At 40.2% G+C, this 51,515-nt stretch overlaps 1 protein-coding gene and 1 long non-coding RNA gene across 8 annotated transcripts; one reads left to right on the top strand and one right to left on the bottom strand.

Moving 5' to 3' along the window:
* Nucleotides 1-18,452: 18,452 nt before the first annotated feature.
* Nucleotides 18,453-23,958, bottom strand: LOC308643780. Its single transcript, XR_014020827.1, has 3 exons — nt 23,851-23,958; nt 22,236-22,805; nt 18,453-21,511 (listed from the first exon to the last, which is right to left on the bottom strand). It is a non-coding gene; the product is annotated as an uncharacterized lncRNA (long non-coding RNA).
* Nucleotides 23,665-47,085, top strand: UPP1 (uridine phosphorylase 1). 7 transcript variants are annotated; one of them, XM_081283997.1, is made up of 9 exons: nt 23,665-23,764; nt 24,653-24,690; nt 33,478-33,544; nt 37,267-37,384; nt 38,725-38,883; nt 40,462-40,576; nt 44,172-44,381; nt 44,655-44,801; nt 45,520-47,085. In XM_081283997.1, exons 3-9 carry the CDS (start codon nt 33,498-33,500, stop codon nt 45,657-45,659), a joined length of 936 nt encoding a protein of 311 aa, XP_081140123.1. In that variant the 5' UTR covers nt 23,665-23,764; nt 24,653-24,690; nt 33,478-33,497; the 3' UTR covers nt 45,660-47,085. The 7 variants fall into 7 exon arrangements, with proteins under 7 accessions (XP_081140123.1, XP_081140122.1, XP_081140124.1 ...); XM_081283996.1 differs by having other exon boundaries at nt 24,574-24,690; XM_081283998.1 differs by having other exon boundaries at nt 24,574-24,712.
* The last annotated feature ends 4,430 nt before the right edge of the window (nt 47,086-51,515 follow it).

Genomic DNA, 51,515 nt, shown 5'->3' with positions numbered 1-51,515 from the left:
TAAAAGAGACCTCAAAAGACCCGTTGTGCTTTCCACTATGTGTGAGGACACAGTGAGAGGGCTCTCACCAGACGCCAAATCTACCTATCCTTTAGTCTTGGGCTTTCTGAATTCCAGACTGTGAGAAATAGACTATGGTTGTTTATAAATAATCCAGTTTATGATATATTGTTAAAGCATCCTGAGTGGATTGGGATAGACAAGAAGAATCTATGCAGAAAATCTAAAAGATAAGACAAAAACACAAACAGAACCCTGAAACAAAACTCTTGGAACTAGTACCAATTATGGTAAAGTTGCAGAATACAAGGTTAACATATAAAAGTCACTTTCCTATGTATACCAATAATGAACAAGTAGAATTTGAAATTTAACCACAATAATGTTTATAATATATGATAAAAATGAAACACTTAAATCTTAACAAAATATGTACAGGATCATATAAGGGGAACTACACAACTCTGAAAGAAATCAACTTTGAAAGAAATCAGAGAAGAACTAAATAAATGGAGAGGTATTAAACATTCACAGATAGGAAGACTGAACATATATTAAGCCTTCTTAACTTGATCTACAGATTCTACACAATCTCAATAAAAATCCCAGCAAGTAATTTTGTGCAAGTTGATAAATGGTTAAGAAGAGGCAAGAGATTCTGAATGGGCAACACAATATTGAAGGAGAAGGTCAAGCCAGAGGACTGGCACCACCCATTAAAAAGCTATAGTAATCATGACAATGTGTTATTGGAAAAAGAACGATCAATCAACGGATCGAGTTGGAGAGTCCAGAAATGGACCATGCAAACATAATCAACTGATTTTTGACAGAGGAGAAAAGGCAACCAATGGAGAAATAACACTTTTTCAACAAATGGTACTGGAATAATCAACATCCACTTGTAAAAAGAAAAAAAATCTAGACAAAAAACTTACAGTGTTCACAAAAATTTATTAAAAAAAAGTATAATAGTCCTAAATGTAAAACACAAACCTACACAACTCCGAAAAATAGCAGAAGAAAATCCAGGTGACATTGGTGATGACATTTAAGATACAACACCAAAGGTATGACCCATGAAAGAAGGAATTAATAAGCTGAGCTTCAATAAAATTAAAAACTTCTGCTTTATCAAAAACATGGTATGATGGTTAATCTGAATTTCAACTTGAATGGATTAAGAAATGCAAAGTTTATGAGGCTTCTAAGTGTCTCAGTGAGGGTGTTCTTAGGAATGATTGGATGTGGGATGTTGAAGTGAAGGAGAGACCTACCTTAAGTGTAGGCAGCACAATCCAATAGGTTGGAGCCTTAGATGGAACAAAAAATTGAAACAACAAGGAAGCCACAGCAGTCACAAGCTCTATTCTTCTTTGGCATGTTCTTGATTGCTGCTGGATCACCTGAAGACATCAGACTCCAGCTCCTTCACTCTTCCAAAGCTGACTCTGCCCAGTGACTCTCTAGGAAGTTTCCAGACCCTTGGTCCTAGACTGGGGCCACATCATTGATTCCTTTGTTCTGAAGCTTCTTAGATGAGCAGCTACTGGTTCCTCCAGCTCCCCAGCCTGCAGACAGCCATTGGGGGACTATCCACTTCTGCTTGTGTAAGCCAATCTAACAAATCCCCTTTTTATAATCAGATAGATAGATGGATAGATAGATAGATAGATAGATAGACAGACAGACAGACAGACTCTGATGGTTCTGTTCCTCTAGAGAACCCTAAACATACTGTTGAGCGAGTGAAAAGAAAGACCATGAAGTAGGAAAAGGTATTTGCGAAAGAAATATCTGAAAAAGACTGTTATTCAGATTATATGAAGAACTATTAAAATTCAACAGAAGAACACTAATAACCCAATATAAAAATGAGTTGAAGACTTTAACAGACACCTCACTAAAGATAGACAGTTGGAAAATAAACATCTGAAAAGATCTTCCATATCAGGGAAATGCAAATTAAAATAACAATCAGATACCACTACATAACCTATTAGACTGGCCAAAATCAAGACCACTGATGACACAAAACACTGGTGAGGATGTAGAACAACAGAAACTCCTTGCTGATGGGAATGCAAATGTTATAGCCACTTTGGAAGACACTTCAGGGGTTTCTTGTAAAACTGAGCATACTCATCATATAATCCAACAATTGAATTCCTTGGTGTTTACCCAAAGGAGTTTAAAATCTATGTCTATAAAACCTGCCTACAGATGTTTAGAGCAGACTTATCCATAATTAGCAATACTTGAAAGCAACAAAGATGTCCTAAAGTAGGTGAATGGATAAAGTGAAAAGAAGTGAAAGAAGCCAATCTGAAAAGGCTACATTCTGTGTGACTCCAACTATATAGCATGCTAGAAAAGGGAAAACTAAAGAGGCAATAAAAAGATCAGCAGGAGGAGAATGAATAAGGAGGATTCTTACTGTGGTGAAACTATTTTGTACCAGACTGCAATGTGGATACATGTCATAAATTTAATCAAATCCGTGGAATGTACACTACCAAGATTGAACTAAGAACTTTGAGGGATAATGATGTGTAGGCTCATCAATTATAACAATTTACCACCCTGGTTCAGGAAGTTAACAGTAAGAGAGACTGTGAATATTTGGGAGTGGGGAGTATATGTGAACTATTTGTACTTTCTGTTTAACTATTCAAGCCCGTCAAGGTTATTTAGGATAACCTTTACTAAAAGTCAACTGATTGTGGATTAATCACATCACATCTCCCAAAGACCTTCAGAGAAAGATCTAGATTAGTGCTTGACTGAAAGACTACAAACTAGAATAAGTGGCCTGGCCAACCTGACACATAAACTGACTGTCACAAATAGTAAGTGATCTATTAAACAAATATTTGGGGGTTTTGTTTCTATCTTTTCACTTTTTGAATTTAGAAAATAACACATACAAAATAGCACATATTGAATAGCATCTAACTCATAAATGTTCAAATCAACAAATATTTATACATTAAACTCTCCTGTAATTGCAGTTAAGGTCCAAAAATGGAATAGTGCAGCCCCCAGGAGTCCTCCCATCCCTATACTCCTTATTGACAATCCACCCCTCCTGACCCTGACCCCAGCAATCACTCTTGATTTTCAGAAACTCACCTCCTGCTCTTCTTTATAGTTAGACTCTTTATTATGACAACATACTTTCTTTCCACTTTGTTTTCAATTTTAAAAAATCGTAGTATGAGTTCATGTCTGTCTTGTTTTACCAACATTACGTGTTATCACACGTATTGACCTCATAGTCATTTCATTTTTTTTTTTTTTGGTATCGAGGATTGAACTCAGGGGCACTCAACCACTGAGCCACATTCCCAGCCCTATTTTGTATTTTATTTAGAGATAGGGTCTCACTGAGTTGCTTAGTGCCTTGCTTTTGCTGAGGCTGGCTTTGAACTAGCCATCCTCCTGCTTCAGACTCTGGAGCTGCTGGTATTACCGGCCTGTGCCACCGTACCCAGCTCATTTAGTTTTGTTATTTATACAATGTACATTATTATATTAGATGAATGAATCCTATTTCTTTATCATTTCTGTTGTTTTCAGCTATTGGTTCTCATCAAAAAAAAAGCTTAAATCTTAGGATTGGAATTGTTAGGTCATGAGATATAGATATTGTTAATTTTACCAGATAATGTTTATTTTCCAAAGTGGCATAGCATCTTATCTTCCTACTGGCAATATAAGAGAGTTGGTCCTCATCTTGGCCAAAACTCAGTTTTATTGTACTTTGATGTTTGCCAACCTCCTTTTCCTAACGTTGAAAAAAAAATGAAATCAAATAGAAAAATAGCATTAGCCTTAAACACACTTAATATTGTTTAAGGATCGATAAACATATTATGCTCAGTATCATTAGCCATTCAGGGAAATCTAAATCAAAATCATTAACACAATGAGCTATGCCTATTCACACACCAGAAAGGCTAAAATTAAAGACCCAACAAAACTGACAATGCTTAGTGATGAGGGGTTGTGAAACTCTTGGAATATTCCAGAACTACTGGAAGCCCAGTGCTGCCCAAGCTGAAGCCTACTGCTTTGTAAAATATATGATGCCCTCAGGCCAATGTGCTTTGGAAAAGAAGAAGTGAAAGTCGCAACATGTTCTGAGCACCTACCTAGTATTGCCTCATGCTACCTCCATTATTCATTTTATTCATGGAATGTGCACTGCTGGCTAAAGAGTCAGGCATGTTATGATGATCTAATTGAACCTCTGTTGGGTGGTTATTGATCTATCTTACTTAAAATATATTCACACGTATTTATTTATCAACATCATATACAGTAGTAATTAAAACAAAATCTCTACCCTCATGAAGTTTGTATAGCCTAAGAGATAGATATATACATAAATAATGTAAATTCTTTGTGATAAATTGGTGGTCAGTATCAAAATGGTATACTTTCATTTAGACAAGGTGGCGTAGATACATTTTTTTCCTATTCCTTCCCAATGAGTATGACTGTAAACCTTGGAAATATAGGCTTGAGTGGTTTTGGTTATATATACAATATTGGTCCTATTAGATTATATCACCTGGTGATGTTGGAGCCATATTATTTTGTGTAAGAACCCACAATGATATTCACACAACAAAATCATCTAATGACACACTTCTCAGAACATATCCTTGAGGTTAGGCAATGAGGGACCATAACTCAAGAAACAATCAAACAGAATCTGAAAGATAGTAAGAAGGTGCTGAGCTGATGGGTGGGACCCCCAGACTGAAGGCAAAACACCATGGTGAGACATCTCAGTTCTCCCCATTCACTAGGAGAAGAAAAACAAGACCCTGAGGTTTCTGATCCCCAAACCAGCAACAGAAGGCAGCTTAGGCAGGCAGTACCACCAATACTACAGGAGAAAACTCCACAGAAAATATCAGGTGAGCAGAAAAAGAGGGTTGATAAGGAGTTCCAACCACAAATGGCCAAAGGATGTAGTCTCCTTTTCTCTCTAGCCTGAGGCTCTTCCTCCCCATGGAGAGCTGCTGAGGCAGACAGTATGCAGCCCATGAAGAGGAAAGAACAGAGAAGTAAGACACATACTGCAAATATAACATTAATCACTAACATTGATAATTAAACACAGATGGTACATATATGCTGACCAAAAACCAGATTGGCAGAGTGAATTAAAAAAAAAAAAGATGAGAAAAACAAAAATTAAAAAAAACCTATAACCCAAATATATGCAATTTATCAGAAACTAATTTTAAATTTAATATGAGAATGAAATACATCCAAATCTCTAGGATGTAGCCAAAGCAGTGCTGAAAGGGGGGTTGATAGGACTAAAATGCTTACATTAAAAACTAGGAAAGTTTTTAAGATTTCTATTTGAGAAACTGTTCAAAAATCGAAAAATTAACCCAGAGTAAGCAGAAGAAAGCAAAGATTAGAAATCAATAAAATAGAAAATAGGAAAATCACAGAGGAAATCAAAGAAACAAAAGCTTGTCTTCAAAAAAAATTCAAAATTAGCAAGTTTCTAGAAAGACTAAGAAGATATACATCACCGATATAAGAATGAAATGGAGGATATCATGATAGACCCTGCAACTTTTCAAGTGGAATAAGGACATATTAGGAATTACTTAACCTTCATAAATTTAATGATAAGAAATAGACCAATTTCTCAAAATTACAAACCACCAAAACTCAACAAAGGTGAAGTAGGCAGTTTGAACAGTTCTGTAACAACTAAAGAAATTGAATTTACAACCAGAAAGCTCTTTAAAGAGCAATCTCCAGGCCCAGATGGTTTCAATAGAGATGTCTAATAAATGTTGAAAGAATTAACACACTCTTGTACACTCTCTTTCAGAGATTAAGAGAGAATGTTTCCCAACTCATTTTCAACTCATTTTATGAGGCAGGTATTATTTATTCTGCAACCTGTCTGGGCTCACTGATTCTAGATGCTCGATTATTCTAAGACAAAGACAGAATGCATAGAGAAAACGACTGACTAAGATTTCCCATTAATTCAGATTAAAAAAAACACTTCTTTAACAAATTCAAACAAAATCTCAAAATGTTTAAAAACAATTATATACAATTATAAATATATTCTACAATATATTATTATATTGTATTATATGATTACATAATATGAATTGTGTAGTATTCCAAGTGGCATTTATTGCAAGTCTGGTTTAACATTAAAAAGTTAATCAATGTAATTCACCATACAATCATCCTAAAGAAGAAAAATTATGTTTCTATGAAATGACATAGAGAACTTGGCAAAACTTAACACCTATTTATGACTTTTTTAAAAAAATTGCAGCAAATTAGAAGTAGAGGGAGACTACCTTAACTTGATGAAGAACATCTTAAAAAAAACATAGTTAACACTGTTTTTAATGGCAAAAAACTGAGTGCTATATTTCTCCAATGATCAAGATCAAGGCAAAATTTCCACTCTCACCAGTCTTATTTAGCATAGATAGTATTGGAAGGCCAAGGTAGTACAAACAAGACAAGAAAACAGAAAGTTCATGGATGGAAAAGGAAGAAAGAAAACTCTCTTTGCAAATTACAAGATTACCTATGTAGGAAATCCCAAAGGACCTACAGAAAACCTGCCTAAAATCAGTGAGTCCATCAAGGTTGCAGAACAAAAGACCTGAACTATACTATGAAACCGTGAGCCCCCAAATAAACTTTTCCTCCTCTAATTATTCTTGTTAAGTCTTGTAATCATGGCAGCAACAAAGCTAAAACAGAGGTAATGGAACTAACTGTTAAGAGGTGGGGTCTTGCAGAAGTCTTCTGGTTATTAGGGGTGTGCCCTCAAAAGAGATTATGATTGCCTATCAGAGCACGCTAATTTAGGCATACACATAGAATATTTATAGGATCTGTATGCTATAAATTACCAAATGCTGATCAAAGAAGTTTTTTTTTTTTTTAAAAAAAAAAAGACCGATATAAATGGAGAAACATATTGTGTTCATGTAGTAGAAGGCTCAACATAGTAAAAATGTAGTTTCTATTATTAAGGAAAAAACCTATGCATGGAACTTTGTAAAGATTATACTGTCTCCTATAGGGAAACTTTATTCAGGGATAATGCAATTAGTATACCAACTACTGCAATGGGATTTTACAGCAGGAAGAGAGATTGGGTTCAACTCCAAATACAAGAGCAAGTGGGAATTTATAGGCAAGGAGAACACTGGGAGTTAGTGAATGGAAATGATAAGAGGAAATGTCAGGGCTAGGGGAATTCTGGCTTAGCCAGAATAAAGTTCTAGCTGAAGACAGGCCAAGGTGATGAGCTATCTAGTCTGGGGGATGAAGAATTTGATCAGGTATCCAAAAAAGGAGGATTTTTTTCCCAAATTACTAGTCCATTTTGTGTGTCTATAACAAAATGCCCAAAGCTGAGCAGTTTATAAATAAAAAAGATTTATTTAGCTAATGTTCGGTTTTAAGAGAATGACACTTGCATCTGCTTGTTTTTTTTTTTTTTTTTAACTTTGGTAAAGGCCTCATGGTGGATGGCATCACAATGTGGAAAAGAGCAATGATGAAATGAAAAACAAGAGAGAGAAAGAGCCAAGACAGCTAAACTTATTTTATAGCAACCTGTTCTTGGGAAAAGCAAGTTCTGTGGACCAGCATTAATCCCTTCCAAGCGCAGTGCCATCAGGATCTGATTATCACCCACTAGGCTCCACTTCTAAAAGTTCAACCATTTCAACATCATTACACAGGGGACCAAGTTCCCAAAACCTGAATATTTGGTGTACAGACTCAAGCCATTTTGAAACAACAGCACCAACTTAGCAGGCTTCTTGCTATAAGTGGATTGCATGGCAAAGACTCTGGACTAAGGAGAGGTGAGAACCCAGTCAGAAAGAGGATTCAGAGCAGTCAAAGTCTGATTAAAAGAGAGAGCTTGGACACAACTCAAATCATCTATAGATTTAATGCAACCCCTATGAATAAGCCCACTATGATTTTGTACAAATAGATAAGTTATTCCAAAACTTATATGGAGCCACGCACAGTGGGACACACCTTTAATTTCAGTTCCTCAAGATGATGAGGCAGAAGGATTGCAAATTCAAGCAGGACAGCTTAGCAAGTTAGCAAGACTCTGTCTCAAAATAAAAATAAATAAATGGTAAGGGATGGAGTTCAGTGGTAAAAGTGCTATAGCTCTTGCCTAACATCCCAAAGCTTTGGGTTCAATTACCAGTACTGCAAAAGTAAGTGAATAAATGATTAAACACCAAATAGATAAAATGGAGAAGTTCAGCTCTTATAAGAGCTAGAACAATCTTAATAAAAAAGAATAAAATGAGAAAATCACTCTATCCAATATTTTTGAGTATTGACACAGGGTTAATAATCAGAAGTATAATTTTGAGAAAGCAGAGATAGCCACATTGATGAATAGAACAGAATGGAAAACTCAGAAAATACACACACACAAATATGCTTAACTAAATCCTAAGTTTCCAAAGCAATGAAATAAAAAGTAGCCTTTTCAACAAATACAGCTGGACTGCCATACTCACAGCAAACAAACAAAAAGGAATGTTCACCCAACCATCACACCTAAAAATAAACCATGAACTTAAATATAAAGCATAACATTATTAACTTTTAGAGATTTTAGAAAAACCCATAAGATAAAATTCCTAAGGTCTAGAGCTTTGGGAACAAAAAGATGACCCATAAGAGAGAAAATAGATAAATTAACCTCATCAGAATTTTAAAAAGAAAATTGACTTGGTGAAAACTTATATGAAAAAGCTAAAAGGCCACAGACTGAGAGAAGATACTTGCAAGTATATATCCAAAAAAGAACTCTCAAGTCTCAACCAAGTAATAAAAACATCATCAAACCCTGTCACAAGGGGGCAAAATTGTGACATATGCAGTCGAGGGGAGAAATAAAGAATGTCCATGCGCTTCTGCCCCTTTCAATGCTTTATTCACTCAAATTACTCAACACAATTTCACTCTGTAGGTTCTGAATCAAGAAAACGACAATCCTTAATGCTAGGCACTGCAATAGACATAATCAATTCACAGCAAACAATTGTGATAGTAGGAGCAAATGTGACTCCATTTTGTTTTGTGTCTCCATTCTGTAAAACAACCATGCCAAGTAGAAGGGTCATGACTGGGGCAAGATGCTCTTTTCCTTTTGCTATAGAAACCTTTAAGAACACGGAACTACCTAATGGGGCCTTGTTTCTGTAACTAGGGTAATGGGGCTCTGTTTCTGTAACAGGGGTGGTTGGGTTAACTGTGATTGGTTAGGCTTCTCACCACTTGACTGTCCTGTCCCGCTTCTGTAACCTGGCCTGCTTGCATTGGCTAGACCCCCGAACATCCCTTTTGCGGTTTTCAGGCTTATAAGGAGCGCCCTTGCAATTGTTCGGGGTTGATCAGGGGAATAGCTTTATGTTATGGTCAGTCACCAACAGTGTGCTTCAATACAGGTTTGATTTGATTTCACATGAGGGGTCTGGAAGTCAGTTTATGAAACCCCAGGACGAAGCTTTAACTATAATATCTGGGGGCTTGTCCGGGATCCATTTCTTCCCTACCCTCACGCCAAATTTGCCTCCAAAGACAGGCCTTTGGACCTCGGCCGGCCCCAGAGTAGAGGGGAGTTCCTGAGAGACATTCCTCAGCCTCACTCCCAGGGCGACTCCAATCTGTCCTAGGACACTCTGAAAAGCCTCCTGCCGGCCTGTCAGATCAACTCCTCTGGGGAAAAGGTCAGATTGGATGCAATTGCTTACACCTTTCCCAGGACAGGACAAGACATTGTCACTGTGTCCCTGGAGGCCTCCCAGTGGGGTCTCACCTGTGCCTGGGGGCAGGAAGAGATGTGGTCTCTGCCCCATTAGAGGTTAGAGGTCTCCCTGTTGTGTCTGTTCCGCTATTTGTCATTTCTCCAGCATCTGCCTTGCTATTTGTCATTTGTCCAGTGTGTTTGTCTTGTATTTATCTGTGTGTTGTGTGTGGGTCCTTTTCTTGTTCTCATAACCGCTCTTCTTTCATCAGGACTCCTTCGCTGCACCGACATCATGGGATAAGGATGCCCTACAGAGATCTCTCCCTGTACCCCTTTAACTTGTTTTCTTAACAATTTTCAGGACTTTGTCTGTTGGTTTGTTTTTGTTTGTTCCCTTTGTGTTCTGTGTTAATTTCTACCTCAGTTTGTTTCTAATGGGAAAAAATGATTAAAATGGTTTTAACTGTGCTCACTAAAGCTTGCAATAAAATGTAAAGTGGTGCCAACAGGACTAAAAGAATTATCAAAAGTAAAAGCTAAAGGTAAAAAAACAAAGAAACAAAAAACAGCATTCTGGAAATTACCTTCATTTAGGAACTGGGCCATTCCTATAGAGGACAGATTAAAACTAAAATGTTTTATAAAATTATTATTCCTGAATTGTATAAAAAAAAGAATAATTTTGTCTAGGAAATTTGGCTTTTGTCTCTCAGTATTTGCAAGCATAAATAACTCCCAACTATTAAAAAAAAAAAAAAGTCCAAAGATTTTTCAATCTCAGGCTAAAATTTGGTGGCCGCTACCCAAGAAACCAGAAAAACCAGTTTAAAATGGACCCCAACCTGGGGGACTCTCCCAAGAAGACCAATGGAGCTGTGTCTTTGGGAAGTTCCTTCAGGAAAAACAATAAAACCACTTCATTTGTCTATGTTCCCTTAACTCTTTTCAGCTTTGATGAACAGGACCACCTCAGGAAAAAGCACTGAAAAACTTTTAAAATTCTATATTTGTTAAATTCATAATTTTGATCCAATATGCCTAGGTTAATATGTTTTCCTGATTACACTCTGCTTCATTCTAAGGCCAATTTACAAGGGTTAACTCTCAATCTAATTGGTTTTAAAAAATAAGCTACAAGGCATTCATTTGTCTGTTTGCTCTGTGTGGGTGCACCGGTGTACTGTCTGACTACATGTATTGCCATGTCTACATATATTTGTTACAAAAAAATTGACATATGAGCTCATAAATCAAAATTTTCAAAAATGGATCCAAATAACTTTTGTTAATATGATTTAAAAGGTTCAATTTAAATTGGGAAAATAAATACAAGTACAAATGTCTTTAAAGTTACTAATGCACAGTTTGATTAAACAGGTATAATGTCTATAAAGTGTCTAATATCCATTGTCTCTAGGATTTTTCTTCAACAGGAAAAAAATTTACTAATGCTATTCAATACTCTTGTCCGATACCTTGTTTTTCAAAAAAATATGTAAATTAGATCTAAATGTATGAAATTAATCATAGATGTGTTTATTAGAGATATCTAATTGGTTTACAAAGTTAAAATGCTAACTGTTAAATATAATATCAAGTGCTTTTAACTCCTTAAATTCCATAAGGTACAATACTTAAACAATGTTGGTGTTTTCATAACTTGGTAAATTAAAGAGAAATTTAAAATTATTTTGTGTTATTATAAAAACAAGTTTACTATAAATTAAAAGTCCCAACAGGTATAATTCTACATACAAGGAGTCAAGAGGTTTCAACTGCATTACTGTAAATAACAAAGGATTTCATCTTATTAAAATGGATTAATTTATCTAAATTCTAAAATTTATAAGGATTATTTCAAGGTATAAACAGAAAGAAGGATCAACAGATTAAAAATTATTAAAAGGTTCTAAAAATAAAAGAATATTTAGTAAAAAAATGTTTCCAGGTTAAAAAAAGTCTTTATGTGGTAAAATATAATACATCTAAGTAAACAACAAAAGGGTCTAATTAAGTAATATAAAAGTCTATAAGTAAAAGATAAATATTAAAAGGCTTATATGTAATTAAGTTGGTTATATATGTAACACAAATAGTTAAAACTATCCAAGGTTGTTCCCTACAGACAAACATTAATGTACTGATGTATTTATATGTTAAAATGACAAAAACTTCGGGCTGGGGATGTGGCTCAAGCGGTAGCGCGCTCGCCTGGCATGCGTGCGGCCCGGGTTCGATCCTCAGCACCACATACCAACAAAGATGTTGTGTCTGCCGAGAACTAAAAAATAAATATTAAAAATTCTCTCTCTCATTTTCTCTCCTCTCTCACTCTCTCTAAAAAAAAATGACAAAAACTTCTAAAAATATTAATTACATTGTGTCTCTTAGGTTTTATTCCCTAGAGCAACTAATCTTGGAAAAATTAAGGTTTGTACATCTGTGGTTAAAGAGCAACTGTTATTTTAAAGTATTGTCCTACATTACAGAGTCTAGATTTTTCTTTAAAAGCTAACCTTAGTTAATATAAAACACCAACAAAAGTGTAGTAGATTACTCTTCTTTACAGATTAAATGTATTCATATCTTTAAGGTATACAAGTCTTTAAGGTAAAAGGTTTAAAGGAACATTTTATCAAGCTGGTGTTCTCCAAATTAAAGTTGTCTGTAATGGTAATTTTATTTATTTATTTATTTATTTTTTTACATTTTTTTTATTGGTTGTTCACAACATTACAAAGCTCTTGACATATTATATTTCATACATTAGATTGACATGGGTTATGAACTCCCAATTTTACCCCAAATGCAGATTGCAGAATCACGTCAGTTACACATCCACAATTTTACATAATGCCATATTAGTGACTGTTGTATTCTGCTACCTTTCCTATCCCCTACTATCCCCCCTCCCCTCCCCTCCCATCTTCTCTCTCTACCCCATCTACTGTAATTCATTTCTCTCTTTGTTTATTTTCCCATTCCTCTCACAACCTCTTATATGTAATTTTGTTTAGCAAAATTTGTTTAGCAATGAGTGTCTCCCTTCATTTCCATGCAATTTCCCTTTTCTCTCCCTTTCCCTCCCATCTCAAGTCTCTGCTTAATGTTACTCTTTTCTTCCTACTCTTCCTCCCTGCTCTGTTCATACTTGCTCTCATTATATCAAAGAAGACATTTGGTATCTGTTTTTTAGGGTTTGGCTAGCTTCACTAAGCATAATCTGCTCTAATGCCATCCATTTCCCTGAAAATTCTATGATTTTGTCATTTTTTATTGCTGCATAGTACTCCATTGTGTATAGATGCCACATTTTTTTTATCCATTCGTCTATTGAAGGGCATCTGGGTTGGTTCCACAGTCTAGCTATTGTGAATTGTGCTGCTATGAACATCGATGTGGCAGTGTCCCTGTAGCATGCTCTTTTAAGGATAATGAATTTTATTGGGGATTTATTTATATTACTTGATGTTTTGTAACCAAACCTTATGTTACCTTTTACATTGGGATATAAAAATTTAAAGATATTTTATAAAGTAATAATCTATTTAAAGGTTAATATTATAAAACATTTTTGTCACTTTTCCACACAAAAGAAAAGTTAAGAGCTCTCAGCCCTTCCTTGATTCATGTTTCAGATGTATGTCATATTGTGTTAGCTGACATTCATACAGACTCAGGAAACAATATATGTAAACTTTATAAAGTGATATCTTAAAAAAGAAATAAAGATCAACTTCAGAGCTAAAACACTTTACCTAAGATTTGTAAAGAGCCCTGCCTCACCTGAGATAAGGCTCTGCCTCCCACCTTATAGCATGTCAGATGACTTCAAAGTAGTTCAGATTTCAATTAGTTTAAAGTTATATTCAAAGATCAATTTTATTGGAAAGATTACTGTGATCTCATATAGGAAATAAAATGTATAACTCAGCCAAAATTCAAAATTATATACAAGCTAAATATGTTTTTACTGTTGTTAGTTTCACTTTGTATTTTCATTATAACTGAAAGGAAAGTGACCATGACACTAGGAGTGACCAAGAGATCTTTATTGTGGCAGTGTCTGATTAACAGGGAAGGGGAGGAGAGAGAGAGAGAGAGAGAGAGAGAGAGAGAGAGAGAGAGAGAGAGAAGGGGGGAGGAAAGCGCAAGAGAGCAGGAAAGAGAGAAGAGAGTGAGAGAGCAAAAGCAAGAGAAAGAAGAAAGAGAGAGCACGAGAGGGGAGCCCGGCAGAAGAGAGTTTTTATAGCCAAAATCTAATAGGCTCTCTGGGTCTGCAAACTGCCTTGTTAGCATACAGTGATTGTATCATACAGTAGTTGCTAAGGGTATCATCTTCTGTCTTCAGGCAGCCCTGGCAGGGGTCAGATGTGGGTTTCCCTTGCACCTGGGGGTGGAAGTCCAGTGTTCAACCTTGAGTGGGGTTGAATGTGCAGATTTCAGGCAAACAAGCGAAGCTAACATTTGTTCAGCCTGCTCCGCAACTAACAATAACTGATGCCTGTTAATGTTTTACAGAACTAATACTTCATGAACACACAACCTAAATTAATTTGAGATATTAAGCCATCATCTGTAGATAGATAATAATTAAAGAAATTGAATTAAGTGTAAAGGAGCTAAAGTTACGGCTCAGTAGTACAGTGCTTGCCTTGCATGTGTGAGGTACTGAGTTCAATCCTCAGCATTACATAAATTAATAAATGAAATAAAGATATTGTGTTATGTACAACTTAAAAATCAATTACTAACTGTAAAGTTATAAGCATTAAAGTTAAAGCCCAGTAAGACCGATAAACTGACTTGCTACATATTTAAGGCCAAACTTAAACATTAAGATTAAAATAAAGGGGCCAAGAAAACCAGTATTTGGCTTTTGCCCTCTGAGTCAGCCTGAACCCAGGAAAAGGGGAAGAGCTTTACAACTCTGGGCCACATAACCTCCCGATAAGGGAGATTAATGAGACCACTGGAGAACAGAAAGCCAATGAGTGTGCATGCTGCAAAAACGGAGGGTCATTAAAAAGGGGAAGGCCACATGGGAAGCCACATGGTCAGCAAGACCTTGACCCATCCTAATGCAGATGACACTTACAGAGCTGAAATGCTGCTCACAAGTTCCCCAAGAGTGTCCTCCAAGGAAACTCAGCTGACTCTTACCAATAGATAGGACCAAGGTCAGTTTGACCAGATTGGTCTTAAGCACCTAGCAGAAACTGTTAAAACCAAAGCACAGCCATTCCTGGACATTTAAAAAGAAACAACAGTTATTTTAATGTAACTTAAGATGTATACTTGTATTAGCACCCACCCCCCCCCCCCAAAAAAAAATAAGTAAGACTGGAGACAACAAAAGAGAGATTCTTAGGCAAAAATGCCTGATAACTATCAATAAAAACTATCAAGGCAGTTTTTATTGACAACTCTCAATAAAAACTGCCAGAAGTTTTTAGTCAGTTTAAGGCCTACAGATCTTCCTAACCTCCTACACAGGTAGACTTAATCAATGTTTGCTAGTATAATTATCTAGCCCTAAGTAACAAAGAAATCTCTACTGAATGTAGAGGTCATGCCAAAAAAGATATTTTACAAAACTCAGATGACATTAACTAACTTAACTAAATGTTGTGTCTACATTCCTGATAATTCTGACAATGTTAAAGACTTATGTTCCCTAAAAAAGGGCCTTATATTAGGCTTTGTTAGGTCTTGTTATGCGGACAATTTCTCAGGTCTTCTGCCTCCTGATAAACAATTATTCATTTCTGTCATTTTCATGATATTCATGGACAGGTTCCAGATGCTACAACTGCTATTTTGTATTAATCTTGTTTCAGTACTCATGTCTTTTTGTTTCTCTCATAGAAGTGCCCGCCCCTAGGAGAACTTATAACCTGTTCTTCCTGAACCAGATTTTTACCATGAACTCTTTGACCCAGTTTCTAAAAAGGGACTCCAAACTGCTTGCCCACTGCACATTGTCCCCTCTCAGCTCAAAGCAGCAAGAACATCATTGTCCTTTTTCCTTACAGCAGTAGGAGGTCCCTAACGTTAGAGGAAAAATTATGGTCAGTATAGATGTTTGCCAATATGTCTAGCTCAGGAAGATGTATCGGGGGAACTACTCCCAAGATCACCCTGGGTGATCTCCCAGAAAGAGACACTTGCTTCCACAACCCAACTTATAAGTGGGACAACTCCCCGTTCGCCAAAAATTGTGCTTCCTGGGTCCTACTTTGAACTCCTTGCCTAAATCTCCAAACTGTCAATAACTCTAAACTATGTAACCTACTATTTTGATGGAGTAAAAGGACTTATTAAAAGGCCAGGGCCCACTGATTTATCAACATAGACTGGCTGTCCCCATTTTAGTTCCCCTTCTGGCTGGTTTAGTAATAGCTAGATCTACTGCTTTAGGAACTGCAGCTCTTATCACAGCCTCTAAAAATTTTAAGTCCCTCAGCCGTCAAATAGATATAGATTTAGGAAAGCTAAAAAGGTCCATCTCCAAACTAGAGGTTTCTCTAGGCTCTCTGACAGAAATAGTCTTACAAAACAGATGGGATCTAGATTGTCTCTTTCTAAAAAAGGAGTAAGTATTTTGTATGGCCCTAGGAGAAACTTGTTGTTTCTCTACAAAATATTCTGGGATAATAAAGGACAGTTGACGCTAGTGAGAAACAGGTTAAAGAAAAGAGAAAAATCAAAACATAAGAAGCTTCAGTCAATTAGTTCCAAAAGCTATTCTCATGGACCCCTTGTTTGACTACCATCATCTCAGCCATAGTTGGGTCCCTAGTCCTTTTCCTGATTGGGATTACTGTAGGAACCTGCCTCTTAAAAACCCTCCTAAACCATATACACAAGAATGTAAGTGAGGTCCGACTTATGGTCTTGAGAGCCCAGTATGGTCCCTTAGACACAGAAGGATGGAAAAGAAACTGAGACCTAATGATGAGCAAGATTGACATCAAACCTACTAAAACCAGTGGGGAATATGATAGTAAAAGAAAATGTGACTCCATTCTGTAAAACAACCATACCAAGTAGAAGGATCATGACTGGGGCAAGATGTTCTTTTCCTTTTGCTATAGAAATCTTTAAGAACACGGAACTACCTAATGGGGCACTGTTTCTATAACTGGGGTGATTGGAATAACTGTGATTGGTTAGGCTTCCCACCACTTGACTGCACTGTCCGGCTTCCGGAATCTGGCTTGCTTTCATTGGCTAGACCCCGGAACGTCCCTTTTGTGGTTTTCAGGCTTATAAGGAGCACCCTTGCAATTGTTCCTCAGGGGAACAGCTTTATGTTCTGGTCAGTCGTCACTGGTGTGCTTTAATAAAGACTTGATTTGATTATATGTGAGTGGTCTGGAAGTCAGTTTATAAAACCCCAGGATGAAGCTTTAACTATAACACAATTCCAGATTAATTAATTCACAGCAAACAATTCTAGGTTAATCCTAAGCACTGCAAAACACACTTAATCATGATAGGCTAATAACAGACATTCCCTCTGCATGCTAAGTTCAAAAGTCTTAAGCCTCAGGCTTTAAGTCCAGCAGATGCACACTCACTCAGACCGCGGTGATCAGGTCTGGAACCTAGGCAGGCTTTTCCTGGTGTGGAGTGGACGACCGGTTGAGAAGGGGGAAAAGTTGCAGCTCTCACCAAGGTCCAGACAAGAGGCGGTAGAGTTTGAGAGCAGTGAGGATCATGCAGAGGCTCAGGAATGATGACAAGTGATGGGATGTCAGGCCCTCATCAGGCTCTCCAGCTTGAGTGCATCCTTGTTTCAGCTGGCTGAATCGCTGTTTATTTACTCTATCATTTATACTAAATTTTGGTGGTTTTTTTTTGACCCCCCTTTCAATCCTTATCAGCTACCTCCGGATTTCTCAGTGACATCTTTTACCCTGGCAGTCAGAAACATCTGGTCTGATGGTCTCCACCCTGATCTTTTCACCTTTCTCTCTTATCAGGTGAGGACAGCCTGCCAGGGGCTTCACTCTCTTTGCCAGGGAGAGAGAAAGTATGTTTGAGGCCATACCAGAGGGATCTGTGGATGTGCCTGGTGAAACTGCAGGTTTTTAAAAATGGAGTTGCTTAGGCTCAGGCCTAAGGCCATCTTACTTAACAAACCTCCAATCAATTCAATTAGAAAATGGGAAAAGAAGAACAAGCATTTTTCGAAAGAGGATACAAAGATGTCAACACCCACATCAAAAGATGTTAACATCATTAGCCATCAAGGAAGAACAAAGTAAAAACCACAGTGAGACATCACTGCACACCAACAGAAATGGTTAAAATAAAAAAATTGCCTACGGGAATGGAAAATATTACATCCACTCTGGAAAACAGTTTGGCACCTTCTCATAAAACTAAACAAGCAATTACCATAAACCCAGCAGTAGCACTCTAGGCATTTACTCAAGAGAAATAAAAAGTTATATTCACTCAAAAATAGGTACATGGAATGTCATGCAGCTTTATTCTTTTCTTTTTCCCTTTTTTGGTTTGGTTGTAGGGATTGAACCCAGAGGCACTTAACCATTGAGGAACATCCCCAGCACCGCACCCCCCCCCCCCCCCGCCGCTGTTTAATATATATTTTATTTAGAGACATGGTCTTGCTGAGTTGCTGAGACTGGCTTTGAACTCGCGATCCTCTTGCCTCAGACTTCCAAGCCTCTGGGATCATAGGCATGTTCTACTGTGCCTGGCCAGCTTTATTCTTAATAAAGAACAAACCAAAAGTATCTTAGATGTCTTTCATCAGAGTGATGGAATACTTACTTGCTCAGCAGTTAAAAGTAATGAATTACTGATACATACCACACAGGAGAATCTCCAGGCAATTACACTGAATTAAAAAAAAATATTCCAGCACTTTAGATGCTGTGTATTTCCATTATGTAACATGTTGAAGTGATGAGCTCTAATGACTAAAGAGCAGATTGATGGATGCAAGGCTTAGGGGTGGGTGTAGGCAAACTGGAGGGAGATGGGTATATAGCAGCACTCCCTCCTCCACAAAAAAAAAAAAAAAAAAAAAAAATCTTAAGCTTCTCCAGAAATCTTCACCATAATTTATTTTAAGACTATAACTTAAGAGAGTCTCTACAAAAAAATTCAATGTAGCTAAAATTCCTATTTTCCTGTTGCTCTATTTTATTTGGCCACTGGCTGGAAAGAAATCAGTACTCCAGGTGCTGAAGGCCCCTTTACTTGTTTTTCACAAACATGTATTCAGTATAGTAATTTGTAGAAGTGTGTTTGCAAGGGCTGGGGTTGTGGCTCAATGGTAGAGCACTTGCCTAGCAGGTCGCTGGGCTGGATCCTCAGCACCACATAAAAATAAAATAAAGGTATTGTGTTCAACTACAACTAAAAACAAAATATTTTCAAAAAGAGAGAAATATGTTTGCAAATGCAAAATATGATAAAAAGAAGACAGATCCTTTAAGCAAGACCTCTCCTTGAGCTGGGCTTCACAGAGGTGCCTACATTTTTAAGATAAGAGAAGTTACCAACTGGGCTCCATGGTATCATCTGGCAGGGGGAGGAATGAAAGGAGAGAAGAAGCTTTCCCCTTCTCAGGTGTTGTCCTTGAAGGGTTAACTTGCCCAAAACAGTGAAAGAAAAAGAAAAATGTGAACTTCTATAAACTGTGAACTTCTGAACCCCTCCCCTTACATTCTGGGTATAAAATTCTGAAACTACCTGAACTGGGGGTTCAGGGGATTGATTGATTACAGCCAAAGCTGTGCCCTCTGAGCCTGGCTGTAGCCAAATAAAACTGTTTTCTGCTGTCTTTCGTGCCTTGCCTCGTCTGTCATTAAAATAGGTCTGAGATGTAAAAGGGCAACACGAGGGATCCCTTGGTGATGGAACTGTTCACTGTCTTAACTGATGACATCACACATGGGGCAAAATTGTCTAGAATGAAATCTAATATAAAAATGAATACAGGAAAAATTCAGGAAACTTGGATTGTGTTAAAATCATATCCTAGTTATGATGCTCTCCTAGTTTTGCAAGATGCCACCATTGGGGTGAAACAGGCAAGGCCTACAAGGGATCTCTCTGCATTATTCCTTACTTCATAATCTACAGTGACTTTGATCAAAATTGCATTAAAAATTAAACTGGAGCCAGGTGCGGTGATGCACTCCTGTAATCCCAGTGGCTCGGGAGGCTGAGGCAAGAGGATGGCGAGTTCAAAGCCAGCCTCAGCAATGATGAGGTGCTAGGCAACTCAGTGAGACCCTGTCTCTAAATAAAATACAAAATAGGGCTGGGGATGTGACTCAGTGGTTGAGTGCCCCTGAGTTCGATCCCAGGTACACTTCCTAGCAAAAAAATCAAACTGCGGTAGTGAGGGTGGGGTAACCAGTGTACTGGGAACAAGGAAGACTCCCTTTGGATCCAAATGGGGAAGGAGGAGATGGCCTCTGTAGAGTCCTTGAGCAGGAGCTTGGTCATTCAGAAGAAGGAAACAGAAGCAAGGAGGTGGTTGGAGGGTGCCTGAAAGAATCTATGTGTGACATTCCCTCACAGGTTGCCTGGCTATTTCTCCACCAAGTACTTTTCCTAAGCTGGTTTCCAGCACTTCCAGAACATGATCAGCAAATTCTTTAGTTTATGTCAACACACCCTTGAGGATTATCTGTGACAACACAGTATTAAGAGTTAAATAATCTGAATTATCTTTTTAAAAAATAACCATAAAGCCAGGCACCATCATCCATGCCTGTAATACCAGCAACTTGGGAAGCTGAGACAGGAGGATCACAGTTTGAGGCCAGCCTCAGCAATTTAGTGAGGACTTAAGTAACTTAGAGAGATTCTGTCTTTAAATAAAAAAAATAAAATAAAATAAAAAGGGCTGAGAACATAGCTCAGTGGTAAAGCACCCATGGGATACAATCCTTAATACCAAATCAAACCAAACCAAACAATATAACAAAACAAAAACCCCAGCCATAAAGGAGGCATCTCAAGGTACTGAATAGTTGTATATAATGAGTGAGTTAACAAGCTGATGTGTGACAAGAATCTGTCCTATTATAACACACTTTTGTATTGCATCTGACCCTCTGCTATCCTGGAAGAGCAGCACTATTCCCTTTTCATAGACTGGGTGGCTCAGCTTCATTAATTTAAGTCATCAAAATGCAACTGACCAAGGACACCAATGTCATCTCACGTGAGGGAAAGGCCTCCAATCTGAAATGAACTCTCATTACTTGTGGGTGGAATTTGCAGAGAATGTCAGGCTGAGATAATAGTGTTTAGAATGGAAACACTACTCAGGTAGAAAAGTGTGTGGAAATCCAGATGCAGACAGAGCCATGTGACAGCAAGGATGAAAGGAGGTGAGGGTGCAACTGGCTTCCCAGACTGGACAGTTCCCAGAGGTCTTGAGTGAGAACTACTGCATCAAGACAGCTCCTCTTCCAAAGGTGATGAATACCCAGAAGGCAAGAAGATGTCAGCCCTCAGTGCCCACCCATTCCTGGGTGGGTGTTTTTTGTTGAAAATTCTATTACCTCTTCCTTTTCTGTAAACATGAAGATGAGCTGCTAGAGCAGTCTCTGCACACATTCCCTTCAGGTTCAAATGTGCAGCTGTAAACATGGGAAATCCTCCCATGCAACCAGGGAATTTGATGCTTCATTACGAAGTAGGCTAGAAGAAAATTTTTTTTAAAAAAAATTAGGTAGAAAGGAGACAAAAGCAAGGGCAAGTAAATATAATATGTTTCTGCAAAAAGAAAGTATCACTGCTCCAGGCCTTCTCTCTTCCAGACAGTCTCTCTTCCAGAACTGTCACTCCGACATTACTGAATTAAATTTACTTACTTATAAAAATTACCTTGTGCACTGTTAAATAGTTCTTGTAATAAATAGGTTAAGCGAAGATATGCACAACATTTTAAGAAGCTTGTAATTTAGGGGACTTTCCAATGTTATCTACCAGATCAGACCATAGAGACCATGTGAGCCCAAGGATTCTGAGAATGACCAGACTGATGTCCTCCTCACATTCCTTCCTATACCCATCCCTCGCCAAGTTTCCTTTGAAAAAAGAGCCTGAGGACCCACAGTGTCTCTCACTCTCCAGATGGACATCATTCTCCTTTGAATGTGCATTCCATGCTTTATCCCATGACATTTCTCTCTTGAGATTGTCCCCACTCTCCTTTGAATATGTATCTGCTTTCCTAAATAAACCTCTGTGTCTCTGACGGGCAGAATGCTGAAATAAATTATTTTCCCTAATATACACCAAGCCTTTCCTGGTGACAATCGGATTGGCCAGGCGTCTCAGGGAACATGCCTGTCACTGTGAGCCTCTCTGAACTGGGGTGTGGGTCCAGGTTGAGGAGTTGAGTATAATACAGTAAACTTACCATGGTCTCGTAGGAGTGAGCCTCTGAGCTGGGGTTTCAGTTCCTGATGCATACAGTCTCAAAATTGCTGTGTATGTCAAAAAGGCACGTGCCCTTCTGCATGCAAAGCAGATGGACCTTTGCCACTCCATTTGATCTCATGGACAATAAAACTGCTGGGTGTGACCCACTCAGTGGTCTCATGATCTACTACTGAGGCCAGCTGGCTGTTTAAAAATAACTATTCTTTAGTCTGTACTCAAGGAGGAATGTTGTAGAAACCTTGGGGGTTTCTGCCCTCTCTGGGATGCAGAGGCCTTTTGGTAAACTAGGTTTGCTCTCTGTTGTATGTGGCTGACATGGGGCTTGGGGGTGAGGTTTGGAAATGCTAGGATCCCGTCTACAAAGTTTTAACTTGGCAAACAAGTCTTTAGTACTTCTTTGATTTCTGAGTTCCTTGCAGCCTCTTGGAAATGAAATTAAAAAGAGCCCTTCATCTCGCCAGGAGGAAACTTTCAGATTCCAAGAAAATAATGGATGTGCTGGGCTGCTCTCAGCCCCTCTTCTTCCCCAGGCTTTTCATCTTCTTGCCTGTTAAGGAAGCAGATAAGGAACTCTCCCAGTCTCTCTTTCTCTCTGTGTATGTGTGTTGGTGGAGGGCGTGTGTGTAGAGGGGCAGGCTGGCTTCCAGGGCAGGATAGAGTTTGAAGTACAACTTTGCCAGATTAGTTTGTTACTCTGAATCAATGAATCACTTCTCTTCTTGGACAAACTCTTTCCTGGCTTTCCCCCAACTACTGGGGAACTCTCAGGATCAGAAAAACTCCAGAAAAATTAAAAAAAAAAAAAAAAAAAAAAAAACGGGTATGAGTGTGTACACATAGCTAAAAATGACCCAGCCACACATTCCTGACTGCCAACCCAAGGCAGTTTCACACAGACATTTCTCTCTGGCATCTTTTCTCAGCTAGTACCGGCTGGAGGTGGGGGGAGGGGGTGTTACCTCTGGATAGATAAGGTCCCTGGCACTAGCCTGTGACAATAGGTAAGCACAGAGCCAATTCCAGCCAAGTTTCCTACAGGCTGCAAAACAGGTAGAACAGCAGTTGGTAAGATTGTATCTGTAGTACAAAAGTGACTTAATGAGTAATAAGAATGGCTTCTGGTTACCTAAAACTGCCCAAACGCCCCCTTCTTTGAAACAATAGCGGGCCGAGGTGCCAGAACAAACTTTCCGGCCCTGGCAAGGGAGATGGGGAAGTCACTTAAGGTCCGGGCGGGGCATGTTTTGTAAGGCGGGTTCAGGGGCGCGGTCAGCCTAGCCCGCTGTCTGCAGGGGCGGACTGGGTCAGAACCCTACCGTGACCTCCAGGCGTCACTTGTGGGTGACTGCCGCGAAGAGGGGCTCTCCTGGGCTGTGAGCTGAGATTCATCTCGCTCATCACTCCCTCCTCCGTCTGAGAGCCTTGTGCCATTGGAGCGAGGTCCTTGTCGCTCAAGTTACTGTGCAAAGGATAGCGCAGCTTGCGTAGCGGACCCAGGACAGACCCGTGAGTAGTCCGCCACTGGGTTCTGCATTCTGTTGCGGCTTTACCAGATACTTTCTTGTCCTCAGTCTTGGTAACGTTCCATTTACCTGTAGGCGAGGTGACTGAGGCTCGCGACGATTCCGGAGATCAGTTGCAAAGAATGTGAAGGGAGCCGGGCTGCTGGGGAGGGTGCATGGTCCCAAAGTGCAGATCGGTGGGCGTGCGCAGAAGAGGGCGCGCCCAGTCCACCCTCAGTCTCTCTCGCGTCTGGGCCACCCGCCGCTCGATCAGAGCGTGTGAGTCTCCTGGCAAGGATTCCACCTGGTGTGGCCGCTGAGAGGGTGGACGCAGAGCTCCCAGGTTTGGGTCCCGGAGGGCACCAAGAGGTGATTTCTCCACAAACTGGAACATAGGCGGGAAGGGAGAGAGAGAAACCCCAAAATGGGGTTTCTTCCGGGCAGAAGAAAAAAGTTGGTGATATCAGTTACGAAGTGATGTTTTGTTCCCCAACTGCCTTTTCGTGGGGAACAAAAGATAACTTTTCATTTTGTAGATTGAACCTTCATCGTTCAAATGGATTCAAGTATAAATTTTTTTTCAACATTTACTAGAATGTCAACGCATAAATGTTGGCATCGAGTTGTCTGGCGGTTCCGCAGAGAAATTTTAGTCATACTTGTTAAATGACACAAATTAATTTGCATAGAGGAGTGCGTCCCTTTATAATTCTTTTACATGGAAACGTTTTCTAAGACCTGGCAGGGCCCAGAGAGCGGGAAAGGGCTCCACAAACCGGCTGGCTGTTAGCAGAGCTCCTCTTTCCACTTCAGGGTTTGACCTCTTGACTGCATAATGCAACCGAAGTCTTCCGCCTCGACCTGACCACCTGTTTCCTGCCTTCCATTACAGAGCTCTGTCTGCATCAAGCTGCTTGCTCCCTTCTGAGGGTGAGTTACAGAGAAACACCCTGTAAGTGTGTGGAAGGGGGCATTTCCCTTGAAGGCAGTGGAGGCTATCTTCAGGAGTCTGGATGACATTCATCTCTCTCTCCTTTTGTTTCCTTTTTTCCACCTTCCCTATTCCATCCTTTCCTCAGTTTCCTCTTGCTGATGCCTTCTGTGTTATAAAGATCATTGGTTCCATTCTTAGGCTGTGACTTTGTCTTTTAAAAAACTTGGTGACTTCTTGAATAGAAGGAATGCCTTAAGCTGGGTATTTGCAAGCCCTGCTGGGCCATTCCCAGGGCCTGCCATTGTGGGTCCTGACTTCCAATTTGTTCAATTTGTGCTCCAACTGTGTTTTGGCCCAAGCCTCCCCCACTTCTCAGCCAATCTTCCATTATTTCTTTCCCTTCTTTTCTTCCACATAAGTCTCATTATTTCAGTTCATTGCACATTTGTTGAGTACATGGTTCTGGTACTTTCAGCTTTGGTGGGCATTAAAGTAATGTTTTAGTTAAACATAAATTCATTTTTGTATACATAGGCTTTTTGTCAAAGTGCACATTTTGGTTGGACTGACTGAACATGAATTAGTACAACCTTATTGTAAAAAGAATAAAAACAAAACCTAAATATGAAACTGAAAGTAAAACTTGGGATTTTCCTACTCCCTAGAAATAAACACTGAACACTTCTGCTTTTCTTTCCTCCCTCCCTCCTTCATTTCCTCCTCCTTCTCTTGCTCCTTTCTCTCTTTCTCACACACACTTTTAAAGTAAATCCATTTCAAAGAAGTATTATAAGTGTTTATATACTAAGCTATTTACACAAATAGCCTACCAATCTGATCTTTGTTTAACGGATTAAAATTAAAAAGAACCTAAAAAAAAAAAAAAGTTGGGCCTGGCCATGGGTAGGGGAGTCCAGGTGGTCAAGGGGAAAGGGCCTCCCTGGGGAGACCAAGAGCCACGTGATTGAGTCTTTTACCTAAAGCTCCATCCTTGTCCCACATGCCAATCCAATAACAAGGACATGGTTTTGAGAAAAAGAAAAAGGAAGTTTTATTGCTTTGCTAGCAAAGGATAAGCACAGGGGGACTTCTGACCCAGAGGCTGTGATTCTGCCATGAGGGAGAAGGGGGGGGGGGAGCTTTTAAAGAGGTGATTCAGAAGGTACATTCCACATGTTCTGTCTGAAGTTGTTAATTTGGGAGATAGTTGTTTATGAGATCTTTTGGTGCCATCTCCGAATTTCCTTCCTATGGTGAGTGTGTGCTCAAGGACAGATAACTGTGCATAGGATGGGAAAGAAAGGTAATCCTGTTTCCCCTGAGATTAAGGAGGAGCAGGGAGAAATGAAGAGAAAGAAACATGTCTGTTTTTAAAATAAGTTGCAGTGGCAGAGCAGCAAAGCATAAAGTGGATCAACTGTTACAAGTCCTCTGGGGGCAGATTCTACAGGTCTAGTGAAATTAGCACAGGCTCTGCTTGTGTGGAGAACACATCTGGGGCCTGGATGGCTACAGACTTGTCTAGAAGAAATGGGAGGTTTCCCTCCCTCTGTGAAGTGGAAGTTGAGATAATGTTAGAAGAAATATTTCTGAAGTCCACCCAATGTGACATCTTATTGAAGCACTAAGGTTAAATTTACCTACTGAGCAGTTTTGGGGTCTTTGGAGAAGTGACCAGTTCTCCAGGTGCTTTGGATGAAGAGTGGAGGTGCTGTCAGGACCTCAAATCAGATGAACTAGGACTTGCTGTCGAGTTGGACCATATTTTTAAAATTGTTGCTCTGTGGTGTCAGGACCCTGCTCTGACCATTCTCTTCCCTTGGTGATCCTTTGTCCTGCCTCTCAATTTGTCCAACTTAGCCCTGGGCTTTCCTTAATTGTAGATTCCCTGGATCCATAATTTCTACCTGCACTGTTAATTGTAATCTAACAAATGCTTGCTGCCTGATACACATTGAAGCCTCTACTATGACCTGGGTTTTTGTGAAAAGAAAAATCTTTTTCACATGGTGACTGGCAAGGAGGGCCATAATCTGCCTTCTCCATGGGTTGATAATGGGGGAATTTATCTAAACGGAAGGAGGAAAGCTGCTTTTGGTTAGGCAAAAAGAGGGGTGCATATTTATTTTAGGTGCCCTTGTGTTCTATGCAGGGAATTTTGAGCTTGTGTCATCATTGACTGGAAGACCTGACATCCACGGAAGACCTTCATGTCCATTCTAGAAAATTGGGGTCCAGTTTGTAAACATTATTAGTAAAAGATTGGAGGCTCTTCTGGAAGTGGGGCTGGGGGGACTTAACTTAAGGAATTTATATCTGGGTATGTCCAGACCTTAGCTGATTTCATGTTTTCCCATGGCCAAATTATCTTCTGTTTCAAACCTACTTTTGTTAATTCCCCAGGCTTCAGTTCCTCTATGGGGTGATGCCCATAGGTACTTGTTCTAGAATCGTGGTACTTCAAATGAAGTTTTATGAGCATTTTACCTCAAAAGCAACACTGTCCTTTCCAATCATCCCAACTAGGAATGAAAGTGACCTCCTCCTAATGCCTCCTCCATTCATCCCTCAGGATTTCATCCCCTAGCCCCCTGTCCTATTTGGATTTTCACTTCTCCTTTCAGCTGTTGGTCATTTTGACATCTCTGCTTATGCTCTGTGCCCTTCAAATCCAATTATATTTGGGGAAGAAAAGAAGTTTCTGTACCCTCTAATGTTCTGTTCCTGGAGGCCTGCAAATTAAACTGACAAAAAACAGATTAGCGGGGGAAAAAAAAAAGATTTTTATTTCACATTGGTATGCAGAGTTCATAGAAAAGAAGTGACTCATGGAAGTGGTTAGAATTTGGGGCTCATGTACTATCTTAGTAGTGAAGAAGGTCAGAAGAGCACTTCTGGGAGAATAAATGACTTCTGAGTTGAAGAGAAGAGTGCTTTTGGAAAAACAAAATGATTTTTTTGAAAAATAAAAGGGAACTCAGGAAAATAGATGGGAGATATTTTTCTGATAGGTTTTTTTGTTTTGTTATTATTATTATTTTTTAATGTATGTTTGGACGTTGTGTGAATTTTCTCTTAGAATTTCTCCCATGACAATTAAGTTGTGTGTGTGTTTTTTTTTTTTTTTTTGAGGGGGTTGTTTTTAGGCAAATAAAGAGATTTCAGAAACTCAGGTTTCTGCTCAAAATAATTTCTATGCCCTGTGTTAATAAGCTTTCTGTCACTGTGACAAATACCTTAGATAAATCAAGTTGAGAGAGAAAAGGTTTATTTCTGTCTGGTGTGTCAGAAGCTCTAGTCCACATGTTTCTTTGGGGCATAGTACACCATGGCTGGAGAGCCAGATGGAGGGGGCATGTTCACCTCATTGTATCTGGGGAGAAAAAGAGAAATAAAGGAAGGGTCCAGGATATCAGTATTCCCTTCCAGAGCGTGCCCTTGCCTTCCACTAGGCCCTGTCTCTTAAAAATTCCATTGCCTCCCTGTAGTGAGTGCCACAGGCCAGTGACCAAGTCCTCAACACGTGGGTCTTTGAGGGACATTTCCAAATTATAGCAGCCACAGTGGTTTACTCTGGACCCCTTCATATGGATCTAACATGCAAATCTTTGACTGTCATTTTGTGTTTAAAAATTTTCAGGGACCCACCATCACCTGAAGGGCAGTGTTCAGGATTTTTATGGGGCTACACAACTTCCTGGGGACTTGGCCTTTGACTATCTCTTGTTGCTTTTCTCCAAGCTGAGCTGTTGCTAGAGGATTTTTTCCTCCCATCTCTTGGGTTCCCTGTCCTTGTGCCATTGTTGACACTCTTTTTCCCTGTCTGGGAGCATACTGACTCCCAGTCAGGAATCATTAAGAACTCTTGGCTGCCTCCTAGGAGCACACTGGGTTTGTGTTTGTTCTTTTCTGCTCTTTCCTTCATGGATAAAGTATGAACCTCTCATGGTGTTGGCACCTTCGCTTGGCTCTCCCTCAAGTGGCCCTGTGTTGGAGTTAACTCCTGGCTTGCTGGGATTGTCAGACACACAGAGCACCAGATTTTGTGTCCTAGGTCTTTCTCATCCCTCTGTAGGTCACACATATTGTAAGAGTGAAGGGAAATCTCCATTAACACCTCTGAGCATTCACTGCTGAAAATTAAATAGGAAAAGTGCATTACAAATGCCCCAAAGAAAGTACAGAAAGGGGGAGTGATCCCAGGGGTGTATTTATACCTGCTTAACATTATTCACAAACATATACTCTTTTTCCTATGGGAGGGGCAGGAAGAAGGAGAATGTAGACAGTTTTGAGGGCTTATAAATGATTATTAGGGGAATGGATGGTCCTGGGAAGTCTCTTTGGAATTGGAATGAGCTCAAGAAATAGACATTATCTTATAGAGGGAGACACTCCAGGTGTGGTTACATTCCTCAATTTCCTTAGCTAGATGATGCAATCTCACTGTGGATTTGGAAGGTAGCTCTGTTTCCTTTGCATTCCAGTCTTTATGTACAAGGAAACTCCATAGAGCCTTTACCTGCACTTGGGGTCAGAGGAGCAAGACCTTCTAATTTTATCTAGAGCAAAATTGCCCATGCTAAAAAACACCTCTGAGAAACCTAACAGTATCAAAGGAGATGATTTTTTTTAATTTTATATTTATTTTTTAGTTTTAGGTGGACTCAATATCTTTATTTTTATGTGGTGCTGAGGATGGAACCCAGGGCCTCACGCGTGCTAGGCGAGCACTCTACCACTGAGTCACAACCCCATCCCAAAGGAGATGCTTTTATACCAGACATACCCTAAACACTGCAGATACACAACAGGGGCCCAGGGCATGACCTGTCAACCTGTCAATCTCTCATTTATTTCATAGGAGTTTTCAGATTCCTTCAGCGACTAAAGCAGGCAATGTTTAGTGCTTTCTGGTGTCTTACACTTAATAATGCCATTTCTAGTTATGCCCCCAAAAGCACATGGTCACATGAAGTGGGCTGCATATTCTGATCAGCCCATATTATTCACTGAGAGAAGCTGGATTTGGGGGTCAGAGATTCAGAATCTTACCGGAATTCACTCTTGCTGGAATTTACACTGCTATTGAAATAATAGCTATTGCTCTTAGCAGAGTCAGGCAGAAGGCAACAGAGCCAAATCACACTTTTCCTGTGCTGCAGAAAAGTAGCTGCAGCAGGCTAATTCAGTGAGGAGATTTGGCAAGATGGCTTTTGTCAGCCAAGCAACAAACAGGAAGTAGAAGATGGCCCAGGGATTAGCTCTGGGACAAGGAAGAAACTGGAAGTCTGTACTGTAAATGCTGACATAGCTCTTTGGGGAATAAATCATTCATATTATCTGTTGTTATCTGTTGGGGGATGAATGTCCAGGATACACAATAATTGTAATACAGTGAAACAATTTAAAAGCAATTGTTAGAAATATTCCCCCAAATTGTGTGAATAAGTTAAAACAAGATGCAAAGTTAATTCGTATAGAAGGTAGTACATGAAAACGCCTGTCAGCATATCCCCAGCTTGCAAAAGCCAGGCCACTTCCAGCCTGGATGGGGGCGTGATTGAAGCAAGTTCCCAAAGGGTTTCTTCCTGTTCCCCTAATTTGTCATTGCCTCATTTTCACTCAACACAAAGGTCTCCTTGTGCCAGAGTATACCCTCTCCACCACTCACTGGGTGGCCTCTGGGACCAGAAGTGTAGTGTGTGCACCTAAGGGTGTGTCAGCTCTTGGTTCTTGTCCTGTGTGGCTCCTGCTGGTCTAAGGAGAGACTAGGACTTCTTCCCTCACCTCCTCTGGTCTTTAACCTTTCCGTGGATGGTGGGGTGACCATAGAGTCTCCCTTTCACACCTAGGACCTTTGGTGGTGAAACAGACATCTGATAACTAAGCTGGGTAAACCCTAACACCCCCAGCAGACCTGCATTGTGGTCACCCAACCTCAGTTACTTAGCAGGGAACTTTCCAGGGGAGCATTGTAGAGGCCTGCAGCTCTCTACCTGTGCAGCTCCTAAACAAAACCTCCCTGAGCCACTGGGCTAAGGGGCCAGGAGATTAGTCTTTGGGGGAGTCAGAAGGAGGAGGCTGCAAATGCCAGGGTCTCCAAGGGATGCAAGAGGGCAGACAGCAGGTGCAGGAAAGAGCAGAGGCAAGAACTGGGTAAGGGAACTGACTCTCGGGCTGATTGGTTTTGTCTGAGAGAAACTGGCCCTGGGGATTCTGAATCTCTGCAGGACCTCCAAACCCAGCTTCTCTCAGTGAATAATATGGGCTGATCAGAATATGCAGCCCACTTCATGTGACCATGAATGGAGTGGTAGATTCCAGGGAGAAGTCTAGGCCATCTGGCTGCTGTTGATGATCCCATTCCAATGGTGCTCTTTTCCAGAAGCCAGACAACTATGGAAGTCTGGTTGTTGGAAAATCTGTTTAATGGATGCTGCAGAAACTCTGAAATCATGACTAGACTTCTGTGACCCAGGATCTTATTCTGAGGGGCAGCCTGGTGGACCATTGCCATCACTATACATGATATGGAAAGCCACCTATTCCTCACTTCTGCTCATTCATAATGGTCCTTCCCTGCGCTGTGCTGGACCTTTGGTTCCTGGTGATACAGGGTGAGAGGTGGTACCTTTTTAAATACTCATTCCTGGGCTGGGGATGTAATTAGTGGTAGTGTTTGCCTAGCATGTTCAAGAGCAGAGCAGGGGTTTTATCCCCAGCAACACAAAAATAAACAATCAAAACTAAAAACATAAAAGAGAAGGAAAGAAAACCCAAAACAACATATTCCTTTTTTTTTTTTTTTTTTAGCTTCCCTTACCTGGACTGCAGTAAGATTGAGATTTCCAAAGAAGAGTTTGGCAAATGCCAAGGTAGAACAAAGCTAGATGGAGAAAAAAGACAGGTGGCAATTGCAGGGACTTTTTTTTTTTTTTTTTGCTTCAGATTCAGCTACTATAATTTTCTCATTTTCAAAATTTACTGAATATGGTCGGTATCAATTGGGTCCTTTTGGGTTTTAGTTGGGGATAAGAAACTGGTGAGAATCAAGGGTGAGAACCATGTTGTGGGAACATTAGCCCTGGGCATAGGAAAATGGTTTCGCCCTGCAGACTTCTACTGGCCATCTTTATGAACCATGGCTCATTGAGGGCTTCCGTTTCCTTCTCTCTGAAGCAATCCTGCCTTTCCTGCAAGGTTGTTGCAGGAATTGAAAGGTGTGGCAGATGCAAGGCACTCAGATTTATTGCTTTGTGAGCTGAGTACAACATGTGAGCCTCACCGTTCTCCAAAGTGCTCTGGCAAAACTGCCCTTGTCCACACAGTGAAATGTTTTGGGAGTGTTTTATACCTAGTGTGCTCCAGTAAAACAACTGCACTTCTGCATGTGCAACCCTCTCCTTTAGGCTTTGCAGGGGAGGCAGGCCAGTGCACTGAGGCACATCAGCTCAGGCCCTTTGCTCTCAGGGGGCCTTTGCTTGCTAATCACTTTTTTAAAAATTGCTTTTATTTTTTAAATACATGACAGTGTAATGCATCACAATTCTTATTACACATATAGAACACAATTTTTCAATCTCTGTATATAAAGTATGTTCACACCAATTCATGTCTTCATACATGTATTTTGTACAATAATGTCCATCACATTCTACCGTCATTGCTAACCCCATGCCCCCTCCTTTCCCCTCCCACCCCTCTGCCCTATCTAGAGTTTGTCTATTTCTCCCATGCTCCCTCTCCCTACCCCACTATGAGTCATTCACCTTATATCAGAGAAAACATTCACCATTTGTTTTTTTTTTTTTTTTGGGGATTGGCTAACTTCACTTAGCATTATCTTCTCCAACTGCATCCATTTACCTGCAAATACCATGATTTTATTCTCTTTTATTGCTGGGTAATATTCCATTGTGTATATATGCCACATTTTTAATCCATTCATCAACTGAAGGGCATCTAGGTTGGTTCCACAGTTTAGCTATTGTGAATTGTGCTGCTATAAACATTGATGTGGCTGTGTCCCTGTAGTATGCTGTTTTTAAGTCCTTTGGATATAGACAGAGGAGAGGGATAGCTGGGTCAAATGGTGATTCCATTCCAGGTTTTCCAAGGAATATCCATACTGCTTTCCATATTGGCTGCACCAATTTGCAGTCCCACCAGCAATGTATGAGTGTGCCTTTTTCGCCCACATCCTCGCCAACACTTATTGTTGTTTGTCTTCAAAATAGCTGCCATTCTGACTGGAGTGAGATGGTGTCTTAGAGTAGTTTTGATTTGCATTTCTCTAATTGCTAGAGATGATGAACATTTTTTTTCATATATTTCTTGATTGATTGAATATCCTCTTCTGCAAAGTGTCTGTTCATGTCCTTGACTTGCCGATCACTTGATCCTTCTCTTTCCCCTGCTGCCTGTAAAACTTGGAAAAGGATAATAAGTGTTATAGAAGGGTAAGGCAGAGGGGTGTGGTCTGTAGTGCCAATGACTTTCTAACTACACCTGGGCTGGGAAAGCAGGAAGTGGGGACAGACTCTCTAAAAAGTGTGAGATCCATCTTTGGCCTGTTGGAACCTTTTTTGCCATCTCCTTTCTGAAATTAGTAACCCTTTAAACACATACACAGGCACTGTACACATTTACACCATCTACATGGTGTAAATACATGAGGACGTCCACTTCTTGGCACTGACTTTCCATATTCCTGAAATCTGCTTATGACCTTAATTCCTGTTGGGTATATTCACTTGTTTTGTGCAATGTTTTGTCCTTAGGGTCCTGCCACAGTGACAGCATGGCGGCTGCAAGAGCTGAAGCAAAGGAACATGAAAACTCTCACAAGTAAGGCTGACCCATGCAGGGTTGGGAAGGCTTGGGTTGGTTTTATTGTATGCTCTGAGCCACTCATCTTTCTAAGAGCTTGGCATATGTGAATGCATTTGATTCTCATGACACAGACTGAGAGCTGAGAGGCTAAGGGCTTGAAAGTTTCTTAATTCAGATGATCAGACCTTCAGCGTGGGTGCTGGGGTTTCTGCTATTAGCCCTCTGGACATGTGGTCTCAGAAGTCCAGGCAGTTCAATGTTAACATTTGTGAATTTTGTTCCATACACAGCCACTTTTATTAAACAAAATTTCCTGCTCACCTCCTAGCCTGTGGGATCTTAAATGTTTTCCTAATTTCTTTCTAATTTTTCATCTTTCTATCATATGCTTTTTCTTCTATGGATATTGGGGATTGAACTCAAGGGCACTAGACCACTGAGCAACATCCCCAGTCCTAATTTGTATTTTATTTAGAGACAGGGTCTCACTGAGTTAATTAGTGCCTTGCTTTTGCTGAGGCTGGATTTGAACTCTTGATCCTTCTGCCTTAGCCTCCTGAGCTGCTGGGATTATGGGTGTGCACCAGGGTGCTTGGTATCCTTTGCTTTTAAGGACACCTCTTTTAATCCTTTAAGTTTGGGCATTGCTAACAAAGCAAAAATTTCTTATCTTTGCCTGATTTCTACATGGACTTTGTGTGTGTGTGTGTTTGGCATTGAACCAGGACCTTGAGCTTGCTAACAAGCACACATGGAATCACTGAAATGTAACCCCAGGTCCTATTACGTGGACTTTAAATCAACTGACTTTTCTATTTTCCTCACCACCTGATTGTCTATTACCTTTGCTTGGGTTGCCTGGGGTAGCCTCCTGTCCTGCTTTTGTGGGCTCAAGAGTAGGTTCTCGATTAATAATTTTTTCAATGAATAAAATAATAGAATAAATCAAGATAAATTCCCTTGGAGTTGCATATAGAGTAGAGAAATATCTTTTTAAGTACTATGGCTCTGACATGTTACTTTAAAAATTCTTTAAAAAGTAAATTAGAGAATGTCCAATTCATTAAGGTACATGCCAAAAGTTATATATTTTAAAATCATTGGTAGTCTTTCAAAGTTACACCCTGTTTCCTTTTCCTGCTCTTCCTGGAACCAAGAATGAAAGAACATTTTCTATTTTGAAATAGGTTGCCAAGTTGTTATCATCACATCCTGTTGTGTCAAAGTTTGTGCTTTGTCCTTCTGTTTTATGTACTGTGTTCCTAACATCCTGAGGGAGAAAGGAACCATGGTTATATTAAATATAATTATCACTGAAAGAGTATGGAGACTCCTATGATGGTCAGAAGTTCAGATTGCCCTATAGAAAAGAAAGGCTTTGGGGGAAAATCTAGGAATACTCTTGGATTTGGTTCCTTGAAAAATACCCGTTTCCCCAAGTAAAGTGAAACCTGTGTCTGAAGAAGCAGGAAGCCTTGTCAGGAAGAGGTGGGCTCAGGGCAGGTGGATCTTGCATGCCCTTTCTGAGCAAGGTTCCCAGCACTTGTGCCTAGAGTGCCATCAGCACAGCCTCTGCATATGGTCGGCACATCAGGAGGGATCGACAGCTGAGAGTTGATCTACTGGCCATGGCTCTCTGATGTATTTCCTAACACTTGCCCATGAGACAGTCAACCATCCCCCACTCCCTTTATAAAGATCTTCCTCTCTCTTTAGTCTTTTATACTATCTTTTCTCTGTTAGCCTTTCAAAAATGTTCATGTGTTGAATTAAGCTGGACAGCACTCTTGGGGAATGGACAGGAGGGGAAATTTTATAACATGAAAACAAGAAGCAAACTGATGTAGGTAGAGGTAGATGTGGGAACCCTTGGGGTTGCTGTTGATGCTGACTGCCAGAAAGAAATGGAATCAACAGGTAGAGAAAACAGAGAAGGTCTTTCAACCTTGTTTTGTGTGTCTGCTCGAGCTACTGGGAATTCAGATAAGTAGGACATGGTCAGGGCCTCCAGAAGTTTTTGTTACTGGAGATAATTATAGTTCTTATGTTAAATATAAAAATAATTTTTAATAATGAAATATAGGTCAGGTACAATGGGCATCCTCTGGAGAGAGGGAGGATGGATGAGGTCCCAGGAAAGCGCCCCCATGTTTAATGGTATAGGTGTTCCTTGACTTACAATGGATAATGACCTTTCAACCATCATAGGTTGAAAATACTGCAAAAGGAAATACATTTAATACACATCACTTCCAGCTTAGTAACATAGCACACCATAGAGCATGGCTGACCAGGAGCAGAGGAAGCTGCCGCTGACCATTACAAGAGAGGATTGTACTGTGTATTGTTACCTTGGGAAAAGACCCAAATTCATAACTCAAAGTATGGTTTTACTGAATGTGTACCACTTTCACACCATCATAAAGTCAAACCATCTGCCTGTGGTTAGCAATATGAACCCCATCGTTCATATTGCCAAATCACAGGCAGCTGAGAACATTGCTCTCTCTTGCATCCTTTTTCTTTTCTCTTGAGTTAAATTGAAAATGAAACATATCAGTAAGGTCTGGGCAGGAAGTCAGATACAGAAGGGGGAAAAAAAAAACCAGAAGGCCTGATTGCTCTGAGTTCAGAGCACCCTGGTTTCCTTCAGTCTTAGCACTAGCACACACGATTTCCCAGCTATGTTTGGGGATGTGATGGTAAAAAGCCAGGCTTTAAATTCTAGGAATTTGTCATAGGATCAGACTTCTCTTTTATGATACGCAGACCTGCTCACAGATGCTAGAGAGGTGATGGTGACAGGCTCATGATATTATGTGTTTATCAAATTTTTGCAAGGTGTTGCTTTTGAAGTGTATTCCCATGCCATCTCTGGGAATCAGAGGCAGGCATTGTGAAGGAGTCATGTTGAAGGTTGGCTCTGAGGGACTTTGGCAGACAGTAGGTGGAGCTGTTGAGACCTGGGGCACCTGTTTCTGTATGTAAAGCTTCACTGGAACACAAAGACACTCATTTGTGTGTTGTCTGTCTTGCTTTCATGAGACAATGGCAGACTTGAGTCATGACAGAAACTTAGTGATCTGTAAAACTATATTTACTGTCTGGCCAAAAGCTTGCTGACCCCTGTTCTACAGCAGCAGTGTGCTGTCACAAAGAAATGTAATGTGAATCAACATACATGTTCTCTAGAATGGCTTGTAAGCCATTCTGAAAAAAAATAAAATAAAATGGATGGAAGTCTTATCTCACTACTCGTAATAGGCACTACATGGGTGACATGTTAGCTAGTGCATAAGAAAATGAAATTCAAGGCATTATCTTTGGGTGGTAAAAATAGAACTTCTTTTTTCTATCTCTGACAATCTTTCTTATGGTGAACACATTACTTTTAAAATAAAGTTATATTTATGTATCAATGAACTGTATTGGGATAGCAACTGGCTATACTCTTTGTATGGGGTGACTTAACATTTTGATCTTTATGCTGTTGTGTATTTTTCTGAATTTTCCTCATTGTCTTTTAATAGTGGCCCTGGGAACAAAGAGGAATTATGAGGAAGGAGATGGGGAAGTGGGGACTTTGACAGTGTAGTGTTGTCTTATCCCCAGGGTCTGCCTGTGCTCCTTCCCCAATATGTGCCTCACACATCGCACTCACATCTGGCACTTCTGTGATGATGCTGGTAATTGGAATTGGTGTCATATAAACCCTCTATTTTCTTGTTTTCTAACAGCAACTGCCTCATCCGACTTGCAAATCCGCATGTAGCAGCAATGAAGGAAGATATTCTCTATCATTTCAATCTCAGCACTAGCACGTGTGATTTCCCAGCTATGTTTGGAGATGTGAAGGTAAGAAGCCAGGCTTTTAATTCTAGGAATTTGTCTTAGGATCAGCCTTCTCCTATACGATATGTAGACTTATGTTGTACACAGTGCACTCATGGGGTCTTTCTTCTATGGTTACAGTTTGTGTGTGTTGGTGGGAGCCCCTCCCGGATGAAGAACTTTATCAGATACATTAGGTGATTGAGAAGTGACTGGTCACAGGTTCATGATGTTATATTTTTCTCAAATTTTTACAAAGTGTGATTTCTCAATCACCATATGAATAGCAAGTGAAAAATAAAACTATTCTAAATACTTTCATACTGGCTTTTAATTCATCTCTTAGAATATAATTGAAATAGTATATAAAATAAACTTAATGCCTGTAGTTCCAGGTACTTGGGAGGCTGAGATGGGAGGATCACTCAAGCTCAGGAGTTCAGAGCCAGCCTGAACACCACAGTGAGAACCCACATCAAAAAATAAGTAAATAGCTGGGTGTGATGGTGCATGCCTGTAATCCCAGTGGTTGGGGAGGCTGAGACGGTAGGGACACAAGTTCAAAGACAGCTTCAGCAATTTAGGCCCTAAGCAACTTGGCGAGACCCTGTCTCAAAATAAATATTAAAAAAAAAAAAAAAAACCTCGGGATATGGCTCAGTGGTAGAGTGCTTGCCTAGCATGTGTGAGGCACTGAATTCAATTCTCAGCACCACATATAAAATAAAGGTCCATCAACAACTAAAAATTTTAAAAAAAGAAACACATTTAAAAATTTATTTATTTAATCTTCCTAATCCTTAAAACTGGCTTATTTTCTTTTTGTTTTTTTCAAAACAAGTATTTTCTTATGTGACAAAATAAAGTTTTTACTTCTCTAATACCAACCAACAATAGCTAAAGCTTCCTAAGTTCCTACAGGATCCCTGGCTCGTCATGCATTGGCCATTTGACTTTCAGGGGACCAGGTGAAAGGGAGTAATTTGTAGCCTATTTTCCAGGTGAGTTGTGGGACTCTGGTCTCATGAAGAGGTGGAGGGACAGTGAGGAACTCACACCATCTTAATCCAGCTCATTCCACACCTGGGCTGCCTTCCACAGTACAGGGAGCCTGAGCATGCATGATGTCTAGAATTGCCCTATCAAAGAGCAAGAGTCTGGGCCCTGCATTTGTGGAGTAACTGTGTTGTTCTACAGGGCTGCCTATGCTTAGACCCATACCATTGCTTGGATTTCTAAGTTCATGCATGGTTGGTTGGTGCTATCCTGGGTTTCTTGGATTTCTAAGTTCCTAGATGACACCAACTTCGAGGACTTAGGTTGTACATAGTGCACTCATGGGGGTCTTTCTTCTATGGTTACAGTTTGTGTGTGTTGGTGGGAGCCCCACCCGGATGAAGAAATTTATCAGATACATTGCTGTAGAGCTGGGCCTTGACCATCCAGGAGAAGAGTACCCCAATATCTGTGAAGGCACTGATCGCTTCGCCATGTACAAAGTTGGACCGGTGCTGTCTGTGAGTGTGAGTATCTGGAGACTTAGTCACCTGAGTGGAATTTGGACTTTGTGTCTAGGCTCTGCAAGGCCTTGCCCCTGTGTACACATAGCTAGCTGGTCCCTAATACCTGCTTAGTGTAAAAGCTGGGAGCAAACTGAATCCTTAGCAGCTGGGATACACAGATAAACAGAAGGAACTCAGGCTCCTGCTCTTGAGGCTCAGTCCCTTGGAGAGATTATGTACATAAATGTAAATATAAATGCAAATACACACAGCTGTCCATACAGTGTGTGGGTGGCAGTTGCAGGGAGTGTATGAGCAGAGTGTAGAAGGGGTATCCAGTCCTAACCAGGGTAGTAAGGAGAGCTACAAACACCAGGCCTTCTTATAGTGAGTTACTTTATAATGAATTTTTGCTTATCAATAAGAATGAACACAGAAATCTCAAGTATTCTACCAAAGAAATCTTCTCACTTTTCAGTTTTGATTTCCTTTGTCAGCGGCAATGTAAATGAAGAGCTACATAGTTAGCAAATGATAGCCCTCCTGTTGAGACATGCATTCCTAATGTTCTGGTTAGATGAGACCTCTAGCAATATCCTCTGCCTGGAACATATCATAGAGGCAAGACATCATTTAATTATAGAGAGTTTAGGAAAGCATTTCTTGTGTGTAGACACTGATAAATTCTCAAAGGGACCCTTCTCCCATAGGGCTGTGTCAGAGGAACAGCATCTGCTCCTGTGCTAAGTGCATCCCAGGGAGGGGGAGGTATGGCTGTAGGAGTGTCTTGAAAAGTCAGGGGGAGGTATGCAGAGAGACCCTTAGAGGAGGAAACAACACCGTGCAGATTCAGCAAGTGATCTGATGTTGGGGACTGAGGGATCAGCCAGTTACCTAATCTGGCTGAAACAGAGAGGCTAAGGAGAAAAGCAAAAAGGTAAGACTTTGAAATGGTGTGTGGGTGGTAGGCAACTATGCAGGCTTCAAATGCCAGAAGGAGCTATTTGTTACTCAGCAGTAGCAGCTGTTATTTTCTGCTGAGCTTCTGGTTCTTCTACTGCTCCTGCTTAACAGGTTTTTACAGATTATTGGGCTCACATATAAAGAACTCTCTGTACACTTTAAGTTTCTTGAAGTGTTAATAGCGTTCATCTTATTGTCACTATGATGAGTTTATTGGATTGAAGTACGAGACACAAAAGGTCAACCAGAATAAAGTAGTTCCCCCTAACTCATAGGAGATAAGTTTTAAGACCTCCAACACCAGTGGACGTCTAAAACCCAGGATAGCACCAACAAACCATGCATGTACTGTGTTTTCCTATGCATACACACCTATGATAAAATTTAGCTTATAAATTAGGTGCAGTAAGAGATTAACAACAATCACTAATAAAATAGGAAAATTATGATAATATTTTCTAATAGAAGTTTCTTCAATGTGGTCTCTGTTTCTCCTAATATCTCATAATACTGTACTTTTCTTGTTGTCCTCTGAAACTGAAACTATGGAGTGCAAACCCTCTAAGGGGGCGGGGGTGCTGCTGCAATAAGAAAAGTGCAGTCTGGCATTCACCTTTGGCTTCTCTCTGATTCCAGCATGGGATGGGTGTTCCTTCCATTGCAATCATGTTGCATGAGCTCATCAAGTTACTGTACCATGCCAAGTGTTCCAACGTCAGCGTCATCCGTATCGGCACTTCTGGTGGAATAGGTAAGGGCTGTGGAGGGTCCTCTTGCTCTGTGAATAGCAAGGGACCAGAGCCCCTGTAGCAGCCCCAGCATGTGTGAGGTTTGGTACAACCTATCTGAGATTTGTTCAAGAATGGATTAATAGGAGGCAAAGGAAACTTTTTTTTTTTTTTTTGGTCTCACCTATTCTCCCAGCCTGAACCCCAGAGATCACAGCTGGGAGTCATCATGCTAGGAACCTGCAGAAGCTTGTCCTTCTGAAGCTACATAATTCCTGTATTTTTATTTGCTTGATTCTCTTTATTCTTTCTAATCCTTCTTCTCTGCCTCTCTCCTCTCCTGTGCTCACTCTTCCTCCTCCTATTCCTGAAAGAATTTGAAATACCTTATGAGAAAACCAGCAAAAACCCAAAGAGGGAAGAAAAAATAGAATGCAAACCTCAGGTAAAAGTCCTTAAACTAGCCCCAAAATTCTCAGTTCTCAACCTGTTTTAAAAAAACAAAAACAGGATTTAATGAGAAACCAAAATGATAAAATTGTTAAATTGTCTCTTAGTCCCTTTCTGTTGCTAATAACACAACACCAAGGACTGGGCGGATTGTAAAGAGAAGAGATTAATTTGGGCTCATGGTTATTGTCCAAGGTGTTTGGTGATGCCTTCTTCTTTCAGAGTCCCAACATGGTGCAGGGCATCATCATGAGGTGAGACACAGGATAGGAGAGAGAACTAGCCAAACTAGGCCATGAGATGACTCATTAGTTTATTAATTGCCGTGAAGGAATCAATCTTCCATGAGGGCAGAGCACTAATCACCTCGTAAAGGCCCCACCTGATCCCACCTCTTAATATCTCATAATGGGGTGTACATTTCAACATGAGTTTTGGAGTTTTGGAGGGGATACGACATACTCAAAGCAGAAGTCCCTTAGGCTTTAAGTAAGCTGTCCCACTCTCTCATGTCCCAACACTGTGCCAGTCTTCCTACTTTCTGGCACTTACCACTCCCAGTAAGGAGATAGAGCTAGTGGAAAGAACCTGAATTCACTGCAAGGCAAGTTTAGTCCTTAGGTTAGCAACTAGGCCCCTGCAAATTGTTCCTGACTGTATAGCTCTGGTTTCTCTTGGGTTTAGGGTAATATGCGAATTTATTTATTTATTTTTTACTTAGATAAGAGACTTATTTTAGACCCTAGATCTTCTGAATATACAGTTGTTTCTTGGTATATGAAAAGGATTGATTCCAGGATCCCTGACATGTACCAAAATCTCCAGATGCTTCTCTTAAATAAAATGGTACAATATTTGCATGTAATATAATCTACATATACCCTCTCACATACTTTTTATCATCTCAGGTTACTTATACTACTGAATACAGTGTAAATGCTATGTAAATAGTTGTTTACGCTGTGCTATCTAGGGAATAATGACAAGAAAAAAAGTCTGTAGGTGCTCAGTACAGGTGCAGTATTTTTTTCAAATATTTTTGATCTGCAGTTGATTGAATCCAAAGATGTGGAACCTAGGGATATGGAGGGCTGATTGTGTTATTTTTCTTTTCATCATATAAAGATATATGCAAAATCTGTGTTTGCATGGTTATAATTCCAAGTTTAAAGAAAAGCATACCAATGGCCGTGAGCCATCTCTGTCTTATAAACTTAATTTCTGGTACCACCAACCAGATATTTGGGACCATGCATCTCATAACAAACATCTACTAAGAGATCTTGCAAGTTATTTTTGAGTTTCTAATACAGAGGGACTGTTAAAGTTTATGACCAGAAATTTTTCTGTGGGAAGTAGTATAGAATGTTCCCTCAATTACCCCATAAAAATGGAAATTGCAACGAGAGAACAAGACCCAAAAGTATTGGACATCATTGATGATAAAATGTGAGATGGTATTTTCTCAAATCTCAAAATATGAATGGGTGGGGACAAATATCATCACCTGTTTAGGAAGAATCTCAGGGCTATAGGCAACTGAAAAACCTGAGCACAGAGTAATTTCAAGACAGCCAACAGGAATATCTAGGAAAAATGTGGGTCTGATATGGAACCTATGCCATGAGGGAAGGGTGATGCTGAGACCTGAGGGTGCAACATCTCAGGCCCCATGAACAACCAGGGCTCAGGGTGCTTTGTTGTAGGTGCAATCTCAAAGCTGAAAAAAACTGCTGATGGAAGCTCAGCACTGACCACCATACATAGGAGGGGCAAGGGGAAGTTCTGATACCTACCATGGGGAAGCAGAACAGCCAGAGTTGGCCACATTTTAAATGTTTCACAAAAACAACCAGTGTGGGAGCTTGAGAAAAGTTATCCTGGTTCATTGATGCTTCCAGTGTCACTTCAAAATAAATATCAGGAAAGGATCATGTTTGTCTTAGTCCACTGGATTACTATAACAAAAAAAAAACCAGAGTTGCATGGTTTAGACAAAAGAAATTTATTTCTCACAATTCTAAAGGCTAGAAGTCTAAGATCAAGGTTCTGGCAGGCTGAGTGTCTGGTGAGGGCCTGCCTTCTTGTTCATAGATGGTGTGTCCTGGATGTGTCCTCACATGGTGGAAGGGCTGAGGCATCTCTCCGGGATCTCTTTTCTAAGAATGCTAATCCCATCAATTAGGACTTCACAGTCATGACCTAATCAATTCCCCAAAGCCCTGCCTGCTAAGACCATCATTGCCTTGGGGGTGAGGATTTCATTATACAGATTATGGAGGGAGACAAACATTCACTCCACAACAATGGTCAGATCCCATGGAAAGCCAAATATGGTGGTGCACACTCATAATCCCAGTGGCTTGGGAAGCTCAGGCAGTAGGAATGTAAGTTCAAAGCCAGCCTTAGCAACTTAACAAGGCCCTAAGCAACTTAGCGAGACCCTGTCTCAAAATTTAAGAAAAGGTGGGGGTGTGCTGGGGATATGGATCAATGGTCAAGTGCCTCTGGGTTCAACTTCTGGCATCTAAATAAAAAAAAAATAATCACATGGAAAGCTATTATAGGACAAAATAATAATGAGCAGAATATTATTCTTACAAATAAGAAAATTTTCCAGGAAGGTATGTCCAGAAACAGACCCCAAAATAGGACCTAATAATGCATGAATTGCAGAGGAAAATCAAGTTGGTCAGGGACTGGTTATTACTGAAGCTAGGGATGTATGGAGATGGGGGGGTCTCATACTATTATTTGCTTTTGTATTTCTTGAAAGCTTATATAATAAAATACTAGAACATTAAGTTGTTAATGTTAAACATTCATTCATTAATTTAGGAATTAAATACATCACAATCACCTATATTATAGAGCCCAGGCAATGGTAAAAAATAGCAATGTCTAGAAGATACAAATATTTGACAAAGGGCATGGAGGTTCCTGGTAATGTCTATATTTTATTTTGTGCTTCTCCATATGATTATGTGTTAATTACTTATGTAGTCAGAAAAAGCTTTTAGTGGGAAGCGGGTTGTAGTGTATTTTTTAGCACAGTTCCAGATCCTTTAGTACTTTCGTGTGCCAATGGGTCATATTCTTTTCTCCACATTTCTGCTGAGCACTGTCCCAACTGCCATGCACAGCCATGTCATCTGTTTCTGTCCTTAGGTCTGGAGCCTGGCTCTGTGGTCATCACCCAGCAGGCAGTGGATGCCTGCTTCAAGCCAGAGTTTGAGCAGATTGTCCTGGGGAAGCGGGTTGTTCGAAACACGGACATGGATGAGCAGTTGGTGCAGGAATTGATGCAGTGTTCTGCAGACCTGAAGGAATTCACCACAGTGGTGGGGAACACCATATGTTCCTTGGACTTCTATGAGGGTGAGACGATGGGTGAGGTACCTCTGGTCCAGACAGCCCTAGTCTGTTCCCTGATCCTGCCCTGGATGGTGGGCTGTTCTCTGGGTGAGGATGTCCATACATGGGCTACTGTTCCAGCTGCAACCTTTTCATGTTGGCTACCATGGTTGTTTGAGTGGGCACACAGGTGGGCGATGGGTGGGTCCCCATCCCCATGTACTGGTGGTGGCACACTGCAAGAATGCAGTAGGAGCTGACACCTATATGTGGTTCTCATGTCTCTGTGTGCTGCAGGGCAAGGCCGTCTGGACGGTGCCATCTGTTTCTATACGGAGAAGGACAAGCAGGCCTATCTAGAAGCGGCCCAGGCTGCAGGCATCCGGAACATCGAGATGGAATCTTCAGTCTTTGCCTCCATGTGCAGAACATGTGGTCTCCGAGGTAGGAGGGCAGGTTATGGCCTTGGTCTCTTCCTCTGTCTCTGCTCTGCTGGCTCATCCAGAAGCCCCACTAGGGCCCTCCTCCCAAGACTCCCCAATACTGCTTTCTGACTTCTTCTAACCTTGCCACAAGGTAATTTCTCACCTAGGTGGCATTCCTGGACCCCTGTGTACAGTGTCCTTTGATTGTCACACACAGAATGCAAGGTTCCTCAGTGTGTCTGCAGCAACTCCCCACATTATTGAGAGGGATAAGAAAGAGACCTGCCTTAGCTCAGACTGTGTTGCCATATAATGTGATACCTCCATGCCTACCAAGAGCTTGGCTCTTGAAAATTTTAGCTTTCTGATTGTGGCTAATCCACCCCCACATTCCTAGTCATCTTTAAGTCCAACTCCGCCTTCCAGAATGCCCTATAGCCCTATCACCTGAGATAACTTGTGCTCTTTGGGATGGTATAGGGCAGCCAGGATCTGGTCCTGGGATTGGACTGGGAATGCCTTTTGGAAACAATGGGAAGAGGCAGGAGGAGCACTTGAGGACCTTTCCCTCTCCTCCTGCATCTGTCCAGACATCACTGTGGCTGGTGCTAGAATGGACCCAGCTTCCTGGCGGGTAGCACAATCAGCTCCTCTGAGTTCCCTGGTCCTTCCTTCCTGTCAGTGAACTAACCCAGAGAGTTGGTGCTCTGCCTTAATGTTACCTTTGCTCTTTGCAGCGGCTGTGGTGTGTGTCACCTATCTGGACCGCCTGAAAGGGGACCAGATCACCAGCCCCCACGAGGTGCTTGCTGAGTACGAGCAGAGGCCACAGCGACTGGTGAGCCACTTCATCAAGAAAAGTCTGGGAAAGGTCTAAGGTCCTTCCCTTCCCCTCGAAGCACAAGCTCCTGCAATTATTGGACAATAAAACCGTTGTACAAAATCCTCTTCTAACTTGGAGTATGCTTTACATAAGGATTAGGGAATTGGACTGCAATTAGGAGGTAAGGAATCATGGATTAACTACACACAGATTTTATTAAAAATTTGTAACAGCATTTTTAAAGATGTTTTCCTGCTTTGGAGTTTCCCCCCACCCCCATTCTCATGAATGTTTGAGTTCTTTCTGGGGAAAATTTTTAGACTTGTTAAAGTTTTTTATAATTGTAGATGGACAGAATGCCTTTATTTCATTTGTTATTTTTTATGTGGTGCTGAAGATTGAACCCCATGCCTCACTCATGCTAGGCAAGTGCTTTGCCACTGAGCTACAGCTACAGCCCCTCTGATGTATTTTCAAACTTCAGTTCAGTTGTCTCTTGATACCTCATACCAAAATCCATGGATGCTCAAGTGCCTTATATAAAATGGTGTAGCATTTGTCTATAACCTGTGCAAACCTTCCATATACTTTAAATCATCTCTAGGTTACTTACATTTACTACAATATAAATGCTATGTAAAAGTTATATTGTGTTGCTTAGGAAGTAATACTCGAAAAGCATTTTCATTACAAATTTTTTTTTCCTGAATTATTTTCAGTTCTTTGTTGGTTGAATCCTGGGGTGCAGAAGCAGGGATATGGGGGGTTGACTGCTCACCACTTGTAAGGAGAGACTACTGAAAACCAAAGAGCAGATGCAAGGGGTTGAGAAATAAATGCATATATACATGTGTACAGATGCAGTTTCCAAGTTCTATTTAGGCAGATTTCTGGAAGCTTCTACATTGGCCTGGGCTGTGTCTGCTCCAGTGAAGGCTGATGCCCTCAACTTCCTACCCCCAGCACAAGCTCAGGCGCTAGATTTACATCCTTTGTTCTTAGGCCACCCTCATGTGCTCCCCTGTCTTCCAATTCCTAAGTGCCCCCAGATTTCAACTCAATATCACAATGCCCTTTGGGTGCAGAACAATGTGGCCAGAAAACCAGGTAATGTCCATGTGGTGGCCCCCTGCAGTCTCAAATCACACTGACCCATTCTACTATGTAGCTCCTGCCACCTGCTGTCTGGTCTAGATTCCAGTGTCCTATAGATGGCCCTTATTCCTTTGTTTTTCACCAGCCACCCTGGGCTGGGCTGAGGATGCAGATGGGGTAGAAATACCCCAACACTTAGGGGACCTGCAGGCTAGTCTTTTCACACCTCAGTCCATGCAGGTGTAGCCAGAGGTCCCCTTGTTCATCTTCCACCACTTCCTGAGAGAATATCTTTGATAAAGCAGAAAAAAAAATCTAAAAAAAAAACAACAAAAAATGCAAACAACCTTTTAATAGAGGTGATTTAAGACAAAAGAGGAAGCTATTATTAGAAAGGGAAGGGCTGGGGAGTCATTGCAGAACATGTTGACTGAGCACTTTCCTCTGGGATGGGGCCGATTTACAGTGACTTCTGTAATGAGGTTTCCTTCCTGGGTCAGCATGTCTCCCATTCCTAACATGTGTTAATGGCCCAAGGCAGAATGCTGAGATAGGGAGCCAACTCCCAGCACAGGGGAAAGGGCCACTGCACACCCTATCACTTGCTTTTATTCTTGTTTTGAAAATTCTTTTCTTTTCTTTTCTTTTTTTTGCATTGAAGATTCATATAGTAGAAACAGTATTGAAAAATTGAAGTAGGTGCATTAACACAATACTATTTCAGTTTATCATGCTAAATGAAATAAGCCAATCCCACAAAATCAAAGGCCAAATGTTTTTCTCTAATATGCAGATGCTAATTCACAATAAGGGGTCGGGGGCATTAGGGAAGAATAGCATTACCTTAGATTAGGTAGAGGAAAGTGATGGGAGAGGAGGGGAAGGGATGTGAGGTTAGGAAAGATAGTAGAATGAAACAGATATTATTACTATCTATATATATGTGACTGAATGACCAATATGATTCTGCAACATGTACACTCAGAAAAAATTAGAAATTATATCCTATCTATGTATATCAAAGTACATAAATGCATTCTATTGTCATGTATAACTAATTAAAATAAACAAATAAATATATTATTTATACCAAAGCTGGAACTTGTTACAAACTTACTTTGTGGCTTTCATAGAGGTAAACTCATTAACAAAACCTTTTCTTTAGTTGATAATCTTACAGTTTCATTGGTAGTATGTTTGGGAGGGTACATAAAATAACACCTGATGTGTGAACACTGACATCTTGCATTAGATGCAATTCCTCAAATATATCAAGTTTGGACATTTGTTGTAATATAAAATGAATTGAAAAGTCTCTTTTTTTTTTCTTTTTCTAGATCTTGACCATTTATATAAAATCAGAATTTGTTAAAGGCCCATCTATACCCAATTGTGAACTCCTAGAGTTCTGGGCTCTTTTTCAATAGGAGATCTCTAAGCATCATTTGGAGCTTTTCTATGCTGATTGGTCTATTTTTGGTTTTCTTATTTTGTTAATGTGTATTTTTAATCGGGAACTATTCATTTCTTCCAGGTATCCAGTTTAGTTCAACAAGTTTCTACTGTTCACTTTTCATTTCTTTCCCCTTTCTAGTTTTCTACAGATTTTTTCTTTTCTTTTTTCTTTTTTTTTGGTACCAGGGATTGAACTGGAGGGTACTCGCTATTTTGTATTTTAGACAGGGTCTCACTGAGTTGTTTAGTGCCTTGCTTTTGCTGAGGCTGGCTTTGAACTCTTGATCCTCCAGCCTCTGCCTTCGGAGCCACTGGGATTCCAGGCGTGTACACCACCTTGGCCGGCCTCTACAGAATTTTTATCACATGTACTTCTGCTATTTTTCATTAAGAAATTTTTAAAAATTCTTCTTAGCTGATCCTTTTGATTGAGAGAAGTCATACTGAGGATTTCTCATAATTTTATATGATTCTATTTTGAAGATTCAACTCAGGGCCTCTTACATGCCAGGCAAGTGCTCTACCACTGAGAGAAACCTCCAGCCCTTTAAATGATTTTAACTTAATTTATTTTAACAAGATATCTTTGGAGACTGGGGTTGTACCTCAGTGATAGAGTGCTTGTCTAGCATGCATGAGGTTCTGGGCTCAATCTTCAGAATTGCTAAATAAATAAATGATAAAAATTTAAGGAGATGTCTTAGGAAGGAGCCAACTGTCAGTGATATTGTTTAAAATAGATCATATGCACACACACACACACACACACACACACACACACACACACAAGAATTTTTCAAATTTGGATGAGATTGTTCTTTCCAAAATATGTGGATCAGTTTTAGAAGATAGAAACAAGATCGTGATTTTTAAAAAAATGTCAAGTATTGATATTTCATGATGCCTAAAACCATTTAAAATGAAATTTCATCAGGACTTAAATTATTAGAACACATAAGAGACAAGTCAGAAGCTGTCTTTTGTAAATCATATATTACTAAGAATAAATTTTCTCTGTGTTAAAAAGACAGTCTTCCTTTTTTTGTCTTTCCAAATTTAGAAAGCATACTCATGTGTCTTATTAAAATTTGATATAGAAAGATATTTGCTCTCCTTTCTTGCAAGTAAGGGTCTGGGCCTTCTAGTAAACAGGATGCTTTATAAATTGTTAGGAATTGTTGGTGAACTCTATTAAAAATTTTCTTCTGTTCCAAAATATCATGTTAAAAAGTACCAAAGTATTTTTTTAATTATTATTTTAACAATTTGAATTTCTTCTTTTGAACTTGAATGTCATGTTATTATGGTTTGGATGTGAGTTGTCCCTCAATAGCTCACATGTGAGACAATGTAAGAAGGTTCAGAGGAGAAATGATGGGGTTGTAAGAGTGTTAACCCAATAAGTGAATTAATCCCCTGATAGGGATTAACTGAGTGGTAACTGAAGTGATAAGGTGTGAATGGAGGTGGGAATTGGAGCATGGTTTGGAGGTATATATTTGTATCTGGGTTAAGTCTCTATATGTCTTTCTGCTGCCTGATCACCATGTGAAGGGCTTCCCTTCACCACACTCTTGGGCATGATGTCCTGCCTCACCTTGAGACACGAGGAATGGAGCTGGCTGTTCATGGACTGAGACCTCTGGGACTGGGAGCCCCTTTTCCACATGAGCAATCTAGCACAAGACCCTACTCTCTTCCTCAGGGCAGCTTCCATGTCCTCTAACTCACCAAACGTGAAGGACTATCGCTCTTAGAGGTGACTTAATTTAATTTAATTTAAACTACACTTTAAAGTCATTTCCAGAAGGTACTTCTATATTTTTTTTGCAGGAGGGTTATGGACTTTGCTTTTTATTGTGGGACCAAGTGAGGTCTTCTGGAACTGACTCAAAGTGGTCATCCAGGGCCCTGACCTGCCAGCCCACATCTCACATGTGGCCAAGTTTTGGGGCATCCACTTGCTTTATGGGGCACTCCAAGACCCAATGGCCTCTGCCACTGCCACCACCAAAAGGCTCCACGTCCTCAGCAGTAGCTTTGGCCTAGTGGGACGAGACTGGGCAGTGGCAGCTTGTGAGGTCTGATGAGGTTGTCCAAGTGGTGTGAGAGATTGGCAGGTCCTTCCCAGCTGGTCGGGTCAGCGGGAAGACATGCTGTTATAACATCGAGATGGTGGCCTTTCATACCAATGAAATATCTACATACTGGAATGTCAAATGCATATAATAATCACACAGTGACTTAATATTAATATAACATCCACACAATGGCCTCTAGTGACTTTCAGATTCTTCTTAAGAGGGGTGATGGTTTCACAGTTTTGGCTGAACTGAGATTGGGACTGTTAGCCTTTGTAATGAAGTTTGATGTTGTCTCCTTGTTTTCTGGCATGGTATTGACAAGGATGTTTTAAAAAGTAATTCATTTGGTGATAGTTCCAAATTCAGAGGAAATCTGCACTAGTGGTATGAAGTACTCTTGATCCTTTCTCTCTCATTCCCCAGTGGTTATTGCCTTTCTAGATTTGCAACTTTGCATCAAATACTGCAGTGTATTTTACTCACAGCAGAAAAACACTCACAGGTGTCACCCCTAACCCCCAAATCATGAAAATATGATTATTTTTACATTGTATTCTGATCTGCAGGCCGGCTTCACTTTTACCGCCTTCTGCAATGGAGGAAAATTATTTTTCATTCTGATCCAATTTTCTTTTTCTGGAACTCTTTCTGAGCCTGTCCTTCAGTTTCATGACCCTGACTGATGGCACAAACATTTCTGTTTTTAGTGCTTTGGGACACGTACCTAGGAATGGCATTGTTGCATGGTATATTAAATCTTTTTGGGGGAGGAGAGTTAAATCTATTTTTTTTTTAAATTTTGAAGAAACACCAAACCATTCTAAACACAGACTGCACTGTTATATAATGTGACAGCAGTTTTTAAGAGTTCCAATTTGTCCACGTGCTTACCAACACTTGTTATATTTAATTATTTTGATGATTGCTCTTTTAGAGAAGGGAAGGTGAATCTCACTGTGGTTTCAATTTGCATTTTCATAATGACTGAGATGTTAATCATCTTTTCATGTATTTGTTGGTGTATTCAAGATCTTTGTCAATTTTTAATTGGGTTCTTTTGTCTTTCGTTGTTGAGTTATAAAACTGTTTATATATTCCAGACAACAAGCTGTTTTCAAGATATATAAAGTATATATTTTTTCCATTTTGTGCATTGTCATTCCATAATAAGAAATACATACTTACATAGCACCAGAAGAAAAAAGACAGAAAACTGTATGTAAAAATATGAGTCTGTCAAAGATCTACATGACAAAACAAGAATTTCTCATGAAAG

This window comes from Spermophilus citellus (genome assembly GCF_964194105.1).
Source record: "Spermophilus citellus genome assembly, chromosome: 3".
In the NCBI taxonomy this organism is placed as follows: Eukaryota; Metazoa; Chordata; class Mammalia; order Rodentia; family Sciuridae; genus Spermophilus; species Spermophilus citellus.
Note: the sequence above shows the minus strand (reverse complement) of the source record. Positions and strands in the feature narration are given on the sequence as shown.

What these genes read in the sequence shown, in the direction of transcription:
- UPP1 (XM_081283997.1), top strand. Translation starts at nt 33,498, where the DNA reads ATGGCGGCTGCAAGAGCTGAAGCAAAGGAACATGAAAACTCTCACAA. An exon ending in GAACATGAAAACTCTCACAA is followed by an intron (nt 33,545 to 37,266) that starts GTAAGGCTGACC and finishes GTTTTCTAACAG; the next exon opens with CAACTGCCTCATCCGACTTG. An exon ending in TTCCTTGGACTTCTATGAGG is followed by an intron (nt 44,382 to 44,654) that starts GTGAGACGATGG and finishes TGTGTGCTGCAG; the next exon opens with GGCAAGGCCGTCTGGACGGT.